The sequence below is a fragment of the Ammospiza nelsoni genome, chromosome 8 (assembly GCF_027579445.1).
Source record: "Ammospiza nelsoni isolate bAmmNel1 chromosome 8, bAmmNel1.pri, whole genome shotgun sequence".
Lineage (NCBI taxonomy): Eukaryota > Metazoa > Chordata > Aves > Passeriformes > Passerellidae > Ammospiza > Ammospiza nelsoni.
Window position 1 is genome coordinate 3,828,652 of NC_080640.1, and position 60,948 is coordinate 3,889,599.

General features: G+C 43.4%; 1 protein-coding gene across 2 annotated transcripts; it reads left to right on the top strand.

Annotated features, from left to right (window-relative positions):
• Positions 1-14,483: 14,483 nt before the first annotated feature.
• On the top strand, positions 14,484-60,688 carry CHST15 (carbohydrate sulfotransferase 15). 2 transcript variants are annotated; one of them, XM_059477313.1, is made up of 8 exons: positions 14,484-14,555; positions 40,349-41,417; positions 42,166-42,505; positions 46,151-46,297; positions 50,851-51,007; positions 54,996-55,152; positions 58,967-59,114; positions 60,277-60,688. In XM_059477313.1, exons 2-8 carry the CDS (start codon positions 40,875-40,877, stop codon positions 60,465-60,467), a joined length of 1,683 nt encoding a protein of 560 aa, XP_059333296.1. In that variant the 5' UTR covers positions 14,484-14,555; positions 40,349-40,874; the 3' UTR covers positions 60,468-60,688. The 2 variants fall into 2 exon arrangements, with proteins under 2 accessions (XP_059333296.1, XP_059333297.1); XM_059477314.1 differs by lacking the exon at positions 14,484-14,555 and adding an exon at positions 33,029-33,049.
• Positions 60,689-60,948: the final 260 nt, after the last annotated feature.

Below are 60,948 nucleotides of genomic sequence, written 5' to 3' on the forward strand. Positions count from 1 at the left end.
ATCGAGGCATTGAATGCAGCTCATTATTTTGGACAGCACCTCTTTGTGTGGAAGCAGCATTAGCTAGAGCAGTGGGGCTGGAGCTGTAAAAACCAATTCCTGCAGGGCAGCACCGGTGTGAAACACTGCCCGCTGGTATCTGATAACAGCAGCGAGATAGCACGAGCATTTTGAGCCAAATAAGGATAAAAATGATGCTGTTGCTTCTATATTGAAGCCAGGGGCTCTGCAAACAGGCTGTAATGTGAGTTTTTTTGGCCAGCAGCAGCTCTGTCGGCTGAATGGAACGGCCACAGCCGGCTGAGCAGGGGGGAAGCGCCGTGTGACAAACAGCCAACAGGAGGGCAATATCAAGGAGGTGCAGAGAGTTATTTGTTGCTTAATGAAGAGCCTCTCGAGGCTGAAAATTTACAGTGCTTTCACAGTTCAATTTGGTCGGAGGAGGGAATGAAAATAAGCCTTGAGTGGAGCGCGGTGAGGTCGCGGCGCGCAGAGGAAGCGGCACAGACCCCGCAGACCCCGGCCCAAAATTGAATTGACAAGGGAAAGGCAGGCTGAGAACACGAGCCAGCCAAGGGCAGCCAGGGCATTGTATGGGGCTCGTAATTAGGCCACTAATTAGATTCTCTAGGGCAGGCTGGGGAAGGAAGAATGCTTTACAGTAGGAAAAGGAAGAAAAAAATTCCCGCCGCGCTGTCAGACGTGTCTCTTCAGACCAATCTGCCTCATGATGGCCATGGTGAGCCAAGTCCTGGGGGAAGTGAGGAGCATCCTGAGCAGCTGGGGGTGGGCTACAAGGACCTTGTGACAGGAATAAGTAGGTTTTCTTCAGCAAAGAAAGAGTGAAGTTCAGAGAAGGACCTGCTGTGAGGCCTCCACCATCACCAGAGGAAGTCCTTGGTCAAACAAGTGGGGTCAAAGCTGGGTTTGGTGAAGGAAGGGGAGGATTGGAGGAGGTCAAGACAGGAATCTTGAGATTTCTGGAGAATTGAGAGAGAATTGAGATTGGAGAGATCTCACTGTCTCTCCATAATGTGTAGGTAATGGGAGTGACGTGAATTAAAAAGGCTGAAAATATTCCCTGGAGAAAACCAGGTCCCCAGTGAGTACAAGAAACTGAATTTGTGTCATACAAACACTGCAAGTTGATTTTCTGAGGTGAATTCTTTGCAGAATCACACTCCCCACTGACTTGTGCTCGGCTTCATCCTGATCCCCTCCTCCTGGTCAGATTTAAAAATCACATTTCATCTTATTTTTCATTTCCCGGGCTGTGAGATCAATAGTCTAGTCACATATAAACATAATCCAAATCTTCTTTTTGTACTGTTTTGTTGTTATCACAGAAAGGACTTGGACTGAAAAGAACATTTTACAAAAGATTGTTGACTCTGCTGGGATGGATCAAAGCTAGAGCTGTAACATTGAGGGAAGAGAATTCAAACAGAAAGGAAAAAAGTGAAGGCATCTGGGACATACAAGAAATGCATCACTTTAGCTATGATTTTTCACCTCTGTTTCACTTCCTGTTCATAGGAAGAAATTCTGTGAGGGTGGGCAGGCCCTGGCACAGGGTGCCCAGAGCAGCTGTGGCTGCCCCTGGATCCCTGGAATTGTCCAAGGCCAGGCTGGACAGGGCTTGGAGCAGCCTGGGACACTGGAAAGTGTCTCTGCCCATGGCAGGAGAGTTATAAATATGTGAACATATCTCCAATGTATCCACAAATAAAATCAGTGAACTGTGCTGGGCCTACCAGACAGGAGGGAAATTGAATCTAATTAACATTACACTCTACTCTTTGGGTGTTTCTTATCTCTGTACAACTTGAAAGTAAAATTTGGAGTCCAGGTACAGATTATGTTGAATGTACAGCATAGAAAATCCTCCCCACAGTCAATTATCCCCAACAATTACATCTGAGGGGGACCAATCTTTTTTGTGGATGGCCATTGGAAAGAACACAATGCCTTCAACTCCACTGAAAAGAATTCCTACAGAAAAGTTGCACTCCAAAAGAAACTCCCAAACTTGGTTGTGGAACTTTTCTGGTTGTATCTTCTTGGAATTTGGATACTTTGGTCAGAATTACATCCAATTCAATTAAGACCATACATGTCAGCAACACTTGTGCTGTCACTTTTTTGGCCCGGCGCTGGGATGAAAAGAGGGAGACTTTGGATAAGGGAGAGGACTTTTGGAGCAGTTCAAAACCGAGCTGTGCTCCTTGGCTACAGTGAATATAAGAAGTCATTGGCCCAGAAAGTTAATCAGAGGTCACCTTTTCAGCTGCCCAGAGCAGAAAGCACCAGCAGCCTTCGCTCAGCTGGCGACCAGTTGAAAAGGAAAAAATAGATTGTCATTTTTTCGGGCAGCAGCCCTTGCCAGCCTCAGCTGCAGCCAGCGGTGAGATCCCTTGTTGCCTGAGGAAGTGTCCAGCAGAGCTGCAGGGAACACAGAGTACGGAGGAAGGGCTGGCTCTGTGTCCCTGGGGTTTGGGAATGCTCTCCCTCCACGGAGCTGCCAACGGCAGCGGCGGAGCATCAATCCAACCACAGCTTCTCCTGGCAGAGAGAGAGAAGAGACAAGGAGCGAGAATAAAGCTTGATTGTGGAATTGGAACTAGAGGGATGCGGCAGGAGGGAGAGGAGTGCCTGATTTGGCAGGGCAGAGGCGCAGGGGGTGAGTGGAATCAGAGTGGAGCATCCCACTGCACGCCCTGGCCAGGACAACAGGAAAGGCTCAGCTAACATGGAGCCTTGGGGACTAAAGCAAATATTACAGCTTGGGATGGAAGCACTGATTTTATTGTATGACACAAATTCAGTTTCTTGTACTCACTGGGGACCTGGTTTTCTCCAGGGAATATTTTCAGCCTTTTTAATTCACATTACTCCCATTATCTACACATTATGGAGTGACAGTGAGTGCACTCTGGCTTGCAAGGGAAGATTCCTGTCTTGAACACCTCCAATCCTCCCCTTCCTTCACCAAACCCAGCTTTGACCCCACTTGTTTGACCAAGGACTTTTCTCTGGTGATGGTGGAGGACTCACAGTAGGTTTCAACCAGAGCAATGATGGGTTATTTTTATTTCCTTGAAGGAATGAACAGAAATGGGGAATTTTATCACCTCCCACCCTCAAAAGATGTGCAGGGAGTGCAGAGGGAGCTCACAACACCCCGGTGGCTGCTGAGAGCTTTCCCAAGTTCACTGGGCAATACTTTGTATTATTTGCAGGCAGTAATTGACAGCAGCAGTTTAATTAAACAAAACCAGCAAGACAGTTTCTTGCTAAAAGGGCAGGCTACAATAATTTTCCAGAAATGGATCCTTCCAGCTTTCACTGAGGATAAACACTCAGAGCCCTTGCAAATCCTGATAAGTGACTTCAAGCTTGCCTTGTTATCTTGCTTTTTTTTTTTTCTTTAATACTCTGAAGTTGTTGGGAGGAATAAAAACAGCCAGAAATCTTTATTATTCTTCCTAAGGGATTCATTGCATTTTACTTTGCATTGCTTCATCTTATTACCAATTTTCACTGTACATGCTTTTAATAAATACTTATTGCTATAAAGATAATAACATTGTTATCACATTAATGGCTTTGCAGTGGTGTAAATGAAAATTAATATTAATAACATTAACAGTAACCTTGATACAGTAGAGCACCAGTAAGTGGGAAATATTTGAGTGTTTTACAGTACAAGAAACCTTTCTTTTCTGGTTTTTCTATGCCAGCGCTGGAAGGGAAAGTAGGAGAGACAGAAATTTAGATATTTGTGGAAAAGGCTCGGTGATTATTTCCCATTATAGATCACTGCAGTCTGGTTTATTAAAAATATCTTCTCATCCCCAATTCTTCCCTGAGGTATTTCTGCTGCCTACCAGCTCTGCAATGAATGAATGCAGGCACCATATGGGCACTTGTCTTCCAGCCTGTGTGTGGGTCTTCTGGGGCTCTGCTCAGATTCAGCAGATGGGTCAGACTGACATTTCTTTTCTGAACCAAAAGACAAAAAAAAAAAAAAAAAGGCAATGGGGCTACACTGCCATTCTAGGCAGTTCTGCATCTTCTCAACCAAAAAGCTGAATGAATCAACCACGGGGAATTTTAAATTGCATCCCTTTGCATGAAAGAAAAAGTCACCTGTGAGTAAATCATCAAATATGGTGATTTTTGCATGCTTGTACATTTCCCAAACATCCCCCTTTGTTCATATCTAGGCTGAATTTGAGATTGGGAGCACATGCAGCTGAGCACCAAAGCTTTTTTGAAGAATTTTTTTTCACCTGTGTTGGCCTAAAAACTCCAACAGGAGCTGCTGATAGCAGTGGTTGTGTGTTCTGCAGCAGAGAAAAGAATCAATTCTGAGCAAAGAGCTCTCTGTTAGTACAACACAGAGGAAATTCCACTGTGCTGGGAGCGAACTCAGAGGGAATAAGTATTGCAAGATTTCCAGTACTAAGCAGAGATTGCAAACTGTAAAACCAAGGGTTTACGTGAGATTAACACTTGCGATTTTCAAGTCTGAAAAATCTGATAATGTCAAGGTTATTGTCTTCACTGGGCTGAGCCCTGTCACACTGCTCTTTTGCTTTCATAGTTTGGGGACATTTTTACACACTAAGGCATAAATTGAACAGAATAAACAGCAATGTAAAAACCTGCAGATGGTAACTGCAGAGCAAGCAAGCATTGGCTCCAATGGTGAATTTAACTTTAGGGCTCCCTGCTTTAGCTGATGGCAGATTTCAGGCCTGGCTTTGCATTGATGTAACTTTCTTAAGTGCAATCTTTTGGTGAGGGGGGGCCAAATTCACCAAGATTTTGCTTTAGCTGAAGTTGCCTCGAACATCAAATGTATGTTTGGGTGTGTAACTCATCTCATCTCAGGTGTTTGCGTTTGGGTTTTCAGTTTGGGGAAGGCAGCTGGATTTTACAGCAGGATGGAGAATGTCAGCCAACACCTGGTGACAGAAGATACAGGACATGAAATGAAGAATTCCTTCAATATGATCATGTAGAACAACATATTGCTCTGCTTCTAACTGGAGATGGAAATAAGAAAATGTGGCTGTAGCACTGTAGGAACCTTCATTTACTCTACCAATGACTCCTGCAGAGCCTGAGGAAGTGTGCAAGAGCCTGACCTTGCTGTCAACATATCCTACATATCCTTCTTTGCCACAACATTATGACAGTGTTCCTATCACTAGCTATAAATGAAAAGTAGATGCATTTTACAGGAATATGTAGATCCCAGCAGGCACATTCACCTCTCTAGGCTGGCACCACTAATCTGTCTCTCTCCATCACTCTGATTTACAGCAGTCCTCAAAATGCAGACTAAGGCCTCTCAGTAGTGTTTATCTCACTGTCACTTTGTCACTTTGTCTTGCTCCTGTGCCTTCGAGCAGGCAGGAGCTGGCAGCCACTGTCTCCAGCATAAAAGTGGATTGAATAGATTAAAAGTGGCCAAAGGGTGTTGTGGAAAGCAGAGGTGTGAAGGAAGGTGGCCAGCTCTCCAAACAGAATGATTAAAGATGGCAAAGCAGCCTTGGCGGGTTAATGCAGCATCCACTGCCCACAAATAACACCATAATTTCACCATCCAGAAATACTCCAGGGAAAGAAACATTTCTCATCATTGCCAGGAAAGAGGAATCATTAAGGAACAGAATGATGATGAAATGCAGAAAGTCTTGCTTCTTGAGCACAACACATTAGTTTCTGGGACACGAGGCTCATTTGTAATAGGAATCTAATTCATATAATCAACACCAAGGCTAAACACTGAAGAGAAGATTTTCTGAAATAAAGATTGATTTCTGTGCCAGCCTTTCCATGCTAAACACAGTCCCAAATTGCATTTCTGTGTCCAGGAGCGGGGTGTTTAGAAGCCTAAATATCCATTTGTGCATACCAGCGGGCAGCTTGCCTGTGCAACATGAAGAAAAGCAAGAGAGGGATGGGTTTTCCAAATCTCAACTCCCTGGTGGTGCTTCTTGGCTCTGGCTGAGGGCAGAACTGGCTTGGTGTGCCTGTCTGTCCCCAGTGCTCCTGGGCAGGATCCACAAGGCATTGAAGAGCTCCATGGCACCGCTCCGAGTCCTTTGGACCGGGATCAGCCTCTCGCTCCCTCTCATCTGCTGCTACAGCAATGCTTGACATTAATATTTCCCTCTTCAGCACAAGTTCTCAAAGCCCTTTTCAAGCCTTATTAAGGTTCACATCACACTCAGGGATGATGCAGATGTCCTAATGACAAGGAAAAACGAGGACAAGAGAAACGGCTTGCTCAATGTCAACGTTTGCAACCCAGAGACCGCAAAGGGAGGATTTGAGTCTCAGTAGTTTGCTCTGAGCCCTAATGAATATTAATAACTGGCCATATTGATAATTCATAGTGCTTCCACTGGGTTTAACACACACAAAGTGCTGTTGAAATGCTCATTTTGTCAGTGATCCCTGGGGCTCTGCATGGTGTTCATCCCACAGCCCACTCCACTTTGCAGATGTGGAAATCCACTGTGTTATTCAGAAATTGCTCCACCAGTGGGAAGCTGAGTGTGGAAGTGGTTGCAGGATGAGCCATGAACGAGGATGTTCACAGTGTCTGGCTCCTGGCATGTCACCCAAAGCCTGATGGAGGGGAGATGAGATCTTGGTCTCCCTGGCTGCCACAAGAGGAGCAAGCTCCATTAGAAGCCTATCCAAAGCATCTGAATTAGAAGCTGTTTCTCTCTGCTGAGCCTCTGGAGAGATGAACATTAAAGGTCTCAAGCTAGACATGTGAATATTCTCCCTTAAGTGCTTATTATTATTCCCATTTTGCAGGTGGGTGAACTGGAAAGGACAGGACTGTGCTAAATTAAGCGAGCTGCTTAGGCTCCCTCTCCGCTCCCTCATAAAACTCCTGCAAATGTCTATGAGAGAAAAGAATGTAAAGCTGCATAAATCTCCAGGGGAATATGTTTAGGTTGTAAAAATACAGAGACGGCATGGAAATACCTCCAAGTGCTCTGGGAATATATGGTGAGTCATGAGCAGTGTATATTAAATGGTCAAGGCTTCTCCAACAGAAGCAATTCCTCATGCGAGACCACAGGAGTCACAGGAGTTGGCTTTGCCCCAAACTGCCTGATTCAGCGAGATAGCAGCAGTGTGCAGGAACCCTGCTCTTGTGCTTCAGCTTTCAGGCACTGGGATAAAGGAGAAACTGAGAGATTTTTGATGGATTCGAGCACGGCAGTGTTTTAACTGTGTGAGTAGGAAGTTACCAGAAAAAATAAAATGCAGTAAGAATAGATAATCACAGAAGCACAGAATGTTTTGAGTTGGAAGGGATCTTAAAGCTCATCTCATCCAACCCCCAACACCTTCCACTAGACCAAATTGCTCAATATAATTATTGCATGAAGTGCATCCCTCCCATGCTATTTCTTCTGTCTCTCAGTTTTCTGCCATCTCTGGCATTCTTCCTGAAGCCAGAACTCAGTTTGCAATTCTGGTAGTCATTAAAAATTATCATCTAAGAAAGTGTTTATCAGCTTTATCATTGCAGGTGCACTAGAAGAATGATTGCAAATTAAAATGGCTTTGTAACAAGGCCTGAGCTAGCAAAAAAGGGAAAAAAAAAAAAGAGGCAGAAAAAAGGTATATTAACTTTTCTGAAATTAGAAGGTAGAATAACACTTGCAGGAAACATTTATCATTATGTCAGCAAGGAGGTTACTTGATAGATCTTTTTAATAATGGTTTTCATAACTTTGAAGGTAAAGACAGTTGGTCTATCTTGGTACCTTTCATAGAACATCTAACAAGTTAAATTACTTTATTTGTGTATGTAAAATGAAGGCTAATACAGCAAAAGCAGGCTTGGAAATTAATCTCTTTGCACTTGTACATGGGCAGGGCCCATCCTCTGCTCCTGAAGGAAAAATCAGGATGGCACAGACCACATCTATACAAGTAGACCCCACAAACTCAACATTAACAAAGTAGCCTTGGTACTTGAAATATTTATAAATTATGGCTAAAAGAAACATTTTTTTCCCCCTCAGCACTATGAGATGTTTGTCCAGAATGTAAATAATTTTTAAGGAAAGATTCATATGTGCACTCACACGACTTGTATGTAAATGTGCTTCATGCCACAAGCTGTTTTATTAATTCTTGAGGCACTGTTGAAGGCTGGGGTTTGCAAGGAACTTCATGAATGAAGAGCAACAGATGGGAAAGGGGAAAAGACTGGGGTGTTTAGGGAAAAGAGCCTATATAATGCAGTTAATTTGTTTTTTTCTGGGTAGGGTAAAAATCACTTAAGGAAACAAGGCACACATATAATCCAAGCACTCATTAGAACACATCCCTGATCAAATTTTAAATGTTTCATTTTGAATTCAGAGGCTGGAGGAGGAGTAATAAATGACATGAAAGTGAAAACTCAGGGCGTTGGAGTGTGAATGTAAAAGCCCAGTGACCCTAAATTCCCTACCAGAGGCTCAGGGACCAAATGTGAGAACACAAAATACGCCTGGAGAGCCACAGCTTGTGAATGGGACAGAAAAGGAAAAATGTTCTGTAAGAGGAACTAAACAGCTCCAGGAGTGACAGCCTTCCCTCCTTTTCCAGCAGAGCAATGTGAAACCAGGGGGTTGCTCAGATGGGAGAAGAGAACCAGGAGCAGAGATCCTCTTGACTCCAGCACGTGCCTTGAATCAAAGCCAGACGTGATAGTGGGGACACAGAAGCCACCTGATCATTTTAGCAGATCTGAGAAGGCTTAGAGCATCTTTCTTCACTTAATCTGCAGCTCAGCTATGTCAAGCTCTTCATTAATCAAAGCTCAAAGGCAGTGGGGATTTCTAAAGACTTTTTAAAAAAAATATTTTATTGAAGAAAACCATTTAAACAGAGCTTGAAGCAACCTAATGTCACGCTCTGGGCTGCTGCCTGCCTCAGTTCTGCCCGTGCTGTGATGAGCCCTTGGGTGCTGTCACCTCTCTGGGAGGAGCAGTGTGGAGCTGTCACACATGAGCTGGTTTAGGTCCCAATCTGGATTGTATTTGGGGGGGGTGTTTTGTGGAGAAAAGAAGAAACTTTACAACTTTATAAAAGTTGTAAAGCTTGGTATGTTTATTTACGACGCGCGCTGGACGCAAGTTTTTTAATAAGGCATGCATGCTTCTGAAGACTTCGGGGTTTTTTTTATTTTTTTTCTAAATGCATATGCATATAGTTTTACAATAAGTTCATATATATTCATTCTGTGTGACATTTAGCACTAGTTCTTTTTTATTAAAGGAATTTTTAAGTCGGGGGTAAATTGACTTTGTGGTCTTTTCTGTTTTTCTTTTTCTGTCTCTTTACTGTCTCAGCATGCAAGTTTTTCTTTCAGCTTTAGTTTCACAGACTTTTCACTTCTCTTAGACATTTCACTTAATTTAGAATGAATCTTTACTCTGTCTCAGGGGAAGGAATGATAAATCTGACTCCATGTTCTCAGAAGGCTAATTTATTATTTTATGATGCTATATTATATTAAAGTATGCTATACTAAACTATGCTAAAGAATACAGAAAGGACACTTACAGAAGGCTAAAAAGATGATAAAAACTCGTGACTCTTTCCAGAGCCCTGACACAGCTTGGCACTAACTGGCCAAAGAGTCAAAACAATTCACATGAAGCCAGTGCAACAATCACCTGTGGGTAAACAATCTCCAAACACATTCCAGATGAGCAAAACGCAGGAGAAACAAATCAGATAATATTGTATTCCTTTTTCTTTAAGGCTTCTTAGCTTCCCAGGAGAAAAATCCTCGGCGAAGGGATTTTTCAGAGAATGTGAATGCCAAAATCTGAACCCATCTCCAGCTGTCTTCTGGATCATAACTCCTCCTTCAGATCCCATCAGAAGCTCACAGGGCTGTGCATGCAGCCGGTTTCAAAGCTTTTCCTGCCCTGGGAATCACAAGCACGTGCTTCCAGAAGCAGCAGGTATTCCCAGGCTCCAAGGCTCCACAAAAGAATTATAGTAACTCTGAGCACTGAGCCATTTAAATTCTATTTTAATTGATTCCCAGCTACCTCACAACTCCAGCATATTGTTAAATCAGTGGTGGATGAAAGTAGCAGGAGGTAGCATCTTCTGCATTGCTGCAGGGAGAGCATATCTAAAACAAGGCAGTAAATCCTGGGTGCCTCATTGCCAGAGAGATGCAGACAAATTGGAAGAAATTCATAAGAAGAGTAATAAAAATGATTAAAGGTCGGAAGACACTGAGTTATGAGTGAAGATTAAAGGAACTTAATATGCATCACTTGGCTAAATGATGACTAAGAGGGGAATGATACCATTCAACAAGTACTTGGAGGGCATAAAGATCACCAATAAAAGGGAGCTCTTGAGGGTGCTGAAGGACACAAAGCTCAGGATGAAAGGATGGCATCAGGCAAAAGGCAACTGAAACCTAAAAATCATTAAAATCTAACAGACCATTCATGGGAAACCAGATTCTGCCACATTTACCTAATCAAGTTTCAGTTTTAATTTTTGCCTGTTCCAGGGACAAAGGCATTGTCTTCAATTAAAGGCTGAGCATGAATTCCCAGAGGCATTCCAAGGATGTGCATGCCAAGAGGAATAATTCCCAGCCCAAGTTGGGAAAACAGCAAAAAAAAAAAAAAAAAAAAGGCATTTAGAGTATCTGAAGGTTGATTTACCCTTTACTCAGAGCTGAAGGATGTACAAGATATGAAATTAGTGATGTGAATGTGCCTGTTGCCAGGATACCAGGGGCAAAATGAGAGTAATAATGCATTTCTATAAAATACACACATTCCATTAATTCCAGTGAGAATTACACCAATATTTTAATGGCAGAGCAGACGACTAAGAATAGCAAATCTCCCTGCAATTTGCCCACAGCACCAACTCCCAGCCTTGGAGGTGGGAGAAGAGCTGAAACCATCTCTGGGGGTGCTGGAGGGCTGGGGCTGCACATCCTAAACCCAGCCTGCATCCATCGGGATGGAATTGGGCTGGAATTGGGCTGGAATTAGGCTGAGCTGTGGCTCTGCTCAGCGCTGAGCTGTTAAATACAGCATCCATAGCACCTGGTGGTTTTCCAGGCTCACTGCACGGAAACTCCCAGCTGGATTTACAGGATTTTTGTAGTTTTTTTTCCCCAAGAAGTTGTTTGCTTCCAGCTCCACCACACCTCTGCTTTTCCTGAGAAAGGGGAGCCCTGAGGTGTCTCTCAGGGAATGCTGAAGGTCCCTTTGCTCCCGGCACCTCGTGGCACAAAGGGGACTGAGATGTCTTGGGGAAGTTTTGGTCTTTTCCTGTCACTGCCCGCGTCTGTTTCTGATGGAATTAGGATTTGATGTAGGGATATCCCTTTGTGCTGGCACCCTGCAGCAGCATCCCTTGAGAAGGGCTTTGGGAAGCACTGCCTGGGGATGGAGGTCATGGGAAAAGGGCTCCCCAAAAGCAGCTGGAGTGGGAAGCAGAATCCTCCTCAGCCCTGGCGGGCAATGAACTCCTTCCTCTGCTTTATGAGTTTGGGAGAAAGGAAGCACAAAGCAGAAACATCTGCATTTCTGAGCCCTCTCTGTGAGAATAACCCAGAGATGCTGGGAGAGGCACGTGGAGGGAAAGCAGCCCTTTTCCTGGGATTAGCATCCCATTACAGCGGCGCTCTGAGGACACAATCTGATTTATTTATCCCACAGTTTAATCTGGCTATAAATGCACAGCTCTGCTACTGGCAAACACAGCCACTGGACCTGTCCACCAGATTTCTGCCCCGAGCCACAGCCAGCAGCAAGGAGAAAGGACTCACATGGTTAAGAAAATCACCTTTTAAATTCACAGGTTTGTACCACTAATTGCAGGCCTGCTTTTCAACACTGCTAAAGGACTCGCCCATCTTTTTCACCACATAAACCTGCTCAGAGCTAAGAAATATGTACAAACTTGTTTTAAAAGTGGGATGATTCTTCATATGTTGCAGAGTAAGCATGGCAACCAGCAGAAATCAGATTTACAGAGGTGGAGGTCAGAACCTTTCTTTATATGAAAACCAATCTAGTCAGAGATAGCTCTACTATAATTTCTATATTGAAACTTCTTCCTTTCCTCCCTCTTTGAACTCTGAATCATGAGAATTAAAGGTCAGTGTTAGCTTTTAGATTTTCAGGCTGTTTATTCTGATTTTCCTTCCTCTGGCAATCATTACAAGAGCGTGTAGTGACAGGACAAGGGGTAATGGATCCAAACTGACAAAGGGCAGGGTGAGATGGGATATTAGAAATAAAATTCTCTCCTGTGTGGGTGGTGAGGCCCTGGCACAGGGTGCCCAGAGAAGCTGCGGCTGCCTCATCCCTGGAAGACTTTAAGGATGGGTTGGGGAAGGTTTGGAAAAACCTGGGGCAGTGGAAAGTGTCCCTGCCCATGGCTTAAAGTCCCTCTAACCCAAACCATTCTATGATTCTGTGATTTTTCCTGGTAACACTGTTCCCGGAGAGGGATTTATTATGCCATTAAAGTTTGTGTTTTCCTCCCCTTCTCTCCAGTGTCTGTGAGATGGGCAGACCCAGTCTTCATGGAGTGCCTTTATGGAAGTTTGAGGCACCACGTGTGGAAAACACCACCAAGATTTCTACTCCAGCTGCTGCCTGGTGAGGAATAATGCAAACAGAGACTTCCCCAGGGAATGAAGATCTTGTTTTCATGACAGCTTCTTTGATTTTTTTTTGTTATTTAAAAATACAGAAAAAGGAAGGGAGTGTAATTACACAGAAATCTGGCTAAGGATAATTGCTATTCAGAGCATCCCACGAGGCCAAAAAAGGCCTTGGAGGGCAGCATATTTAACTCAGAACAGAAATGCTGAATATGCGTATTTTATAAATCACAGGTGTCACCTTATCAGGGTCTTTATTCTGAGTGGTTTTTTCCCCTAAAAACCAGGTGAGATGCAGATGTGACCTGAACAGAGATGCATACATGGTGCTGTAGGAAATGTGTGCATGTGTGGTTTTTAAAAGATTTTAAAAGTTCTTATATGGTCTTACAGGTGCACAATCACCTGCTGTGTAATTTATAAACTTCTGCTTTGCATTTTACTATTAAGGTGCATATGGTTTCACTGCAAAACAGATTCCCACAGAGCTGAGTTTTAGATGCTTCTGAAAGTTAAAACCAAAGATGGGCTTGATCACAAAAGGAAGTACTAAAATAGAGAATTCACTGTTCTTTCATATTCAGCTCGTGCTTCATCACTTCAAGCTCTTAGAAATAATATTGCTGAACATTAAACACGCGGATTTAAGCTTAACAGTGTCAGGAGGGAAATATGAAGAGTTTTCCTTTGGATAACATTGGCTTTGTAAGTGTTGCATTAAACCTTTGAGGGAAATGGTGTGTGCTGTATCTCAGAAAGGATGTGTGTGCGTCACAGGTTTAATCACCAGACTATACATTTAACCATAAATTTATCATCACAGAACCACAGAACAGTCTGGGGTGGGAGGGACCTTAAAGACCCAAAGTTGTTGCAACCCTTCTACTAGGGGAAGGGACATCTTCCACTATCCCAGGTTGCTCCAAGCCAAACTTGGCCCTGGGCACTGCCAGGGATCCAGGGGCAGCCACAGCTGCCCTGGGCACTCTCAGGGCCTGCCCACCCTGAACAATTCCTTCTTAAAATTTAATCTCAGCTTGCTCTCTGACAGTTTAACAGTTTTTAGGTAAATTCACTTAACACATATATGAATAAACTTTTTTTTTTTTTTTTTTTTTTTTTTTTTTGGTAGGATCTCTTGTTTGAGAACAAACTTTGCATTTAACTGAGTAGAAGTTTTTGGCTCTTTAGCCACGTTGGTGGTGCTGCTGCCGTTCTGAGCCCGGAGCAGGGCAGATGATGCTCTCTACAGCCTGCCGGGTGTGCAGCAGGACCGGTCTGTAGGTCTGTCCCCAGCCTCAGCAGCACCCGAGCCGTGCCCTGAGTCTCCTCGGGCTGACCTTTACCTGCACACGGGACAGCCCGAATTCCCTTCGGAGGCTCAGGAGGGGCCCATCTCTTCCTAGGTTCTCTCCATCCATGGTGGGGGATGCCCGGAGGATGCCCTGCATCCCATCCCGGGGGGTTCCGCGGCGCATCTCCCGCTCTGCTCGCAGCCCATCCCCGCTCCCCCATCCCGGGGGGTTCCGCGGCGCATCCCTCGCTCTGCTCGCAGCCCATGCCCGCAGCCCCATCCCGGGGGGTTCCGAGGTGCATCCCCCGCTCTGCTCGCAGCCCCATCCCCGCTCCCCCATACCGGGGACACCTCCTGCACCCCCGGGAGCCGCGGGGCAGAGCCGAGCGCTGCACTCCGCCTCCCGGGCTGCGCAGCGAGGCCGGGGAGCGGCGGGGCTGCTCCCTCCTCCCCCTTCCTCCTCCTCCTCCTCCTCCTCTCCTCCTCCTCGTCCTCCGCCCCCCTCCCCCAGGGCAGAGGCGGCGGGCGCGGGGCAGAGCCGAGCCGAGCCGAGCCGAGGCGGCGGAGGTAGGAGCGCGGGGATGGGATGGAATGGGATGAATGGGATGGAATGGAATGAATGGGATGAGATGGGATGGTGGGAAGGCAGGGGGGTCCCCAGGCCGCGGCTCCCCAAGTTTGCAGGCAGCGGGACTTTGCGGGAAGTTGGGCAGCGCCGGGCACGGCTCGGCTCGGCTCGGCTCGGGGGACGCGGGGCTGTCCCCGCTCCCCGCGGGCTGCGGCACCCGGGGCGCTGCCAGGGCAGCCCGGAGCCGCGGCTGGAGCGGGGGAAGGCGGCAGGAGCGGGGCCGTGCTCCCGGGACCCGCGGGGACAGCGGACAGACCGGGCACAGGGCGATGCTGTCACTGCCCGCAGCCGTGCGGGGCTCGGGGACAGCGGACACTTGTCCGGGGGCTCTCTGAAAGAGCCTTTCCATCCCGGAGCGCATCCCACCCAGGAACCAGCGGGGCGTGCACGCTGCCCATCGCTGCGAGTGTTTTTGGGTGAAAAGGGGGGTTTCTGAAATGCAAGCTGCTGGCTGTTAAAAATAGCTTCATAGCTGCTGAGAATGCAGGCAAGGTTCAGTGACGGGTTATTATGGTCAGAGTCTGTTAAGCAGCAATTCACCAGCTGAACTTTGGCGTTCTCATATAAGGGCTTCTCTTTTTCTTCTTCTTCTTTTTTTTTAAATTTTCCTCTGCTGCTTCATTGTAATACTACAGCCGTACTCTGCAGGGATCTCAGTGTCTTAGGCACAGACAGATTTGTAGGTTAATAGTATATGTGAGAGTATTGCTTGGATGGTGCATCCAAACACCTACCAAACTCTCAGATTGGGAATTTTAAACAATTTTTAAATTTGTTTCTAACATCATTCTATGGCCCAAAGTCCCCTTCTCACTGACTTCCTTGCATATGACATCAGAATGGTTTCACTTCTTGAATTGTTAGCCAGACCAAAACCCCATCATCATCATCATCTCCTGTAGAACAACCATGTTCCTTTGTGTTTTGAGACTTAAAAGAAAGAGCGGAGTGGCCAGCTGGGCACATCACAGATTAAAACTCCAAGTTTGCTGGAACTGTTAGTGAAAAATAAATATTTTTAAGGTTTAACTGCAAATGGTATGTGCTCGTTTGGATAAACAAACACCTGATTGAGCAGCACTGCACTTGATACTGACTGGGGACTGCTTGATCTTTGGCAGAGAGGGAAATTTCCACCAATAAAACATCCCCAAGTGGACGTGAACCATACATATATATATTTATATCTGTGCTATTTATAGACATAGATATGTGTTTTATATACAGTCACTCACAAACAGTGAATCTCACTTAAAACCAGCAAACACTAACAGAGCAGCTGCCTTGAAGCCTCTTTTTGTCAGTGATTAAAATGTTGTCACACGTCTCGTGCCCTGAGAGCTTCTCTGCTGCTGTTGGTGCCATTTCACTCTTGGGCATTGAGTCAAAGGATTCATCTGGCTCTTCACGTGCCAAAAGAAAGAAAATCAATTTGAATGCAGAAAGACTACTTGTATGAAGATTTAGTAGTGAAACCACCTTCTCTCTTTCCTTTTTTTTTTTTTAATAGCACTTAGATCCCGTGTCTGTGAGTTGCAGCCACTGTGCAGTTCTGAAATCAATAGGAAAATAGTTTTATGGTTCAGATTTTGTCATAGGAGGACTAATCTCAAATTCGGAGTGTTTTATTTGGTGGTTTGTAACAGGAACATGATCAAACAGTGGAGATTTACATTGCAAAACACTTAATTCCACTAATGCAATGGAAGGCATTAATGGATTTTTATCTTCATTGCTAAACTAGAAGCAGGTATCTGGAAATCATATAAATGAGAAGGGTGAAGCAAACTCTCATATTTGAATTATTTCATGTGTTTGGAGGGGAAGGATGAAGGTGTGTAATCCACCAGCAGCATGAACAAGGATTTTATGTAGGCATAATCACAGAGATGCAAATAAGGTACTGCTTATGTTCTATTTTAACATTATTTCAAGCAGCCTGTGGCAGGAGCTCTGTGAGAAGGGGGAGTTTCAGTGCTCAAAGCTTTTGTTGGCAGCCCAGGTGATCTCAGTTTTGAGGATGGGCTGGTACTAAAGCACCTCTCAAAGCACTGGTTTGTGTTGAAGATCAAGTGGGGTGGCAGCAAACTCTGCCAAGGATTCCTTGTGGAATTCCTCTGCTGACTAGGAAGGGAATCCTTCCTTTTATAAACTACTTTTCCTGCACTGATTTCTTCCTTATATGTGCACAGAGCAAAATCTCAGTGTTGTAGCTCAGGGCTGTGTCACCACCGGGTGCTGATGGAATTTGTCCCGAGGTGAGCTGGCAGCAGAGGGCTGATCTCACCTAAATTACACATGGATTTAGGAACTTGGAACACCCAGCTGTGCCTCTCTTCCAGCACAGATCATCACTTAGGTGAAGAAAAGCCATGACATAAACAGATACTGGTATCCCCCTCTCCCTCCTAATTACCCCTACAGTTAATGTATATCCCACAGTCAGAAATTCCAAAGGGATGTGCTCTTAAATCACTCAGTGCTGCCCTGGGTACTTACCTGATGGGGAACACTGCTTCAGACATCCCAGAGGGTTTGCAGAAGATGCACCCTGATTTGATCTGGGCTTGTTAATTGCTGGGTTTAGATTCCCATTTTCCCCTTTAACCCACCTGGTTTCCTCCATACCCACAGGGAGGGGTAATTCTAAATTCCCAATGTACTCCTTGGCTGGAGTTTTGTTGCTCAGCTAGAAGAATCCAACGTGCTGTGGAAAGCCATGGTAGATTTCCAATAAGATCGCAGTTTTTTCACCGCTTTCCCCCACAAATTAGCATTTCTTATTTATTTATGTTTTTAGTGAAGTGCCCTGTTTTTCTTGTTGACCAAGTGAGGTGTCAGATCTGGAGTCTGTGCAGGGGAAGGGATCTGTAACCTGCAAGTTCTTGTTTTGAAGCCCCCTGAACTGCACCCATCTCTCCCCTTACACTGCAATTTCACTAAAATTTCAGATGATTTAGAGCTTTGCTGACCTGTTCTCTTTAAAGTTTGTGTGGCTGCCTGTGTATCTGACAGAAAACATGTTGTGTTTGTCCCCACAGCCTGCTGGGTTGTGTTTCCCAGGCTCAAAGACATGATTACAATTCTGTCCTGGTGCCTGGGCTGGGTTTTTACAGGAGAGGGAGCCAGGGAAGCTCCCGAGGAGGTGGAGAGCCTTGCAATGGGAGCTCTGTAATCCTTTGATTACACAGCTGTGCCTGACATGCCACTAAACAGCACTTCAGGGGCAAGCAGTTAATGTAGCTTTTCCATGGAATATTTATTAATTTATGTTACACCTGGTTTCCAGCAGCTGTTGAATGTGGATTGTAAGCTTTAGCTTAAAGGAGCATCCTCTGAGGGGAGAGAGGCAGGTGATGCCTTGCAAGAAGAAACAGAAGGAAAAACGTTGTCCTGGTGGCAGTGCCAAGGCAGCTGTGGGGAGGATGAGAGGCCTGGTGAGGTGGTGGATGTGGACAGGAGCGAGGCACACTCTGTCCCCTCTGGTGGCAGCACACAGAGGTCACAATCTCAGACTGGTTCGTGTGGGAAGGGAACGTGAAGCTCATCCAGTTCCAGCCCTGACACCTCCCACTGTCCCAGGTGCTCCCAGCCCTGTCCAGCCTGGCCTTGGGCACTGCCAGGGATCCAGGGGCAGCCACAGCTGCTCTGGGCACCCTGTGCCAGGGCCTGCCCACCCTCACAGGGAACAATTCCCAGTTCCCAATATCCCATCCAACCTTCTGTCACTTTGAAGCCATTCCTCTTCTCCTGTCATTCCATCCCTTGTCTCTCTCCAGCTCTCCTGGAACCCCTTCAAGTGCTCTAAAGTCTCCCTGGAAGCTTCTCTTCCCCAGGCTGAACACCTCACTGTGACAGTGTTCACAGGGCTCTTAGGATGAGGGAAGAGACAAGGACCTGACTCCATGTTTCCGAAGGCTGATTTATTATTTTATGATATATATTACATTAAAACTATACTAAAAGAATAGAAGAAAGGATTTCATCAGAAGGCTAGCTAAGAATAGAATAGGAAAGAATGAATAACAAAGGCTTGTGGCTCGGACAGAGAGTCTGAGCCAGCTGGCTGTGATTGGCCATTAATTAGAAACAACCACATGAGACCAATCCCAGATGCACCTGTTGCATTCCACAGCAGCAGATAATCATTGTTTGCATTTTGTTCCTGAGGCCTCCCAGCTTCTCAGTAGGAAAAATCCTAAGGAAAGGATTTTTCAGAAAATATCATGGCTGCACCCTGCTCCTAGCCTTTCCTCACAGGCCTGATGCTCCATCCCTCTGATTGCTCTGACCTCTCCTGCACCAACCCTCCAGCCCCAACCTGCTGCCTCTTCTCATTCCCAAATCCACCTTGCCTCAACTCCCACAACAGCCTGAAACACTCATTTCTCAAACCTCAGCACCTGGCTGCTGCTTTCCTTCTGTCCTTCACCAAAAATGAGGTGCCCACCTCAACTCCAGGCACGGTGTGACCCTTCCTCTGTTGGTGTGCAGCCACAGCCCCTGCAGCCTTGGGAATGGTGGGGAGCATGTGGCTGCCTCCTGTGCCATGGGTTTCCTTGGAAATGAACACAATTCTGTGGAGAACTGATCCCAGAACCCAATTCTGTGGAGAACTGATGGGATGGAGTAAGGGAGGAAGCCAGGCTTGTTTATATACGAAGCAGCACCAGATACACACTTAATGTTCTAAAACTTACTATGCCAGCATTTACTCATAAAATAAGCTCAGTGCTTTATAAATAAATGGGGTTTTGTGCCAAATCTGTATCTAAGGTGGGTTGTTCCTCACTGCAAAAGGTGCAGATCTGTACCTAAATAGCGAAATACTCAAACTGACATTTTCCATTTGCTTCACGCCTTCCAGTAGGAAAAAATAAGTTTCATGAGGAGATATTTTTTTCCCGTAGAAAAACCTTGATTTTCAGTGTGGGTGAATGTACCCTGCTATCTAACCATAAAATTAGAAAAACTGATGAGAGTGAAAAAGCCTTTTGTATTGTTATATTTTACTTTGGTTTTTGCATTTATTGGTGTTTGGCTTAGATGTAAGTTGAAGTTAGACTTGTAACTTCTCAGGATTGCTGCATGGAATAGAGGGAAGGTCATTGCTTTCAAATCATTCATTGAGTTACAGGTGAGCTTGACCTGGGAAGAACTCTGAGGTCAGACAAGAGTGAAGATAAAATGCAAAGTTCAAAGTCATACAGAGGAAACAAGATAAGACTGCTTTGAAAAATGAAAAACTCTACAAGATACAAAGGCAAAGAAATATAAAGATTTATGTGCAGCATGTGTACTCAGGAGATGGAAGAAGCCTCACAGTGTTGAAAGAGTGCTCTGAGGATGGGCAGCACGTGGATGTGAGTTTGAAATATTGGATGGTTTGCCCAGTTTCAGGTCTTGGAACAGTGTGGAGAAAAACCACTTAATTCAAGTGCTTTAGAACTTGCACCAAATGAGTAGTGAGATACCAACAAATAGGAGAGACCTCAGGAAAAAAAAAAAAAATAGCAGAAATCAGGATTCTGCAGGGTTTTACCCATAATTTGGAGGAAATATGAGCCCAGTGTCAACCTTGCTATGCCTAAATTGGGATATAATGGTTTGAGTGCCAGAACTTATTAATCCAAAGAAAAAGGACTCTCTGACTAGGGCAGCCAGGAGGTTTGTCTGTGTAAAGCTGGAAATAGGAGGAAGTGTAGAAAGATGGTTTAATAGTTTATTAGGAGAATGTATCACATAATGAGATGGGTTTGCCTGCAGGCCCAGCTCCTCACAGGGGAGCTTCCTCTCCTGAAATTCCTTTAGCAGCTCTTAAAACCAACACTTCCTTGCAAGCCCATCAAACACCTTATCTAATATTCCTTCCCTGCCTCTTTGATTTTGGCTGCTTTTTAGTTGTAATTTGTCTTTTTTGCTCAGCTCTGTAGATATTAGATAATGTTAAACAGATATTGGTAATGTTAAGTAAATTAAATGGATAATGAATCTCAAATTTTTAAGTTCATCATTTTGTAGATGTATTTCACTGTGTTGGGCTGGTGATTGGGTTCCTGCTCTTGTCTTGCACCCCTTCGTAGTGCATTTTTCAGGCTGCTGCTTTACAGCTTATCCTTGGGATTGCTGAAGCCTGAGGACATTTCTTGGGGCTGCTTCTGGAAAGGATTTTGGGTGCTGCTGTTGCAATGGAAGAGGAGCAGGTTTTGAATGTGTCCATCAGGTGTGGAGCCCGTGCCCAGGTAATTCCAGGGAAGGAACACTGGTTTACACTGTAAGATTGACACTTTCAGGATCAGGGATCCTCTGCCTGCTTTGTGTCTCCCTGGAGCTCCGGGCTGGGATAACACCGAGACATCTGGGTTGTAACTGCACCCATTGCAGGCAATAAAAATTCAGATAAAAACCCTGCTGTGCGTTAAAGGCTGCCAATAGAAACTGCAGCACGAGATGCAGTGATGGGCTGTTAATTTAAGAAGACAAAAACATGTTCTTGAGCACTCCAGCATGGAGTACTACAGCTTCATGCCCTGAGCGACTCATTGGAGCTGTTCGCAAAGTAAATAATTTAGATGAAAAGTTTCATCAATTATAAAGCTCTGAAAACACTTTCTCAGCTTCAGGATTAACTTGCCTGAGGATCAGATAAGGATAAATCAGAATGAAACCACTATTGCACTTGACACTTAGTATTAGAATTGCTTTGCAAGGCTATTTCTACCATCTTTTAAAACAAGAACTGAGATGTGAGAGGTGAGCAGAAGGGAGGGGTGGAATCTGAGCTGATCCTCTCGCTGAGGAAAAAGGAAATAATAATTTGTCTGATGTCACAGACACATTTTATGAAAAATCCTTTTCTTAAGATTTTTTCTCCTGAGAAGCCTCAGGAACAAAATTTAAACAATGGTTATCTGCTGCTGTGGAATGCAACAGGTGCATCTGGGATTGGTCTCATGTGGTTGTTTCTAATTAATGGCCAATCACAGCCCAGCTGGCTCAGACTCTATCCGAGCCACAAACCTTTTTTATCATTATTTCTTTTTCTATTCTTAGCCAGCCTTCTGATGAAATCCTTTCTTCTATTCTTTCAGTATCGTTTTAATATAATATATATCATAAAATAATAAATCAGCCTTCTGAAATATGGAGTCAGATCCTCGTCTCTTCCCTCATCCTGGGACCCCTGCCAACACTATCACAGTCTGACATCAGGTGATTTTAAATAGGGAAGTTTTTAACCCTTCAGAGTAGGTTTTTGAGTGTTTCTGAGGAGATCAGCAAAATGAAAATAAACAGAGTAAATGCAATTTAAATTGGTATCCATGGAAATCCCACGTGGATTTATCTGGCATTAGGCTGGATCAGGAGTAATTCACCTTTTGGGCCTCACTGGTGTGAGGGGACCAGGACGTGGGAGTGGGAAGAGTTTTCCATTTGTTTTGGAGGGATTCAGAGCCCAGTGCTCAGCAAGGAGTGTGGCAGGGCTGGGCAATCTGGGTAACAAACCAGCGCTTGTCAGGGAGAGCTTCTGCCTGGAGTCAGTACCTCTCTCAGATGGCTCCACTCACCTGCTGCTCATCCCCGTTTCAGCTGCACAGATTGAGCATTCTCCTGGTTTAGCAGCAGAGCTGGAATATTGCAGTTACTCATTCTGCTGTAATACAGGGGAATGCATAAAAAGCCTCTGCTGAGTTTTGATAGTGTTTTCCTGTAATGATACCCATTAAGTGAGTGTAGTAATCTCTCCAGTTTTCCTTTTTTTTTTTTTTTTTTGTCTTGCTGTGCTGGTACATTGGATAATGAATGAAAAAAAAAAAAAAAGAGAAAAGCCCTAAAAATGTGCCATGAAAATGCTGATAAATATGTAAATGCCAACAGTATCTTTTTTGGACTATTACAATTCCTACAAGCTAAAGCTTTCCAAAACTGCAAAATGAACAGGCACTTGATGACAATTAATATTTATGCATTAAAAAACGTGCCTGTTAGTGAAACAAGAGTATCCCATCCATCATCACTAAACATTTTACAGTGCACAACTTTAATACCCTCCTTTCTGTATTGTGACAGCAAATAATTCCAAGATAGCAAATATCATTAAGTTGCATTTAGCAGAAAACTTGGAAGGTTTCAAATGAGATAACATAAACCCTGTGTTCATTCCAAACAGCAATTCTCTGGATGAACCTCTGCCTTCATTAAAGTCACTGAAATGTCTTCCTGCTGACTTCAGCATGCCAGCATTTCAAAAAAATAAATTGAAATGGGATCTTTAAAAGTTTTCCTCTTGATGAGTGGCTGGAGCTAAAGCCATTCAGCTGTGCTTTTCTGTGCATATGTTATTTAGCTCAGCCAGGAGAGCTCGAGGTGAAGATAATGTCTGGTGGGGATGAGGGAATGTGAGCAGGAAATAATATTTCCCTTTGAAATAATCCATCAGTAGCTGTGCTGTCCCAGAGGCCCCTTTTTATGGAGATGCTGCAGATGTGGAGCCCCCTTTCAGTGCTGAGGGAAGCCAAACATGCAGGTGGACATTCCTCTTAAGGATATTTAGGCCTTAAAAGTGATGGAAAAGCCCCAAAGTCCAACTCTTTATTTATTGCACTGCTGCAGGGTAGAAGTGCAGACTTCAGGCATGGCTTTGGGGACATTTTTAGCTTTGTCCTTTTGGCATCTAGGGGTTTCTGTGCAGCAATTGAATAGGAGGAAGGAATTAATTAGATTTAGCCATGTCAAGCTGAAAATGAAGTTCCTCCTTGCACATCCTTCGAGGAACCCTCCATGCTCTGGATTTAGCTGCCATCCGCTCCATTTTTGCTGCTATATTTTTGGACTTCCTCTGCTGATAAATATTTAGAGTCTGTTTATCTTTCCTCTCATTTCTGTTACATAGTGCTTGCAGTTATTTTTTTCCCCCCATAAATACTTATTACTGCAGAAATTAGTGTTGCAAGCCTTGATATTGCAGTGCCAGCAGTTTTGTAATTTTAATTGAGGCTGGCTGACAGTACTTCTATTAATTATCTAGGAGAGGCTTGTGGCTTTCTGAAAGAGAAGTGTATTTCTGGCTGGAGGAGTTTGAAGGGGAGTAGTAATTGCTTTATGTCTGGAGTGCAGGTTTAGGTGCAGGAGGCTTGGCTGGATTAGATGTGGCCATTGCTGAGGATCAATAAAGCATGAAAAGGGGAAAAGCTGTTTCAAATTTGTAAAAGTTGTAGCTATCAGGATGCTGCTGAACTCAGAATGAAAAATGCAGCTGTTTCTTTTGGGTTTAATTAAAATCCAATGAAAGACAATTCAGAGAGACCTGAGTTGATATTAATTACTTTGAGCATGTGAATAATTGGACCAGGTGAAGGATTTCCTTCACAAAATTCTGCACAGCCTTTTCTTACAGCCTGGCTCTGTGTGATTCTTACTGATCCTGCCCAGCTAAATCTTAGTGCTCTTTTCCTGTGCCTTCCAAATTCCTTTGTGGAGTTGTGTTTTGCCTGATGTGAATATGACAGTCCCACTTTAATTGGATAACAGCAGTTGTCACCCTGCAAGAGGGATTGTGATGCCCAGGGGCCTCAGAAGTATCTGCATGAAAATAAATAAATAAAACATCTGAAAAGCTTTGCTAAGAAGCAGTAAATTTAAAAACTGATTTGGTTAACAGCATTGAAATGAGGTGCCTTATTCTATTACAGCATAAAGCCACCAGATGTCACTTACTTTGTGCACCACTCTTCTGGGGAGAAGCATGTCCTTGGCATGGAAAAGATTAAAACAAAAAAGGACAATTTACTTTAAGTGGCTTTGTTTCTGTTTGTGTTCCTAACTGGCAACTGTTTTCCTTGACAAATATTTTCATCTTAAAATAGATCATATAAACTCATTTCTCACAGATCAGACAGACTTGCATTTTTTATGAGCCTTAAATGTCAGCAGTGCCATTTTGAGAGTCAGTCTTTAAGAAAATAATTAATAGGCTTATTCTGTTTTTCAGAAGGGGGAATGCACATTTTACGGAATGGATGGTTTTATTTTTATGAACTGTTCTGTCATTAAAGGCACCTCAGCCAATGGCTCACACAGATCTTTATCTTCAGCCAAGTTAAAAGCAATGGGGGGAGTTTTAAAGTCATACAGAAGGTGGTAGTCCTTGTGGATGGAGGGAAAGGAATAATTCTGAAATCAGAGACCAACTTCTGCTTGTGGAGTGGAGCAGCTCATCCCCAGAGTTTAAAGGCTTCAAGGAGAAGAGGAGCAAAGTGGGGTAGGGATGTGTCCCTAAAGAGGAAAAACACTTGGTACCCAAGGCAAAGCTGGATTTCCTGGCTTGGCTGGGCATGGCCAGTGTGAGGAGCTGGAGCAGGGCACAATTCCTCACCAGTCCTGGGTGTGTCTGTTCCACTGTGGGTTTTCCCTCCCCTTACCAGAGATGCCAAATTGAGAGGTGCACACCCTCTCTCTGCTCCCTGGTAACATAACCCTCCTGCTCTTTCATTCTTTGGCCTGTACTCAAAGGCAGCACCATTAAAAAGAGGAAATTTGATTTGCTGGATTTGAAGCAGAAAGGCTGAAAATTGAGTGTTTTCCTGAAGGATAATGTTGAGTGATTTTTTTTCCCACCTAGTGGTAGTACTGTAGTTTGTTTTTACATTTTAAATTTGTAATTTTTTTACATTTGAAATTTTAAATATACCTCCTCCCTCAGATTTCAGCAGTACTGTAGTTTGTTTTTACATTTTAAATTTGTAATTTTTTTACATTTGAAATTTTAAATATACCTCCTCCCTCAGACTCTTGGGATAGAGTCCTACTCACTCTGTGGATCTCATGCAGGTATGAGGATGTAAATCCACAGCTCTGAGTGAATGATGTGCGAGTTCCTCTCCAAATAATTTTCCATTTCAGTCCTCAGGAGCAGCTGTGCTGAAAGGCTACCTGCCTTCATTTTTCATCTGAGGTGAAAAATGTACTCTAGCATTGAATTCTCTAGCTGGAGGCAGAGTACATGACACATTTCCCCCTCCCTTTTCCCTCTGTGTTGAGCAAAAATAGAGGTCCGCAAAACACTCCTTAACTAATAGAAACAGTGTTGGCTTCTAAATGCAGCAAATTTGTATTTTAGCACCTCATATGAAACCAATTACATTAATGAGGGCTCCAGTTCTTAACTGGGGGTTGTTTATGACAGGGAGGGTTTCATTTCCTGCTGCAGGTCTCGCACCATTGCTCCTGAAAGTGCCATCTGCCAGCTTTGGACCCAAAAATGCTCCCTGCCACTGCTGTGCAGGGAGATTCTGGCACAGCTCTGGGATGGGGAGCATGATTGCAGCTTGGGAAGCTGGGAAAATTCACTTTCTCTGTCTGTTGAGCTTATGAAAGGCTGAAATTCATTCTGTTTAATGTGGTTACTGGGGGAAAGTCAGAGTCCATGCTGTCTGCCTTAGGTGGTTTATTTAGAAATTGGATTGCTGCTGGCTTTCTGTCTTGTGAAACACATATCTGAATTTCATTCAAAATCCCTCAATTCCCAGGTAATGGGATTCTGGATGGTGAGTTAGGAGATCTAGGTTTTTCTTGTACTTCTATCGTGTTATTCCAAATGAGATTACAGGTGACACGTGTCAGAACTCTGTCATTTTGTCCCCCAGAGGTGGAGCAGCACCTTTGAAAAGCTCTCTGAGGTCTGATGCTGAGAGTTCCACACCCTTTCTGGACCATAACCTAACCCCAAGGTACATCTGGGTGCACTCTGTGGTTCCTGTGTATGGCGTGAATGGTTACAGCTGCATTTTCCCATTTAATTTATTTTCACCTTGGGCAAAAGCATCTCTGTAAAAACACTGATAAAATAATACATGTTGTATTTAATTGTCCATGTGTGGATAAAATGTTTTGTCTGTTCCAGATCAGTTTTCTTGGCCCCACATAAGTAACCTAAAGGAGGAATAGTAAGAATAACATCAAATGCAAGTTTTCATATGCAAAGAAAGGTTTCATTGTAAGGTTTCATTCTGATTTGCTATTCTTTTCAAAGTGTAATTTAAACCAATGAGCCATGCAATAAATAAACTGAGGTGTGTTATCAGCATGTGATTTATTTTTTCACCTAATGAGGAGAACTGTGGAATTTTTTGAGTTTATAGATTATTCTGAACTTCTGCAGTCACTTACTTTGATTATAAATGGTTTGGATGCTGAAGGCATTTTCCGGGATTTAAATATGCAGGAAAACATCAAATTAAATCAAATTATCAGTGGTGAGACTTATTTCTCTCCTGCACCTAGGATGGTGCTCTAGAATGCCTAATTTTCCACATACTGGTGAAATAACTGCTATAAAAGGAGCAGGACTTGGTTATTCACATGGAAAAATTGTAAAGTCACAGTGTGGTTTGGGTTGGAAGGGACTTTAAAGCTTGTCTCATTCCAGCCCTTCCACCACCCCAGGCTGCTCCAAGGCTTGTCCAACCTTTCATTTTTGTCCAGGAGGGTCAGAGAGCCCATCCCTGTCTTCCTTCTCTTGCGGACTCTGGTCTGGAGAGTCCACCATGCTCTCCTCAGGCACGGTGGGGATGCACCAGGGGATCACCACGCTCCAGCTGCCGCCTCCCCCTTGACAGCAGCACAGAGATGAGCTCCTGGAGCAATTTTTTGGCCAGAGCCTGGAGGTTTTCATGGCAGGGCCACCACAGCAGTTCATGAGGCAAAAAAACCCAACCAAAACAACCAATGTGGCTCCAGGCTCAGGAGGGCTCTCCCAGCTGGGTGGCAGTGCTGGTGTGGAGATGGTGGCTCAGTGGTGAAGGTGATGCCTTGTAAAGGCCCAGGATGAGTTATTAATGAACAGATTTTGCCATCCTTGGTGCTGTGTGCCTACTGCTGATGCCTTGTGAAGGCTGGCCTAGAACAGAGACTGGACAGAGCTAAAGAATAAAGCAGGGATTTATTAAAGGTCTCTGTGGATCCACCTTGGGCAGCACAAGAGCCCAGCCAGGGCTACACCAAATATGAACCAAAATGGTCACAAAATGAACAAAATACACCCAATATGAGCGAAAATGGTCCCAAAATGCACCCAAGATGAACCAAAATGGCCCCAAAATGCACGAGTGGGCACAGTGTCTGTCCCTGGGATCATTTCTGCTCCATTTGCACCTTACAGTTCATTGTCCCATTCCATCTTTAGCCCCTGCAGTCCCACCCTGCTTGTTTTTCTCTCTCCAGCCCATGGTGTTTGTGCTCCTGGGCTGAGATTTGGGTCATTTGTCCTTGGTGCCCAGCTGGAGCAGGAATTGTTTTGTCTCCCTGCTCTGTGCACAGAGCTCACCATCCCTGATGTGAACCCAGACCCACACACTAAAGCAGCACAGAATCTGAGAAATAGAAAAGCTAAACCTGAAGTATCAGAGGTCACAGCTTGAGGTTGATGGTTGGACTGAGTGATCTTAAGGGTCTTTTCCAGCCTTAACAATTCTCTGATCAGGCTGCTGAGCTCACCTGGAGCTGTTGCTGTTGGAGCCAGGGCAGGCCAGAGCTGCTGGAGTGTGGGCAGCCTTGCTCTTCGGACATCTCCTGTAGAAAACAAAGCAGGATGGAGAGGCTGCAGTGCCCAGAACTGCTCCAGCCCAGCTGCTGAGTCACATTCCCAAAGATCTGATGGAATACGTGGCATTTCTTGGCATTTTGTTGCAGGTTGCTGCCTTTAGCTATGGGCGTGGAGTGATCTGTGCAGGAGACAAGGATTGATACAGCTCGTGGTGTATCAATCAGCACCTGCTGTGCTTTTTAAACACCATTTTTGAGGGTGGACAGCGTTAAGGAAGCTGAGCACGGGGCAGCTTCTATAATGCCTTATTCCCAAAACCATGTAGCTCCTTTTGGTGCCCACTAGAAAGCAACTCAGCAGCATTAGTGATAGGACAGCTGAGGATAGAGCTGTTTTTCACATTTCTCTGGATCTGAGGTACCAACAGAAGTGTTTCCTCTTGTAGCTTGATGCATCAGTTGGGCTGAGCTCTTCTGCTGACCAATACAGCCTTTTTCTCTACAGGTATCTGCATATAATATGAATATTTTATTTATCATTTTGCATTGTGGTCTGGTGTCACTTTCGAGACATGAGCATTGCATTCATCAAAGCTTGAGTCCTCACTTACCTGATGAGGCTTGATGGGTTTTCCTTAGTGTTATTATTTAGGTTATACAGCAGTGCTTAGAAGGAATAAATGGGCTTAAAAGCCATCTCTGCCAGCCTAAGACACCCCAGGAAGCTTTTATGTAAGTGTAGTCCTTGCTGCAGAAATAGATTAAGGAATTTCTAATTTATTTCACATTAAAAACATCCCCTCCAAATGGATCTGTATGCTCTTGATGCCATCTTAGTCTCCTGCATATTTGAGAGCTTTGAATGCATTAACAGCCTAAACCAAATTATTACATTAATCTCATGAAGTCAAAGATTCATATCTTTGACTGAAGGTAAACAACATCAGCAACAGAGAAATTGAACAGATGGAAATGTGTTTCAGAACTTGGGAGGCATTTTTGCTGGAGATTTTTTTGTTAGATATGTTAATTCTGCTTAAGTTGGAGTTTGTAAGTTCCTGCAAAGTATTTTGTGGGGTGTACTCTGGAGATACTTCAGCTCTTTGCAGTTTTATAATGTTAACAGTTTCAGTCTTTCTGCACTAGAAACTGCTTTTTGGGTTATCATTAACAGTCATGCATCTGTTCTTCAAAATCTGGCTGCCAACTGCAGTTGATGGAATTTGTGTCACTTCAGATTCCTTGTGTGATTTGCCTCAGCAAAGGGTTTATTTCAAGCACTGATGCCATTTCAGCTGCAATGTCCTGTAGCGACTCCACGTCCTCCTCTATTTGTCTGGAACCAAATACATCAACAAGCACTGCAGTTTAGAAATAAAACCTCATTTTACCTCCCACTGGTCACTTTTGTGCTCTGCTGCCTCCGGGGACGTGGGGTTTTCCATAGCAGTGAGAGATTTCTGGCTGGAGCAGGGCATTTGGGAGCAGTTGTGCTCCCTTTCCCTTAGAACTCTGGGCTGTCTCAGGGGGTGCTCTGCCCCACAGAGCAGATCTTGGAGCATCCTGGTCCCAGGCATCCCTGTGCAGCTCCCCAAAGGTGCTCAGGTAGGGTCAGGAAGGATCTGAATAAGGCACTTGTGCTGTCTCCATCTAGGGTGGGCTTTGTTTTCTCAGTTTCTCACTTAAAAACCTTTAAAAGTGAATTTTGACCCATGTGCAGCTGAAGCAGAAGGAGAGTAGAAGGTTAGTTTGGGACAGTTTCCCAATAACAGAATTTAAGTAATTAACATATCCATTGGAAAAAAAAGTCTCTTGGAGCATTTGCTTGGGTTTCCTCTGCCCGCAAATAAAGACCATCTAGTTTGCTAAGCTAAATGTTGTCTTTATATTGCAGAAAATGTTGCAGAAGAGGCATGGTGTGAGGGAGTGCATGCCAGATTTCCCTTGGTACATTCATCATTATGCAGAGTTGGGGTTTGGGTTTGCTTTTCTAATTTCTTTTTCCCCTCGGTTTCTTTTCATGGAGATTGAGTAAAGAACATTCTCAGATTTTTATCTTGTTTGTTTACAGTCTGGAGGCCAGCTAAGTGCAGTGTAAGGCATGAAAAGGTATTTGTGGTTGTGTTCTTTCCAAGTGGAAAACAAGCACACTGAAGCCAAGCACGAGAGAAACCTGCAGGAAGAGAGAGGGAGTCAATGGTTCAGTGGCTGAGGAACAGATTTTCTTATTATTGTCCTGGATTTTACAATATTTACTCACTGAGTTCCATATGTAGCATGGAATTTTTCCCTTTTGTTATGACTGTTATCAACTGGGGGCTTTGTGCAGCTGCAAGATTCCTGGGCTGGATTTTATCCTTTTATGAGAACAGCACCAAGAGCTGTGATATTTCTGAGATGCTGGTGGTAGAGTGCAGCACATCCTCTCTCCTCCACTCATGGAAATCAGTGAGTTAAGATATTTGAACTTTGAATATTTGATATTTGATCCTTTGAAGCTTGTGGTAGAAGTGTTGTTCATTAGATGTGGTGGTGTGAAGACAGGAGAGGACAATCAGGAGAGTTTAATCCATTTTCAAATGGCTTTAGCTTCCACATCGAGTGTGTTCTCCCAGCCACACACACCTCAAAGCCTGGGGTGCAGAGCTGCAGAAATCTCTTCAGAATGATAGAATCTTATAAATTGTTTAATAAAAATGTGTTGCACTTTTGTATAGTTAAAAGCACAGACTACAGAGGGGTGAGTGATGGAGCCCAAGCCTTTGCTGAAACACTTAGGAACAGTGGTAGGAGACTTTGGAAGTAAATGTTGCCTGACTTTGGCAGAATAAACACTTTTCTAAGAAGCTGGAAGCGGTATAATGAAATTATATCAAAAAGGTTTTGCTTAATTAGGTGTAGCCAGCAGTTAACTGTAAAAATTTTATCTGGTGATATTTTAGAGATAACTGATTAGAAATTTCTTGAGACCACTTAGAGCTTTCTTGGGTTTTCCACTTTGGGCTCTGAGTCTGCTTCACTTTGTAATGGACAAAGTGGTTTCTTGGTTAATGGACTGAGGTTTATCTGATGTGTCATTGCTTAAAGAATTAAAGTTGTTGAACATTTAGAAAAGTTACTACTAAGCTTGGAACAGAGTTGCGTTTTTTTAAAGTGCTGAAACAAAGCCCCAGTTGTGATCTGGCATCAGTGAATAGTTTGAGTTGAGTAATTTTTGTTTGAATTTACAAGAAACTTTAATGACAGACTCTAATGCTGAGTTTGTCTTTTCAGGATGCAGCTGTGTATGTTTCCTTTCACCCACTCAGCACTAGATGAAAGATGAAATGCCCTATTCATGCAAAAGCACTTACATGGTACTTATGTACAGATGAGATACGTTTTTCCATCCATTTCAATGCATGTCTCACAGAGAAGGCACCGTATATGAGTCACAACAAAAAGAATTCAGATGACTCTGTTAAGATAGTAAAGTTTATGGAGAAAATTCAGCTTGGGGGTGGAGGAAAATCCCTTCTCAGCCACTAAAAAATCAAATGAGCAGCTGCGAGCATTTACGTTGCTCTAGAATTGCCGTAACTCTATTGTGTTTAAAGCAAAGTTAAGCCTCACACAGAACGGGTCCCCTTTCAGAAAAACTGCTTATATATGAAGTGTGAAGGTGTATCAGATGAATTCTAGTTGATACCACTTGGTTGCATTATTGCATCCAAAACCATTTTACCACAGGATGAGATAAACAGGAACCGAAGACATTAAGTGATGCAAATTCTATTTATTCCATACAATGTTATTCATCCCTCAAAAGCAGCCTTAAATTAGCAGCTGATCTCTCACAACCCACAGGATTTAGCAATTTGTGCTGCATACCCCTTGCAAAGTGGCAGAAAAGTATTAGAGATCAGATGGTGGATGGAATATGTTCCTCACTTTAAATCAACCTGAGGGAGCAGCTGCTAAAATCAAGGAAAATCAAATGTGTAAAAGGAACAAGATGGTAATCAGAGTAGCTCATAACTGTGAGTTATGCCCACTATTTTGCAGCATGTCAAGGCTGAAAACGCTTGGCAGGACGTTGGAAATGCTCTCAGAACAATTTTTCCCCACGTGCTGGTTCTGGACCAGTAATCAATGCAAAGAGACAAAGAGCTGGGCTTAAAATATCCCTTCAGCACTGACAGATCCCCTCCTGCAAACCCAACTGCGCTGCACCAGCTCTCCTCCTCTCCCTTGGGTGACAGTCAGCTGGCACACTGACTCTGAAGGTTTATTTTCTTTTGCACAGTGAAGCGATTCCATTATCCCAGGTTGCTCCAAGCCCTGTCCAAACTGGCCCTGAGCACTTGCAGGGATGGGGAATCCACAGCTTTTTTCTGGTAGAGTGATGGAATCACTGTGCTGTGCTCACCCTAATGAGCTCTGCATGGAGGGAAACCCTCGTGTCTCTGTGGAGTAAGAGCTGTTTGAATAAATTGCAGCACAATCTTTCCAGAGAGTCAATGAAGCAGCCTTGGGAGCCTGAAATTAAACAGGATTCACAGTGGATGGGAAGAGACAGGTAACTACAGAGCAGCTGGGTCTGAGACATCAGCTCTGTCAATCCCAGACCAATTCTTTGCCTTGGGCGTTTTCTGAAGATAAACACTTATTTATTTCTGATTACAGCCTGACTGCAGGGCGGCTGAGAGCTGTATTTAGAGATGATATTTTTTTCCCTCTCGCCAACCCCCAAACCTCTTCAGTTTGTTTGATAAAAATAACTGCAGTGAAAGAGCTTCATAACAGATTCAGCCTTCGTGCTCTGTGCTTCCCTCTTGCACTCACACTCAGAGCAGGAATGTGGCTGATTTGTGGGATGAGAGTGGGATGTATTCCTTGAAAGAGCAGGCAGGTAAGAATTTCTATTATTGTAAATTATTGTGATGTCCTGTGTTGGAAATGAAACTTGAGCTGCTGCTTGGTCTTATTAAAAATGCAATACAAACATTTATGGCAAGACCAGCCTTGCCACATTCCCTTTCTGCACCTGAAGTTGGATTTCAGGTGTTCTCTGTGCCTTCCCAGGCAGCTCTTATCTTATTTTTTTTCCATAAAACAAAAGAAAGTACATAGGGCAAATTGAGACTGAACAGTTCTCACGGATATGAAATCATTGCATGAATTGTTAGACCTTCTACATCTGTCTTTATCTAATTGTGGTGTTGCTGTCTCCCTGGACATTTAAATAGATGCACTTTTTCTTAGGAAGTGGTAAAAATTAACTCCCAGTGGCATCAGTCCTTTATCCTGGCTCTTGATGAATTGATAATTTTAATGAGGGACTGGCTGGGTTTTGTTAAATAGATGCAATTTGTGGTCGTGTTCTGAATGTCAGAACTTTGTAATGTGGCTCCAGATTTTTGGGAAAGGAATCTGTGAGCTCCACGGGATGGGTGCATTGGTTTATCCCTGTTTCCATGGAAGGACCCCCAGGACCATGTGGGGTGTGTTGGGAGGATGCTCACAGTTACTTTGAGGATTGAAAATAAAGATACTAAACTTTGACCATGCAGAATGATTTCTGAAAGTGGATTAAAGGGGCTTTTTTGGTGAGAAGAAATGCACTGGAGTAATTTATGTAAAGACTCAGTTTTTTTCTTCAGTGTGCAACTCTTTCATATTCAATATAAACCTGTCACTGATTCTGTAGCAAGGCACAATGTGAGATGAATAGGAACTAAGGGAAGGGAAAAGATGAATTGCTGGAGCTGTTGCACATCGTAGGCAGCAAGTTTTGATCAGGAGTTGAGAAGCCAGTGTGCACTGCAGGCAGAATTCTGCTCCAAACATCCTCAGAGATGTATGAAAACAGCACTCTGCTCCCTGTTTGTACAGAGGGAGGATTTAAACACATTGATGGGAGCTCTGCCCTGACACAGGAGCTCCAGGCGTGTGCTGCCACAGGTTGGGTGGCTGCTGGTGCTGCCTTTTTTTCCTTCCATGGTTTTTGGACCTGTATTTCTGGAGAAATTGCTGATTTTTGGTTCTGTTTTATTTTCCTGCCTGCAATTTTTATCCTGCAAGCAGCCCAAAAAGTAAGATTTTTGATTTAGACTGATGTAAATCAGATAGAATAGAAAGAAGGAACACTGAAGCCATTAAATATAATTGGTGGGTTGGTTTTTTTCCCTGCTGAAAAGGGCTTTAATTTAAAAATGGGTAACACTGAGTTTTGTGATTTTCACATTCTCGAGGCAGACCAAACAACAGCACATCAGAACATGTGGCTGTGGCATTTTAGGAGTGCAAGGAGCTGGACCGTGGCAATTTCCAGGAACTTGCACAAGAGTTTAGGTGCAATAATGCATTTCTGGGGGAGGGCACGACCCTGCTGTCACAGAGCCAGGTCAGGGAGCTCCCTTTCCCAATCCCCACTCTTTTTTCCCTGCTTCCAACAATCTGTTTATTCAGGCAGTGTTTATGCCCTAGCTGAGTGGTGATTCAAGCTCAATAACTATTTCCTGAGCATTGCAGCCCAAATAATAGAAGTCATCCTTATGTGATTGAAATGACTGCTGTTATGCTGATTTTAGGGGAGTTTGCCGATATTTTCTTTTTTGCATGAGGAGCAAGGAATTTGTTCCATTCTCACTTTTTATTTGGAAGTGTATGGATGAGGAAGGAGCAGATTGTGTTTGGATTAGATTCTGAGGAAGGAACCAGCTGGGTTGTGGAAGAAACCACTGTTGTTTTTTAGGCGAGATTGCTGATTCAGTGGTGATTCAGGAGGTTTTCTTTGGCTTTAAAAGCCATGAAATGCTTTCTTTAAATAAAAATTTTTAGACTTGAACAAGTGTTCAGCAGTTGTTCAACAGGTTGAGTGTGTAACCATGGGCTGTGGCCACCTTTTCTTGCTTTTAGGATGTACCTGTTTTCCAATGGAGTTCCTTGAAATTGGTTCCATGGGTGTATTCAGCATCTTGGGAGTTGCCTTTATTGATGATTCTTTAAAAATCGGGGAATTTAAGTAAATAAAGGAGCTTTACATAACTTCAGTCTGCAGGAGGTGGCTGAGCTTTGTAATGAGTCCTGTGGCTTTTCTAAATCACTGCAATTGCTTTTTGCTTGTTTTTGTTGTTTTATTTAGAGATTTTTTCCCTTTTTTTCTTGCCAGAAGTTTGCAGAGCTCAGTGATTCATGATCCTCTTTTTATTGACATATCATCTTTCTGGCATCTTTCTGATTTCTCTGAGGTAAATAGATGTGAGTTCAGGCAAAGTTTATTTCCAAAAATGAAAACTTGAGGAGCCAAATGTGTCCAAGAAGCATCAGAGAGAAAATCTACGATTATTTCTCTCTTTTCCTTACATAATGTTCTTTCTTTTTTAATTTAGCTTGGATTTTATTCCTTCTACTGGGCTATTTTTTATTGAAATGGTGGAACCTGCCCACTCACAGGATGAACTTCCTCCTGCTGTACAAATACTCCCCTACCCTTGTACAAATACTTCAGATTGTGTGCTGCCTGTAGTCTGCTTCAATTCTAACCATTTCCAGTAAGCTTGATAGCTAAAAAATACCTGTCATTGTAAGGTTTTGCGGGTTTTTTGTGTCCAGAGGTCATAAATTTATCCTGCTTGGGCTGAAGAATTGCTGTTGTACATGGAGAGTGCTGCACTGAGTGATGGAGGGATGGAAAAGGAATTACATGGTTGTGCTGCATTGCTACTGAACATTCTTGGGCTTTTTCTTTCCATTTGAAAATGTTACGAGGATTTCACTCCAGCAGCCTCACTTTGCCCTTTCATGTTTCCATTCCTCTTGACGTGAGTCACGGAAAGTTTGTGGTGGTAGGACTGTGGGCAGCCTTTCACTTCCAGAGCTGCATCTCTGACTAATGACAGCCTTGTCTTCACAGGAGCTCCTCAGGGGAGACATTTCCACAGGGAAGTTCATTTCTGGAGTGTTCTGTGGGGCGTGGGATCAACTTTGCTCCGAGATTGCAAAAAACATCCGCGGTGCAAACTGAGAACTTGATTTAAACAAACCTTCCTGATCTGGCTGGGAAGGCACTTGGGCAGAAGGAATATTTATCCAGATTAGTGGAAACAATTAGGAGACTATGGATAGAATAACATAGCTGTTACTCTAAGATATATTAAATTAGGAGCAGTGTGATGTTCCTGGCCAGTGATTCAGCGGTATTATGTTTTGACTAATCTTTTGTTTGGGTTTTTTTGGATAAAAGTGTTTAATCCTTAATTTTATAGCATCTGTAGCTTTCTAAGTAGGCTTCATCCCATCTAATCAGAGAGCTGGTGGATTATTTTCTCACTTGCCTTAGACATTCATATTTTAGGTTGTGAGCTGCACATCAGGACTGATTTACCTGAAATCTTCAATTCTGTTGTGTGAAGGGAGGAAACAAAGTGCTGTAGCTCCACTGACATAAATTCAGGGGAGTATTTATACCCCAGGATGAGAAATGTCCTCCTGGTGTACCTGAAATGTGTTTATAAAAGCTTAACAGCCACCTTTTCATGTGGTGGAAGGAGAAGCTGACTCTGATTAGAAGTAACGAGGCTACAGAAAAATGTGACCTGAAGAGCGCCAGCAGAAGTTTGATTTATCTTTATTTTAAAGAGTTTTTAAAGAAAGGAAATCATATTAAATATTAAGGAACTGGTGACCTGGAAAACAGGTCATTCACATAGGTATATATATATGTGTAAAATTTGTTTTATCTTATTCACAGAGGAGGAGAATTTTAGCTATGTGACTGAGCATATGAAAGTAATTGTTTTTTAAAGCCTGTTGGTCCCTTCTCCCCAGGGACAAGCATTAGGACAAGAGGAAATGGCCTCAAGTTGCAGCAGTGGAGGGCTAGGGTGGATATTAGGGAAAATTTCTTCATCAAAAGCCCAGGGCAGTGGTGAAGTCACCATCACTGGAGGGGTTTGAGAGCTGTGTGGATGTGGCACTTGGGGACATGGTGGCCTTGGCAGTGCTCAGTTAGTGCTTGGCCTTGATGGTCTTGGAGAGCTTTTCCAACCTCAGCAATTCCATGATTCTGAGATTCTGTAGCCATTTTGGTTGCAGGCTTCCCTTATGATCCTAGAGAGAAAGGGGAGGAATTTCATGAAATGTTTATTTAATAAGAATAATACAGAATTTCAGATACTTTCTATGCAGTCAACAAAACCCGTGTGGATGATGAAAAATTTTGCATTTTTTCTTTTGAGGGGAATGTCTCATAGGGTTATGGATGAGATGAGTAGGACCTGGTGGGTGCTGTGTTTTCAGTGCTTTGGGGTGAAGTTTTGTGGTTTGCTTTTGTGGTTCCTGCCAGTGTTAGCTGCCAACCTTCTCTCCTGCATCCTGAGCCCCCAACAGCCCCTCCTGTCATGGAATTGTTCAGGAAAACTGCCATTGAAAGGTCTCACCTGTTTGCTATTAAGTTCTGTTGCATATAAATACCTTTGTTAGCTTGAGCCTGCTCCAGTTTGGAGCAAAGTCCCCCCTGGCTTCAGTGGGAATTATTGAAATCTAGGAGAGCTTTTCCTTTTTCCCCCGCCATTCCGCTGTGTGTCATCTTGTATATCCATGTTTCCTCCTCAGGCTATTCCCAGAGATCCTGATTTTTATGAGGGGGGCTGCTTTTGGCCAAGGAGCCTGCAAAGGTTGCTGTTGATTTCTGCTCTGTGGTTAGGGCTGGCACGCATTAATGTACAGCAGACAAATGCAGTATAGACGTGATCATAAATAATTCACCCTTCCCTTCAACAAGGGGAAATTACATGCTACATTATTCAATATACAAAGACACTGCTTGTTGTGTAAAGAGAGTAATTTTCTGCCAGTGAACAGCCAGCAGCTTTGCAGCTAAAATATATAAGGAGACACACATGGTTTATTACCAGCTCAAGCCTCATAACCTTCCCTCTGCCTGCAATCCACATCCTTCTGCTCTCAGCAGTGGAATACAAAGAGCTGACGTGTGCTGGTGGCTGTGGCTGCTGGGAATGTTGGATGGAAGGAACAAAAACAGGGCACTGTAGATGTCTGGATTTCATGGGGTCAATGAGGAAAGTGAGGGCTGGGGGAAGACCATGCCCTTCTGGTGAGTGTCCTTCATGCCATGGTGAAATCTTAGGGAATGAACTTCCATCAAAAACTGCTTAGGAAAGAGAAGGGAGTGGCACTGGGGAATTAGATCCTTTAATGTGTTTATTACAATTCAATTTTTAAATTTCATGAATGTTGACAGTGCAAAATCACGTAAAATGGTGTGTTGGCAAGTAGCAGTTATTAAAAAAAAATGAGATCAATGTGTTTATTCTATTAGCTGAGTGATCTGTCATTGTCCTGTGATAGGTCATCAAACTGATCAGCTAATTAAGAGCCTGATGCAGTGCTTGTGCATGAGCTGGCAGAGTTATGGTTGCTGGTGGAACTTTAAATTTCCCCTCATGACTGGTGTGATTAATATCTCAGCTTTACTGTAGCCTAAACATATTTCTGTTTTTCCCCCTTGTATCAGCTTCCTGATAAACAGTTTTCTTCTCCTGCCAAAGATGTAGCTAACATGGTTTTTCCTTGGCTTTGTAATATTTGTGGCAGAATTTCATGAGAAGTGTCTGCAGCTGGGAAGGGTTCAATAAATTCCAGTCCATTTTTTAACACACAAATGGACACAGGACAGAGAAGGTTATGTGGTTTTTCTAAGGTCTTGTGGTGGTCGGCATTCATTAATGTATTTCTGATTGCTCTTTTTAAAATTTTGAGAATTGGTGTCAAACACACAAACCTGGAATTGATCCCATCAGGCTATCTCAGATAAATCTGTCCAGTCAGTGTCACTGAGCAGGTTGCAGATCCCTGTTAGAAGAGGACTGGAAGATAAATTGGATTTTTACTTTATTTTAAATAGCCAGTGCATAGGAATTGGTATATGAAAATAAACAGTAAGGAGCTGGAGAGCAGAGGTCTGAGAGGATACTGACCCATATGAATCTGATTTAATATCTCTCAGTGTTCAAACTTCTGTCAAGGTCATCACAGCTTTGCTCCTTTGGAGAAGTTTTTAAGACTGGTCTCTTCGAGAAGTCTTGCACTGATTTCTTTCCCTTTCATTTAAATATAGTCAGTTATGATTATGCTGTGATTTCTGTCTGCCCCATCTGGCTAAGAGAATAAACTCATTAAGGAAATGAACTTTTTTGGGGTGGAAGGAAAGCATTTTGCAAATACTTTTGTTCAATATTTATCTAATTATTCTTGGGTCCCTGAGACACAGCCTACTTGCTCTGATTGCAGAAATCCTCCAATATGTGACAGTGTTCAGTGGGAGAAACATCAGAATACAAATAACTTTTGCAAAAGCACTTTGTCTCATGCAAAAATGCAGGCAGAAGGATGATGATAAATGTGGGATCTGAAGTGACTGCCCCATTTGATCAGGACACTTTTGTAGGAATGAACCACGAGTTATTATCTGGAATTATAGCAATGTTGCTTAAGCATTAAAAGTAGGTGTTGATAGAGCTAAAGGCAAAACAGTCAAATTGTAGGACTCATAATAGTAATGATTATACTTCTCTGATTCGGTGAGTAATAAGAGAACCCATCATTTGGTCCAGAAACCTGAGATGCTGTCATTAGCCTTTTCCTTGTGTCTGTTTTTTAATCTCTTCACTTTGCTGAGTGTTTTACTATGGCTTTGGATTTTTTTTTTTTTTTTTGTTTGGCTTTTTATCTCCCATGTTTGAAAGGAGATTGTTACTTTATCCCTGCCTCAGACAGGGTCCTACCCCACTTCAAGACTGTTCATTTAAGGTGCTCAGGAGCAGATAGAGTGTAATTATTTAAACCTGTGTCACTGGATACTGTCCAGAAATGCTCCCATATTTCAAGAGGAGATTAAGATCTGTTGGGTGGGTTAGTGAGTCGTGTAGTGTTACCTGTAGTAGCAACCAGTCACTGATGTGAGCAGATGGGTGGTGGAAAATCAGGGGCAGCTCTCTGTGAACCTGGAGCCAAATGTTCCCTGGGTTTAATGTCCTCAGTGCTGTAATTAACAGGCTTGGCAAGTGGCAGGCATCTCTCAAATAGAAATCTGAAATGCCTGGTGGTGGATTGGGCTTTGCTATGGCTGTGGATGGTGTGGATATGATGCCTGGCTGTGTATAAACATCTGGGTTTGTTTCTCTAGGTTGGACCATGCATCTCTTTGGAGCCACCTCTGGGAAGATGAAGCTTCCAGCAGCAGCAGCAGTGTGGTTTGGAACCGGCTTGTTTTAAGGGAACCTGGAAATTTCTACCCATATTTGCCCATTCCAGCATAAAGCAGAGGAAAATGAGTTATTTTTATTTTTTGCATATTTTCACACTACGCAACAATTTTTTTCCCTTCTCATTTTGTTCAATGGGAAAAACTTGAGCCAGTTTTGTAGCTGATCCTTACTTCGCCACATTCCTTTTACTGAGCCAAATTCCTGGGAGCCACATCCAGAGAACATCTATTTTTGTGTGGTGGTGGTGGTTGGGGCTTCTTTTTCTTTCTGCGACACATGTCACTTTTTATTCTGTTTTGAACCTGTCCTTTTGCATTGCTGAGTAGTTGTAGAACCACTCCAGGAATGAAATAATTTCAGACTTGCAGAAGATGACTCATATGCTTCAGAAACATTTTTATGGCTGCACTTGGCTCATTAACGTAGGAGTTTAACAGTAGTAATATGAGGCATTGCATTAATTGCTGCATACATTTATTACCAAATGACTTGCACAGACAGTGTTTCAGATGCCGTGGACCTGACCACAATAACCAGAAGTGTCCTGTGTGCAGAGGAGAGAATAAAATCCCTTTGTACACCGACAGCAAGCAGATGAAGTGGCTCGCGGTTCTGGAAGTGAGGACTGATCACTGTGAGAGCTGGAATGGGTTTTTCTGCCTGAGGAAGGGCAAGCTCTGCAGTTTGATGTTTGGGTTGATCATAATGACTCTGGTGATGGTGTCCTACATACTGACTGGAGCCAAGCACGGCCTGCTGCTGATCCCATCTCCCTTCCACTACGGAGCTTTTGCTAGCAATCCCAGCCTAATGGACAATGAAAGCCTTAGTGACATGAAAGACTATTACCAGCCTTCAAAAATGAATATTTCATATGTAAGGGATTATCCAAGCATTAAATTAATTATTGACACCATTACTTCAAAGATAGAGTTTATAACGAGGCAGCGCCCTGATTTAGAAGAGCTGAGGAAGCAAGAGCCACATGTAAGTATGAATTGAGGCGTGTCTTAAACTGCTTTTTACATCCTTATTTCAAGGCTTGTGGATCAATCTTTTGCCTAGATATAAAAAAGTGCAACTGCTTGGATGTTCATGCAGTGATTTACACCACGTAGAGTCTCCTGATTCACAGCAGCTGAGAAGTTGATATTGTAGATCACATCCCTCTGAGTCACGGGCAGGATGGATGGGTTCTATAAATGCTCTTGACACCTGAGGCAAAAAATCAGGCAGTCTTCTGGTAGCTGTGCAACATCACTGAACTTTTACCTTCTCTCATGCAAAATCATTGTGACTTACATTTACCTGTCACCAAAATGATAAATAAGAAAGGAGCCTTTCTAATAACTGCTTGCCAGGGCACCTTCCTGAAAATCATTGCAAACCTTGTATTTCAGAGATAAAAACTGGAAGGTAATTTGATTTGAGTATTGGGTGTTTGACTTTAAAAATCAGTTCCTGGTGTTGCAGAGGAGTTGGGGCGAATATTCAGGCCCTTTGTGGCCTTAAAATAAAAGGATTTATTTCTAAATACTTGTCTCGCAGCCCAGTGGGTTGCACAGGGTTTGGTTCATCAGAAGCAGTGAATGGGGTCAGCTTTGTAGGTTGAAATAGTGTTCTGTCCAGGTAGCGTTTCTGTTGTGTCGCGGTGCTAAGTAAGAAAAGTAGGTGCTGAGTAAGAAAAGTTGATTGCTTGCTGCCTTGACTGAAACTGTTGTTCTTTATGTTGCAGATGTTTTCGGTAATTCCTAACAAATTCCTTCCAAACAGCAAGAACCCTTGTTGGTACGAGGAGTACCGCGGCAACACGACCGCCGATCCCTACGCCACCAACTCCTACGCGCTGTACTCCAAGCGCTTCCGGATCATTTTCGATTACCTCAGGAAGGTGTTCTGGAACCACCTGTACCACTACAAGGACAAGCACTACCGCCTGCGCTGCCTGCCGCACTTCTACATCATCGGGCAGCCCAAGTGCGGCACCACGGACCTGTACGACCGCCTGCGCCTGCACCCCGACGTTCGCTTCTCCGCCATCAAGGAGCCCCACTGGTGGACCAGGAAACGCTTTGGTGAGTCAGAACGCCCTCTGCTAGCCAGGATAGTTGTCCCCCTTAAAGTTTTGTAAGTATTTGGGATGAGGTTTATAGATTTGACGCGTGTTGGCTTGCCTAGAAACAGCTGGATTGGTGGTTTTGAGAAATCCAGTTGCTCCACCTGCTTTAGTTCAGTGGTGTTTTGGGTTAAGCCTCTTGAGAAAATGCGCATTTCATTGGGTTTATTTGGAAAATCTAAGGGAAAACAAAACCAGTGCATAAGACCAACCTCATGAATTTATAAAGGCAAGAAGAGAAACTGTTAGATTGTCATGGGGGAGTTGAAGAGAAGCAGTGATAGTTTTGTACTGCAAAATTCTGCAAAGCCTTTCTTACATCAATAAATGATGGGTCACACTATTTAAAATTCGAGTCCTTATGGTTCAATAAATGCAACTGTGGCAGGAGCTTCATTAGTGCCACAGCTCTGGGCAACACTGATCAGTAGAGAAGAAACTGCACGAAGAAACTCTCTCACACTGAGGGCCCTGCACTTATTTTTGATCTTTTTTCTGGATGATATCATTATTTCCATCTCTGAAGGCAGACTTGACTAGCTGGGGTTGTGGCCAGCTGGAGCAAAAGGCATCCATCCCTCCTGATTGCACCTCCAAAGGGTGTCTCAGGGGTTGAGCACAGAATTTCATCCATCTGAAGTGTTTTTCTCCTCCTTCTCTCTCTCTGGATGCTGAGGAAGGTCAGTCTTGTGGTTAGAGATTAGATGAGCTGCAGAAGACCCGTTTGAGTTTCCTAACTGCTTCCCTGCAGATGTGTATGAGTGTTGTGCCCTCTGTATTCCAACCAGGCCCTGGATTTCCCTCTTCTTGAGTCTGGCTGGTAAGTGCTGGTGTGCCCTCACTTTGTATGACTTTGGTATGAAAAATCAAAGACTTTCCAGTGATTTTACTGTTTCCAAGAGGAAGATTCTGCTTATTTTGGTGACGTCTTCATTTCTGTTTCTCATTTGCTGTTGCTTTATTGCAGACAGAGGCTTTGGAACAGGAAAAACTGGCACTGGAGTGTAGATGAGGACTTTGATCACTACTTTCTTTTGGTGCTTTTCTAAGCTTCCTTGGAATGGGAAAATGATGAATTTCTGTGGCTAAAGGCAAGAAAGGACACTTTTTGAGTCATTGGGACACTGGCAGTGCTACTTCAAATTCTTTATTTCTCCTACATGTGGTCTTATCATTTCCATCTACTTTCCCTGTGCCCTGGATCCCAGAAGCTCCTGCAGACAGGGTTTTGTTCCTTGCTTCTTGCTGAGGTGCTCACAGCCACAGAGATGGGATTTCATGATTTTGCTGTTAAATTTTTAGTTTTCTCCCTTTGCAAGGGAAAGTTGAAAAAAGAAAGTTGCCAAACGAAATATTTTGGCCATTTTCTAAATATTTTTTTGTAAACTTAAGATGTAAAGCCATGTGATGAAAATGCAGCTTTGCTTTTGAGATAACTTAGTCCTGTTTGAGAAACGCTGGAGGCACCAGTGTGAATTGAGGAGTGAAACCGAGTCAAGCAAAGGAGCACCGAGTGATGCTCCTTGAAGATCCATGAGAAGGAACTTGTTCATCCCAGTCAGCAGCTGACTGAAGACAAAACATAGGAATTATGGAATAGTTTGGGTTGGAAGGGACCTTTAAGCCCATCTTGTTCCACCCCTGCCATGGGCAGGGACACCTTCCACTGTCCCAGGTGCTCCAAGCCCTGTTCAGCCTGGCCTTGGGCACTGCCAGGGATCCAGGGGCAGCCACAACTTTTTCTCATGTTTAGATAAAGTGATGGAAAGAAGGGATTGTCAGCAAAATCTGTGGAGGATTTTGTGTTCCATGGTAGTGCTGGCAGGAAAGGCTGAACCCAAATGATAGCTTAAACTAAAATGTTTTACACCTCCACTTACATGAACCTCAACATAAGTGTTTGGAATGAATTTTGGAGGAGGTAATTCACCCAGCCTCACTTCAGCAAGACTGGGCTCACTAAAGCTCTGAACCTGACCTACCAAACAGCAGAAGAATGTAAAAAATCAGGCTGGAGTGCATCTAACTTGAGAAGAAGGGTGAATTTGAATTCCTGTCTCTGTGCTGGCATCCACAAGCCTTCCACTTGCAGAGTCTTGTGGTCAGCCACTGGGGACCAAGTGCTGATCCTTGAAGAGAACATTCTTTGCATAATTCAGTTTTTTTTTTGAAGTTGTTTTGTAAAGCTGGAGAATGAAGAAACATTGCAGAGCTCGTGGTCTCATGGGAGAGGGATCTGTAGGAATGACCTTCTGATCATCTCAGCTGTCTGCCACTGAGAATGAAAGATCAAGTTTATTCCTGGTGGCTCAATCCTTTAATTCTGCCTTTAAAGTACATAACCTAATGGTTACTGTTTAAAAATAAAGAAAAGAAAAACAGAGGATATGACAAACACTCTCACAAGTGAAACTGAGACAGCCAGCAAGTGGCTATGACTCCTATGCTCCTGGCTATTAACTTGGTTTGGTTTCTTACACTTAAGCTGGATAAGGAAGTCTCTTTGTTCAATGGCATCCTCTGATTCAGTGGATTTTTATGAGACTGACTAATTTCAGCTGAGGTTAAACAGCCCTCTGGGGAGGCCCCATTTCACAAATCACTCCTTTCCCTTTCTGCTGGGATGGTTGATGCTCCACAGGACTTTGTCTCAGCTTGACTGTCTCTCTCTCTCTGCTGGCTCCTTGCCACTGTTTCTGTTCCCAGGAGTGGAGTGGCAACAAACCAAGGCTGTCTGTAGCACCACTCTTGCACTTTTTTCCCCCCCTCAAAACAAGTCAAAATATGCTGTTGAACTTTCTCCTACCCTCATTAAATCCCACTTTTCCTAAAGAGGAAAATCAGAGGCAATGGACAAAAGAACTCCCTTGCTGAGCTTTCCTCTCACATAATTGATAATTATTGGCCTTGTGGGGACAAGAAAGGGAGAGCTGAGAAGTCCTGTGTGGGGAGCATGTGCAGCAAATGGAGAAGTGAGACTAGATTTGGAAACAAGAGTGGGAAAAGGAGTATAAAAATCACAGGATGCAGCTGAAGATGCTGAGAAACGCAGGGGGAAGGTGATACTGAACTCACCCTGGAGTGTAGGGAAGGAGAGGAGAAAAACAAGATACTACCGTGGAGCTTTATTTGCATACCTGTGAAAGGAAAAAACCCATGAATGATTTCCCAGTGTGTGTTCATTTGCATATTTGGCATCAGAGCCTGTGCTCAATCTCAAAACAGTAAATCTAGTGGGAGTCCAATATTACTGCAATTTACATGGGTGCAAATGGAAGTAGAATCTTATCTTCTATATTCCTTCCAAAAGCTAAATTTAGAAGAAGATAAATCCAAGCTCATGGATTCATGCCGGGACTACAAAACAGAGCACTCAAAATATTTCCTATCACTGCGAATTTATGATGTAATCATTCAGTATCTCAGATCTCAGCCACTTCATTACCGGCACTTTTATCTGAGGGTTGCGCTTGGTCGGTCTGATCTCGTGCTGATGTTGGCTGGCTCGGGGCCAACCACCTTGGTTTGCACCAGTGGTTGGCCTTGCCCTGTTGCTGTCACAATTGCTGATTTTAATTCTCCCTTTCTGGCTGTTTTTCCTCAGGAATCATCCGGCTGAGGGATGGGTTTCACGACCGCTACCCGGTGGAGGATTACCTGGACCTGTTTGACCTGGCAGCACATCAGATCCAGAGCGTGCTGCAGAGTGATGCAGTGAAGGAGCACGGCAAGAGGAACAACATCATCATTGGTAGGGCAAAAACAGCCCCAAATTCTGTGTAGCTCCATCCGCACTGGCACTGCTCAGAGCTGAGGCACCAGAGGGGGATTTTGTGGCTGGTTCTCAGCACAGAGCCCCTGGTGTTCTCTTCTCTGGAAGCTCTTGGCTTTTTTTCCCTTCTTTCTTTGTTAAGAAGCTGTGATTGTCTTCAGAAAATTCCTGAGCAAATGCTGTATATCTGATGAGCATCAGCATTTAATTTATCTATTTGTTTGGTTTTTTTCCCCCAAGAATGAGAATGACCTTGGTGATTTGTTCAAACACAGTTTCCATTTTGTTTTCACAGAACCATTTAGGTTGGAAAAGCCCTCTAAGATCATCATTCCCATCCATTCCCCCAGCACTTCCAAGGTCACCACTAACTCATGTCCCCAAATGCCGCATTAACTTTAAGCACCCTTATGAGGGGATTGCCTGTAGTGCTGGGATTGTGGCTTCACTTCCAAATGCTGGAGCAATGTCTGGGATAAATCAGTAACTGTGGTGCTATGACACACACTGGGTGCTGCAGAAATCCTGGAGCTGCTGGGAAATGTGGTAGCAAAAGCTCCCAGTGGCTCTTAAGCTCCAACGGAAGAAATTGATATAATTAGTTGGTGTTAAATTACCTAATTACCACTAAGAATGGTCTAGAAGTGCTGTTTTATTGCACTTTGTGGAAGTCCATGGTGAGCCCTGGGCTCTAGGGAGGGATCCCTGGATTGCTTTCCCTGACACACAGTGGTCAATCCTCTGGGCTCATCCACTCTAGCCCATGGTGTACTGGTTTACAGGGCCCATGAGGAACATCACAAACTTCTAAATTCTGCTTTTGCTGTCTGCTAAAACCAGAAAAGTGAGGGGATGGGAATTTTACCAGTCTTATTTCACAGGGAAATCAGACATATTCCTTGCAAAAAGTAGTTGTGCAAGTGACAGTTCCCTGTCAAAAAGAGACTTTTCAAGTAGGCTTGAAGCCACAATTCTACAGAAAATAGAGACAAGATTTTACTGCCTGCCCTCAGAATTACTGGGGGTTTGGTGTCATTATAACCTAAAATTTTAACCTGTTGCTGGCTGGATGAGATGGTGATGATGCCTTAAGGTTGGTTAAACCAGAGCCTTGTCTGAGTCACATTTCTTCAATACTTCCCCAGCCTCCATGTAAGTCCATCATTCACTTTATTAAACATTGCAACACTCAGCAATACTTACAAGATGGGGTTCTTAAGAAATGCTGCCATCAAGGACATCTGCAGATTTTCCTGCTACTTAAAATAATATCTCCTGTCCTTTGATGGGTGAAGTGCTTATACTAATTAAATTCACTAATCTAATTGGCAAGGTGCATCTTTGATTACCCACCTCCTGTTGCAGCTTTTTGTAGGGTTCACTTTGTGTTTCTTTTTCCTGTGGTCTCATTTCTTGTTTCATTAAGGTTCTGCTGGGTTTTCTTATTAAGTTTGCAGGAAAAGTCTTGAATGATTATACTCATTAAGGCAGTCTTTTATGACCTTGGCAAACAACAAAACAAAGCCACCTAGCCTAAAATGAATCTGTATGAACATCAGGTTTTCTCATAATCTTCCTTTTCTTATTTGAGATGACTGCAAAGAAAAATCAAATTAAAACTGTAAATATTTCAGTAGTTCATCATGTTATATTATTTTGAAAAGTTAGGCTTCTTTGGATATTAAACCTAGTGGGTAATAACTGCATTTTCCTAAAAAAAGCCCATTATCTGTTTAGAGATGAACCCCAGAGGACAGGGCTGATCCAGCCTGAGGCATTCTGAACAGGATTTGTTTATGTGGAATCATTAATAAGATAAATTCAGAGGAATGACTTGTGAAAACACAATATGATGCTAATCCATTAATGACTGAATGAAGAGGTTATGCACCATTCTTTAGACAATTTATTAATTCATGTGATCTTTAAGTCCATGAGAAAAAAGCCAAATCAGTTGCACCAGCGTAATTAAGCGCAATTAATTGTTGGTGAATAATTTATTTCATGTTTAGTATGGCTTGTTCTCTTTGCAGGTATTAAACCCCTATTATATTATAATTATATATAATTATAATTATCTATATAGTATACATATTACATATATACATATATATACAGTATATTATTATATATTACATATATGATATACAATATAATATATATTACATATAATATCTAATAATAATAAAGATATTATATATATCTATAGCTATATATTATATATAATTATATTATATTAAACCAAACACTGTCAAATTGTCAGAAAAACTTTTGTTTGCCTGCCACAGGAAATTAAAATTATGAAAGTCAGCAGGGACCAGAATGGTAATTATATTTTTATATATATTTTTTTCCCCTCATTAAATTCATTGCAGTCATCTTGTGGGAAGATTTAGCCTCTTGAGCCCAAGTTTTACTGGGCTGGAGCAGCACCTTGATCTCTGTTAATGCTTTAGCGTGGTTTGGTTTTGTGCCTGTGATCTTGGGTTGGACTTAACAATCTTGGAGGTCTTCTCCAACCTTTATGATTATGGGATTTGTGTCCTGCCTGCAGATTTGAGGTGGTGGAATTCACATTTTCTGTGGAACGTGGGCTCTGATGTTAGGAGAATCTGCCATTTATGTGTAAATGCACTGGGGTTTTTTGTAGTTCCCACTGCAGCAGTGTGGGGAGGTGTCTGCAGGTTTGGCCATGCTGATTGGGATAAATCCAGCAGAACACCTGAGGTGATCGGGGAACAGAGCAGAGAGCTGTGCAGGAGGAGCAGATCCAGTCCAGGCAGGAATAGGTGGCTGGATGGGGTCACGGATTTTAATTACCTTGCCACGATCGATGCAAACACTTTTGAGGGAGCTGTTGGAGGCTGTGCCTGCCAGGGGCTGGAGCAGGGACTTGCCAAGGTCCCCCCATGCCTGCAGTGCCCTCCCCAGCAAACCCCTGCCTGCAGGGGCTCCTTCCCCCTGCTTTCCCCACGTCCTGGTGGTCAGCAGAGCTTTCTGTGGCAGGGCTGTCCCAGCTCCTGGCCTCTGCTTAATCCTTTGTGTTTCTGCCTCACCCAGCGTGGGAGCTGGGCTAATTGAGTTTTAATTGACAAGTGGAAGCCTGCTGGTGATTAGGCAGCGCTTTGGCTAATTAATTTAGAATGGAAGAGTGGAGCTGTTGTGGACACCCAGCTACAGCCAATGGAGCTGATCTCCTCCTCCTGAAGAGAGGCAAAATGAACGTGACAGAAGATTAATGTGTTTTCTAACAACTCCCAGACTTTATTAATGAATCACATTATGTTCAGCCCAAGTTTGGAGCCAGTACCTTTCTCATGTTGTGCTTTGTCCATCTTTCTAAATCTTTATTGGGCTTTCCCAGCAGAGGAAGGAAGAAAAAAATAGGGAAATAATGTACAAGTCCATAAGCCTACAACATTATTATTTTTTTAATCTCCTTCCCTTTGATTTGGAAAACCTCATTAGCAAGAGTTAGCTTTCATTAGACTGTCAGAGTGTGTAAGTCCCCAAAAAGCTTCTGCACATGTTTTATTGAACAGTACTGTGCCACATAAATGTCAGGATTGCTTAAAAAGACAGAGAAGGTTACAAAATTCAAAACAACATATCAGATCATTTATTTAGCAGCTGAACCATCATATATCTCACTCTGGCAGAGATTTTTACTGAATATATTTCTCCCTGTAGCATTGCATTCCGAGTGAGCTTCTTCAAACACTGAAGATACCAGAATCTGATATTTTACCAAAGTGTGCTATTTATTCTATAAACCCTTTATCTATTTATAAATAGTTGACTTATTCTACATGAATAATTATATAAAAAATAATCTTTCAAACCTTAATGATGCATCTCAGCTGCTTTTTAAATATTTCTTATATGCTCAGTGATTCTCCTGATTATGTTTTCCACAGTGTTGATCAGCAGGGGCGATGGTTTCCACATTTTTCTGTGGGAAATTTTACAATTTGTTAGCAAGCTGCTTCTCTGAGATTGGGAGCAATAAGGCCAACCTGTGGATGCCACAATGAGCATTTTAAGACTTCAGCAGGGACAAACTCCTGCCTCCTCAAGAGGTTGGGTTGGATGGAGTTTGGAGCCACCTGGCCCAGTGGAAAGGATGGGAACAAGATGATCTTTGAGATCCCTTCCAGCTCAGATCATTCTGTGATTCCATGATTTCCATGACTGGAAAAGGTGCTAAACCCCTGAGCAGTCCATTCCAGCCCAAATTAAATCTATTTGCATGTGTTAGCCATCAGCAGGAAGCCGTGTGGCCATGGAGAGCAGCATTTCAGGTGGAATTGCATAAAACCTGCCTTGAGCATCCCTGCATTCCCAAAGGACAGGGCAGTGGGGTTGCTGCAGCTCTGGGAGCTTCAGCCACAGCAGTCTGCAAGAACTGGGGTGTGCTGAAATTCATTTTGAGTCAATTTTGATCTGCCTTATAGCACTTAAAAATTCAGCTAGTTTCCACTCCATCATGAAGAATGGAATGAGTTACCAGCAGAGATGCTTTTCATTTCCAGGGGAGGCCAGTGCCTCGACAATGTGGGACAACAACGCTTGGATTTTCTTCTATGACAACAGCACTGAAGGAGAACCTCCCTTCCTAATCCAGGATTTTATCCATGCCTTCCAACCAAATGCCAAACTTATCATCATGCTGAGGGACCCTGTTGAAAGGTGAGCATGAAAATTTTCTTGTATAATAATATTTTCAGCTCTCACTCTGTTGCATGCAAGTCAATATTCAGTAAATATTCACGGGGTGTTTGAGAGCTACTTGGTTGTGACAAGAGGGGTTTTATTCTGTGTATTTCGGCACAGGTAACAGTGATAATGTTTTAAAGAGGGGCATGTGAGTGTGAATGCCATGAGTTCCATGCCTGGACTCCTGAGCTACTCTGAAGAAAAGAATTTTTATGTTTCCAAATGCAATCTAATGCCATTACCTGAGCTAATGTGCCCTGGATCTCAGCAGGGCTCTTTAGACTAGGAGGGCACTGCGTCTCCAGATCTCAGCAGAAATAATCCTGGGAAATGTTTCATTTCATTTAAGTAGTAAAATCTATGTTTTCATGGGGTTTGCAGTTTAAACTGATTAAATAATAATGATTGAGAATGATTAAATAGCTCCAGAGTCAGCAAATGATACAATTTTTAAAAACTCTTTCAAGTGCTTGGTGGGACAGTCATGTGAAGTTTCACTGGGCATTTGTAGCTTGCACAGCAGCTACAGGAGTTCATCCTTGGTCTTCCTGACTTTGTTTGCAGGGAAAGGGCTTGGCTTTTCCCAAGGTATGGGCTGTTTTAAATGGCTGTGGAGAGTCAGGAATGCCCAGCTTTCCACTTGCATTTCACTTTTTCTCTCCAGTCTTCCTCCAGATTTCTGGCTCATTCCTTCCCACTGTGTCCTCTGAAGCAGGATAATGATGATGAGGGTGATGGGGAGGGTGGAGGGGATGAAGGCAGAGTCCACAGGGATCAGATTGAGGGGGTGTGAATGAACTCCTCCTCACTGTAGCTCCATAGGGATAGTCAGAATAGTTGTGGCAAGGTCTGTGCTCAGGGGCAAAGCACCAAAAAATGGAATGGAATGGAATGGAATGGAATGGAATGGAATGGAATGGAATGGAATGGAATGGAGAGGAGAGGAGAGGAGAGGAGAGGAGAGGAGAGGAGAGGAGAGGAGAGGAGAGGAGAGGAGAGGAGAGGAAAAAGGAAAGGAAAGGAAAGGAAAGGAAAGGAAAGGAAAGGAAAGGAAAGGAAAGGAAAGGAAAGGAAAGGAAAGGAAAGGAAAGGAAAGGAAAGGAAAGGAAAGGAAAGGAAAGGAAAGGAAAGGAAAGGAAAGGAAAGGAAAGGAAAATGGGATGGGATGGGATGGGATGGGATGGGATGGGATGGGATGGGATGGGATGGGATGGTGGGGATGAAGATGATGATTGGAGATGCAGGTGATGGTGGGGGGATACCGGTGATGATGGGGATGAAGATGATGGTGGGTGACGCCAGCAATTTTTATACAGACACAAATTTATATACAGCCAAACTACACAGCTCTCTTGTTCTATTTCTCATGTCTTCTCTACAGCTTAGATATTTTTTCTGCTGTTTTAGCACTGTTCACAATTCCGCTGTATCTGAAGCCTGTCATTTTACCACCTTGCTAAAACCGTCTGATTTTATAGATTCCCACGGTGGGGATGAAGGTGATGGTGAGGAGCAGGCTCTGGTGGCTCTGGCAGAAGAGCAGCCCCGTGCTGTGTGTGCAGGCAGCCTGTAGCCACTGCCCAGCAGCCTCCAGAGCTGGGGGATGCTCCCCAAGGAGCTGCCCTGCTGGCAGGACGTGCTGTGGTGGGAGCAGGGCTGGGAGATGGTTCCCAGCTCCTGTGTCAGGAAATGCAGCTCTCCACATCAACGGCATCTCCTGACCCCAGGAGTTAACAGATGGTAATTTTATGCAAGAGAGTGGCTGGAGTGGCTTCCTCATGTAAATTAGTGACAAACTCCCTGATTGCCTTAAGCACCCTCTGTAATGGAGGTGTAGCTCTTCGCCAGCTTTAGCAGGGGTCACAGAAAAAGTCAGCTCCATCTCCTTGACTGTGTTTGTGACAAATTGGCTCCTCTTTGTTTGCAATTCCCTGCATTCCTGATGGCTCATCTGAGCTGCAGGAGCAAAAGCAGAAGGGACAGCCCATCCATTGGTGGGACAGGTTCCTTGGAGCAGCCAGGAGGGCAGGGGGCTGGGATGGGCTCTGATCTAACCTGCGCAAAGTCTGGGTATCCCTAGCTAGAAATACCTCAATAACATCTTTTATTGTGAGATGGTTGTTGTCAACTGGTGTCATTATTTCATTGGAATAGACAGAGGTGGAAGGGAAGGACTTCAAGTAGCTAGAACAGCTGAAATCCTAATCAGCAAAGGCAGATGTCCTTGGAATTAAAAACAGATGTGGAAAAAAAGGAAAAAGAAAAATGGAAAGGAAATCTCAGCTGCCCTGCAGAGGGAGAACTTGTCCTCAAGAACATAGTTTTTCATAAGATGCCAACAAGTCTGAAAAATGATGCATTTCTTTTGATGGATGGTTAGAAACACCAAGCAGTCATATTAAACCTTTGTAATGACCCTTCAGCCTGGCCCATGCTATACCTGCTGCCTGCTGGCTGATTTTTCCCAGGAAGAAGCCTTTCACCACTCAGTCCCACCATCCCTGGGACAAGCTGGGTCCTGATATCCACATTTCCTGCAAGCAGGGGATGTTCTTGTGTGTTTAATTTAGGTGAACTCATCTGGCCTGGTCCTTCAGCTTTTCCCTTTCTTCTTCCTTTTAAAATGAACAGAGAGTCTTCATTTGTTTCACATGGGAATTAAAACTCTGTTCTTGCAAAACACTGACATAAATAATGAGTGCAGTGGGGCTGTTCCTGTGCTTAAGTGCTTTGCTGGATTTAGGCCTAAACTTTCCAAATGAGGTGTTTTTAAGTACCCACGGAAATACAGGGAAGTTAAAGGATAAATAAACTGAGCGCAATACAAAAGGTGACTGCAGTAATAATTGAGACCTAAATAGATTGGTGTTTTTATTTCTTAAACACCTGTGGTTTTTTGAAAGAGGCTGAAAAATATATAGGATTTCTGGAATTTATCAAGAGAAGGATACTGTGGAGGCATCAGATCTGAGCTGCAAACACAGTTGGGGAAGTGACTCCTTAAGTGATACAAAATTGTCTTTAAAATTCTGTGGTATTATTGTGGTTCTGGTCATTCTAAGCCTAATTATGAATGGAAGTTAAAATACCATGTTCAGCAGATCTAATATTTGTGGCATGTCCAGGTATTTCCTTTGTCTCTTTAAAACATGCTTATCTTGCAAAAGCCTAATCAAGGTTTCAGGGCTTAATGCTAAAATTGATATTTTCCTTGCCTGTAGATTTTGGGTTGTTTCACCACACAACCCAAAGGAATTTGAATTTACATTATCTTTTTAAAGTAATTTTAAGTAATTGTGCTAAAAGTGAGCAATGAGGGATAATGCTTTGTAACTTAGAGAAACATCTGCTTCATCTTTAAAAAAAAAAAAGAAAAAAGAAAATCAACAGGTAGACTGCTGTAAATTGGAAGTTTTTTGATGGAAAGATTGGAGGTGAAGCTTCCTGTGAAAGGAATGGGAAATCTGAACTCTTTCTAATACATGACTGTAGCCAGCTTGGTAGTAATATAAGAATTACTCTTTCTAACCCACCTAAAAATAAAGTTTCTAAAATCAGCTTTAAGTTTTAGAGACAGGTGTTCCTGACCATGGAAGACCAGGTATAGAGGGGCAGCAACATCAGCTGAGACCCGTTCTGTTCACAGAGAACATGAATTTAAAGTCTAAATTTTGCCTTCAGGAGAAAACATTGGCTCACACGATTTCTAGGGTCAGGTCTCCGGGGATGCAGACCTTGAAAGTGGGGATGCTGTTCAAAATCCCCTGGAGAGGGTTTTGCTGTGAATGAAATGAAATGAATGAAAAAAATGTCACTGGGTGACAGGCTGTGGGCGGGACGCTGTTACACACACATCCCCTTTCCCTGGATTCCTGTAGCGGATTGGAATTGGTAAATCTGTGGTGTAAATAGATGTTCCTCCATTCTCTCAGCCCCTCAGTGCCATGTTTCTCTCTCACAGGCTGTACTCTGATTATCTGTACTTCGCCAGCGCCAACAAATCCGCGGAGGATTTCCACGAGAAGGTGGCGGAGTCGCTGCAGCTGTTTGAGGGCTGTGTGCTGGACTTCTCCCTGCGAGCCTGTGTCTACAACAACACCCTCAACAACGCCATGCCCGTACGTATCCCCTGCCACCTGGGGCTCCTTGCTCTTTTCACACAATTCACAGAATGACCAGCTTGGAAGAGAGCTTCAAGATCATTGAGTCAACCCAGCCCCAACACCTCAACTCAACCCTGGCCTCCAGTGCCACATCCAGGCTTTGTTAAACACACCCAGGGATGGGGACTGCACCACCTCCCCGGGCAGCCATTCCACAACTTTATCACTCTATTTCCTGATATCCAGCCTGTATTTCCCTCGAGGCTGTGTGCTCTGGTTGTGTCAGTGCTGCTGCAGACAGAGCCCAGCCCCAGCTGAGCACAGGCACCTTTCAGGAGCTGCAGAGTGATGAGGGCAGCCCTGAGTCTCCTTTTCTCCAGGCTGAGCACCCCCAGCTCCCTCAGGGGCTCCTCACAGGGTTTGTGTTCCAGCCCCTCTGGATGTGCTCAGTGTCCCAAGGTCCTTCCCAAGCTGAGGGGCCAGAGCTGGGCACAGCACTCCAGGTGTGCCCTCACCAGTGCTGAGTACAGAATGACCTCCTGCTTCTCTGGCCTCACCATTCCTGACCCAGGCCAGCAGCCTTTGGCCTTCTTGGCCACCAGGGCACTCTGCTGGCTCATGTCCACCCTGCTGTCCATCAGGTCCCTTTCTGCCTGGGCACTGTCCAGCTGGACAGCCTGGTGGAAAGGTTGTTAAAACACCAAAATCCTGTGCAAGGAAGCAGCAAGAAATCAAAACTTTTTCCCTCTTCATTTGTAAAGTGGAGGGTATAAATATACATGTAGACATGCAAAAGATGGTGTGGGGGCCCAGCTGTCTCCTCAGCCTGTTCCCTGCTGAATGCCAACAGGGATAACACAGCTTTCCTATTGTGCAAGTGCATGGAGAGCACATTTAGTGAAGATTACAATTTAATGTGCAAGCTTTTTGCAGATGTCTCCAAAAAAGTAGCTCTGGCAAAGATCTTTGCAGTACCAAATTGCCTCAAAATCAGAATAAATTATGTGTTCTTTTGTAAGAAAAGGCTACCAATAACTAGGTAAAATCTTTTTTTTTTTTTTTTTAATTGTCCATGCCAGAAAATTATACAAGGAAACACATAAACTGCTGGCAGGGGAATGGAAAAGTATTACAGGCTTACAATTCCAAAATTCACAATTTTAGCATAGAACTGACTTCAGATTTTGCTCAAGGGCAGAGAATAATATGGAAGAGATGGACTGGAAGTATCTCATCTGGCCAGTATGCCATTCAATCCTCTTTTATTTGCTCAGGATTTGGAGGGAATAGTTCCCTCCTTTGCCTCTGGGGTTAAGTTATTGCCTCTTCCCCTGGATAAAATAACAGTACAAGTGCATTCCATGGGCTGGGGCCCTGCAGCAGCAGCAGAGCAAACAGGACACTGCTCTCTCTCACCAGGTGGGTGGGAGCTGCTCAGCCCTGGCTGAGCCCCCAGGGCTCCCTCACACACCAGTTACTGCTGGGCAGCATCACAGAATTTTCCAGCCATCTGCTTGCACAAATGTATTCCTTCCAGTGAGGCAGAGAAAGGCAGAGAGAGAACCAGAAGGAAAGATTTTCCTCTTCATGTTCATCCTCAGGGTGCAGAACCCGTTTCCATTTGTTCTCTTCAGCAGCCCTCTTGAAGAAGATGCTTTTGGAATCGAGCAGAGGAGGCCTCTTTCCTTCCATAGAGCCACAAGCAGGTGCTTGTAATAAAACCCACATGCCAACTGTGCTCCTCAGTGGCCTTTTTTAGCTTCTTCTTCAGCCAAGTTGCTAAATCTGTTGTGCTCGTGGTTTGCTGTGCACTGAAGGAGTGAGGATTGCTGTCCCTGGTGAGCTCATTAGGTTGCTAATTCTGTGCCTGTGCCAGGAAAAGAAGGGGTTTGCTGTTTGTTAATGTGTTTCTGCAACCAGAGAGGTGTCCTGGGCATCCTGGTTGCTGATGGATGCTGAGGGGGAAGAAAGGGGTGTTTGGCACTGGAATCAGTGGCAAGAACATTTCCCAGAGAAAGGCACAGTGACCAGGGTGATCCCAGCCTGCCAGCGCCTGAAGGAGTGCACAAGGAAGATGGAGAAGCTATTTACAAGAGCCTGGAGTGAGAAAAGAAACATTAAACCGCAAGTTTGCCCCAGTGCTGAGTGGAATGAGGCACTGACTGAGGGCTGGGGTGCTGCCCTGTCATGGACATATTTTATGAAAAATCCTTTTGCCAGGATTTTTTCTCCTGAGAAGCCTCAAAAGAAAAGAAAAACAATATTTATCTGCTGGTGTGGAATGCAACAGGTGCATCCGTGATTGGTCCATGTTGGTTGTTTTTAATTAATGGCCAATCACAGTCAGCTGGCTCAGACTCTGGTCAGTCACAAGATTTTATTATCGTTCCATTCCTTTCTATTCCTTTCAAGCCTTCTGATGAAATCCTTTCTTCTATTCTTTTAGTATAGTTTTAATTTATAATTTTCTTTTAATATAATATATGTAATAAAATAATCAATCCGCCTTCTGAAACATGGAATCAGATCCTCATCTCTTCCCTCATCCTGGGACTCCTGCAAACACCACCACACTGCCCTGCCAGAATTATTTTGAATTAGTTTGAATTTTCCCATCTTAGCCTGGTGTCTTCATCAAATAACGAGTTCCAGGTTCTGGTGTAGCACATCTATAAAGAAATCTGCTCAATGTGGAGACTTATGTTATAAACAGCCAAAGACACGCATCAGAATCACACGGGATAATAATAATTCAGCAATAATTCAAAACAAGGCTTTTTAAGGGGAATTTAGGTATCATTGTATGTCATGGGGCAGTGTCAGGAGTGAAAGGAGTTGTTGTCTGACTTGATGGGCTCTGTGGTAATGTGAGCTGAAGATGTTAAGTCTCTTTTATGAAAGATGCTTAAGACTAGGGATTCGTGTTCCTCTCCTCTGAGCCTGAAGGGATTTAGAAAAATATTTATAAGCACAGTTGGAGGCTGAACTTTTTAAGAACACCAAGGCTACTCTTTTTATGTTTCAACTTGTTATGTAAAATTGAGGAGGGAAGAAAAACAGAGATGAGGGCAGGAGAGGCTGAAAATCTGCTTTTTTCCCCTCTCTGGTCTGGCTCTCTGGGTACTCAGACAAGGCACCATCAATGCTGCTGCAGCTGAGATCTCAACTTAATTATTGCAATCAGGGGATGCAGCAAAATGCACCCAAATCTAACACCTGACAGCGAGGCAGAATATTTGTCCTGCTCATGGCAGTGCCACCTGCAATGGAATCATTTAGGTTGGAAAAGTCCTGTAAGGTCACTGAGTCCAAGTTTTAATGCAGCGCTGCCAAACCCACCCCTAAACTATTTCCCCAAGGTGAAATCAAACTGAAATAAGCAGCCTTGGGGTCTGGAGAAGGGGCAGGACTGAGCATCTGCCCTTGAATTGCTGTTCACCAGGGGCTGAGAGCCCTCAGTGTCTCCGTGAAGGCTCCAAGCACAGAGAGCTTGGCTGTGAGGTGGCTGCGCATCCTTCTCCAGATAACTGTGTCTGTGCAGCACTTCTGCACACACCTGTGGCTGCTGCAGCTTGGTAAAATGACATCTCTCACCAGCAGAAAAGCTCTTTGCAAAGATTTCTTTAAGCTGTTCAGAAAATGAGGGGAAGATTTAAAAATATTCACATTCTTTCTTTCTGTCATTCCTTAAAAGCACGTTTTGGGGATTTTTTTTTTTTTTTTTTTTTTTTTTTTTTTTTTTTTTTTTTTTTTTTTTTTCCCAGATGACAGAGTTGAGTGTTGTTTCGTGTTGTAAGGTGAGCTAATTTGGGTTTTTTTGTTCTTACAGGTGAGGTTGCAGGTAGGGCTCTATGTTGTGTATCTCCTGGACTGGCTGACAGTTTTTAACAAAGATCAGATCCTTGTTCTTCGCCTGGAGGACCATGCCTCAAACATGAGGTACACCATGCATATGGTGTTCCAGTTCCTGGATCTGGGTAGGTGCTTGCTGGCTGGTTTAAGTGTGCAAAATCCTTATTATCCTCTTTCTTTTAGGTTAGTTTTGCTTTATTAAGGGACAAAAAGAGAAGCAGAGGAATTTGGCTTGAAGGATGCATTACTGTCATTGCCTGGAGTCAAGAAAAATTAAATTCTCAAATGCCTGGTGTTAGAAGATCTTAGTAAGAGTATATAAAGGAAAAAAAAAATCCAGACCACTCAGAATGCAGGGATTTATCTTCCCACACAGAAGTCAGCCCTGCTTCTGAAGGCACTCAGGGCTTGTTTGCCACGGGCTTACGGAGATGCAAAGTTCTCCCTCCCAATTTTAACAAACTGAAGTGCTACCAGCCCAGAACCTGAATCTGAGCATGATGAAAGGTTGTGTTTGTAGCCGAGGAGAAGGGAGAAATTGTGTTTTTGCTGTGCTGATTGAGACATCTGTTGCTAATCCTGGGAAGAAACGCCGGCAGACAAAACGTTGCCCAATGTTGATTTGACAGTAGCAAGAGAATGAAAATGTGGCTGAAAAATCGTCTGTCTGGTCCAAGGCTTGGTCTAGATGATGGGAAAGCTTGGATGGAGCAGGCTGAACAGATGAAAAGCTTGGCATCTGCTTCCTGAGTGTGGTTTGTGCTGGAAAACTCCCTAGGATTTTATCTTGCTGGTGCACATTTGTTCCCAAAGTGGGGTGTCACTGCACCTGTGTCCACTGTGATCCCACTGCCAGCCTCCAAAATAAACAAACCAGAGCTTTCCTGAGTGCTGAGTGAGGCTTGTGGGGTTTCTGTGGGTTATTAGTCAGCTCATACCATGCAATGAAATAGCAGCATAAAATACCTGCAGCTCCAGAATGGAGGGGAAGTTGCCTTCAATCATTGGGTTTTTTCTGAAAATAGCTATTTTCCTCCAAGAGTGATTTATGCTGCTTTTGATAGAGAGGATTAATTAATGGGAGACAAACATGTATTATTTCCGTATTTACCAGTAGTGATTTACTTTACTGATCTAAGCCTGTATTCAATATTCTGAAACATTCTGGCTGCCAACAAAAATTACATTTTTCTCCCCATGGCAAACCTTCTGATTCAGTCATTAGATTTCTTTAGGGTGGGCATTTTTGGGGGAGATATTTTATGATAATATTCTCTTTTTCCACAGGGCCTCTGAGTGAGAAACAAGAAGCTCTGATCACCAAGAGTCCTGCATCCAACACACGAAGACCTGAGGACAGAAGCCTGGGCCCCATGCTGCCAACCACCAAGGCAATTTTAAGAGATTTCTATAGGCCTTTTAATACAAAACTGGCACAAGTTCTTTTTGATGATGCTTTTTTATGGAAGAGGACATAACGTGTAAATTTCTTGCCACGACTACAGTGCTTAAAGGAGTTTTTATTTTTTTAAATTCTATTTTTGTGCGTGGATATTTTACATTTTTTTTTTCCCATTCCAAAGAGCAGCCGATGGGTGAGCTGAGAGTCTCACCTTCAGCCAGCACACATCTCAACAGCTCTGCCACATTTTCCTTGGGAGAATGGAAATCATCTTGCTTTAATCAGTTTATTGCAGCTTCTCTCACCCCAGCAGAGGAGTGGACAAGCATCAGGACAATGATGTTTTACACTCTTCCACAGGGGTGTTGAAGTGGAACCTTCTCTGAGATGCTGCATCACAGAGTCAGCATCAGTTTCCTACAGTTACACTTATAATCTCTCATTTCATTTTCAATATATGTTATTCACTCATTTTTTTTCAAGCAATCAATGTCATTTAGTCATTAAATTTTTTAATTGAATTCAACCTAAAGGTGTGTTTCTTTTGTCAACCTGTT

Coding starts and splice junctions, on each gene's coding strand:
- CHST15 (XM_059477313.1), top strand. CDS start 40,875: ATGAGGCATTGCATTAATTGCTGCATACATTTATTACCAAATGACTTG. Junction 42,506..46,150: donor GTGGACCAGGAAACGCTTTG/GTGAGTCAGAAC, acceptor GTTTTTCCTCAG/GAATCATCCGGCTGAGGGAT. Junction 51,008..54,995: donor CTGAGGGACCCTGTTGAAAG/GTGAGCATGAAA, acceptor TCTCTCTCACAG/GCTGTACTCTGATTATCTGT.